The following is a 71,106-nucleotide window of genomic DNA, read 5'->3' on the forward strand; positions in this document are numbered from 1 at the left end:
GTATGCTTTAAATCACTATTCGGTAAAATAGTACAGTAACATCACTATTGTTCTTTAACAGTTTTTCCAGCACCATATTCTCGCAGAAATTAATTGCCAAGACAAAACTCTGTCTGGTCGATACAACATGGAAGGATTTGCTCTGGCGAGTTTTTAAAGACGTAAAGCAAAAGCTTTCCTCCTTTTGATTAAAAAGAAGAATCCACTCGAAGTGTAAGCCACACACCTGCAAAACCTACCTGCTGAAAATCAATTGTGACGTACTGTGCTAAAATCACATACTCAGCTTGGAATTCAAATGTCATTATGGAGACAAAGATTTAGGACAACACTTTCATATATTACAAACACAAGTGCTCAGAGTTCAACTGCATATATTTAATTTTGCAGTAACATAACTCATCCAGTCTTGTTTTCAAATGGCCACTGAAAATCATTCTCTCTTTTTTAATGCTAAAGCGCTTGATATAGCAGCATTATTACATCTCTTAACATTTTTAATCAACAAAACTTTAACATGCAAAGATTTAAAATAGCAGCAAGGCTAGAGGCAACCACAGATAACATTTACAGAAATGTGCACAATAAAGACATAAGCATGAAGACACATTTTCTTTTTTAACATGACCTACATGTGCACTGATTTTTTATATTTTAAAAGCAGCAATTCACAAGTCACACCTCTTTATTCCCTTTAAAATCAAATTTACACACCTGCACAACTCTCCTGCCAGTGGATTACTGCAAGTTTACACTTGGTGTCCAGTCCTGCTGTATGCTCTTGATAAAACATATCCGTACACGAGATTCATATTACTTTGCAACTTTTAGCAATAAACCCTCTGTTTGCGACACACTGCAATGGAATATCTTACCATACATCCTAGAGGGGAATGTACAACAGGCTGCTCTTCAGTGTCTTGATGTCATCAGTTTCCTTCTCCTATGGGCATGCACGAACAACTAAAATTTCTCATACAATCCGATACAAAAGGTATGACTGAATGCTTGCCCTTGTCTTACACTCCTCCAGAGACGTCTGCTTTAACCAACACTGGCTTTTTCTAGAGCCTTCTGCTCAGAACAGGGCAGCAGTCTGCGCTTTATACTTGTCCTCTCTGTATCGCAATGAATTCACGCGGTGGAACAGGGACTCTGAGCATCATCATTCGCTCCCTGGACACCTCCGGAATAAATTCTTGCTTTCCAACACCCTTTTCTTCTCCTAGGTTACAGCTTCTCTACATTTCACATCACACCAATATTTGTGCTCCTCTGGCTGAGTTGTCCATGCTTCATTGGTTAAGTGCAGAGAATTCTAAGTAGCTGTTTCCACTTCAAATGCTCTTCCCTTGCAGGGTGAACCAGCATCTGCTGTTCCCCTTCTTCTGAGGAAGAAATACCTTCCACAGAAAGGAGTCACAAAGCTCCTTTCGTGCCTTGATTTCACACTAAGACATTTTAATTCTTCTTTTTATTGCACACGCTGGCTCTGGCAGGATTTGCTCTCTGGTGAAAACGTTAGCCCTGTGTAAGTCCTAACAGTCCCTTTCTTAAGGAGCCGACTGAGGCCAAACTTGAGAATACGCATTTTTCTCAAAAGTTCTGCCCTGGCTTAGACAATTCCTCAAAGATGCCCTTCACCAAAAATGCAGATTTCTGTTTCGAAAGAGGCTTCAGATTGCTCTGCAGAACAAAAGGAGTCAGTCATGAACTCCTGAGCAACCACAGGCATACTGTGAACTTTAAAATAATACGCTTGTACTGTGCATTTATAGTTTTATCTGTTAATTTATTAAGAATGGTGACTTTTTTAGATCTATTTATGTTTTGAACAAGTTGTGTTTATGAAAGTCCTAGACTACTGAAAATCTACGTCTTTAGATTTAATATGAGTAAAGAGTTGTTTTAATCTAAACTGTGAAGTGGCAGACGTGCACTCCCTTCTGCGGGTAACGTTAAATATTAAAACATATTGTACCTGATATGTCTTTAGAGTGAAGATTTCATCCAGACTCCTCGTGATAAGAACTAGGAAATTATTTCCTGGCCTTATGATGTCCAGATCACGAACTTTTGTCTCTTTTTTAATCCCCGTGCCTGATCCGCCTTCCCCCTGCAGGAGCAGCATCCTCTGCCCTCCCCGCAGGGGGCCGGTGTGGCCCCGTTCACACGCAGCCCGTCCCAGCAGCCCGCCGCCGGGCTCACCGCCTTCACCCCAAAGACGTGGGAACCTTTGCAGCTAGGGAAGTCGGGTGTCGTCTGAAGAGCAGATTGAATTTAAGCACATATCTGCCTCCTGATTAAAATTCACACAGATCTAATTTGCAAATTCAGTGAAAAGCAGCTCTTTTCTACTATCACCACTCAGAAATCCTCCTGGGATCATTCTAACACCTTAAAGATCATATTCGCATATTTCTTACGTTTATTTCTCACGAGGTTATGTTGCTCGAGGCATTATTCTTTTTGCATGGAGTAGAAATGTCAAATGCTAACCTAAGAAGTGAAAAACGGAGCTACAGAAGTTCTGGCGTGGAGATACTTCTGCCAGACTTTCCCTAGATGTCGCCACACTTTCTGACTGCTTGGGTATAGCCTTTGTTATTAAATGGAACACTATCATGTCGTTTCCTAATTCCTTCATGCAGAAGAAATAAAAAAATTATCATATAGTAACCCAGTTTCTTCCGAGTGGCAAACACATACTCTGTGTATATATTATTCTATATAATATACAGATATTATATTCTACTAATGTCATACTGAAATTTGAAAATAGCTTTTATCACAGGCTTGTTTTCACACTCTTTGTACCTTCCTAACACTCTTCCTACCAAGCACATTGGCTGATGGTGTCTGGAGCTTGCCCTTTGCCATTACTTTGTGCTGAAACCAACTATCTCCTTAAGGATATTCCCGAAGTTTCCAGATTCAGTTCTCATACATACTTTGCTGCTCTTTCTGTCTTACCATTTTTTTCCAATAATGTCCTTCTGCCCTTATATGATATTGTCACCCAAAGACTCATTTATACTATACAAATGCCACAGGAATCGACTCTGGGAGTTCAAGGCAGGATTCAGGTTTGACAGTTTTTAGCTGATTCAGACTTAAAACAGAGTTCTAGGGACAACATCCTTTTATCAGCTCTCTCTAGTTCACTATTTCTTACCTGTGGAAATAATCTTCAAAAAGCATATGTTGATTTCTGTACATGAATGAAGTTTCCATATTGTCCAGCAATAAGAAGACTCCCCAGTTTATTGTAAAGACTACCAAAATATCTTCAGATTTTCTAAGTAAGTTAAATCTAAGTTGTGCTGAAGTAGTCATTGACTGGTTGTCCACAAGATGGGGCTTCTACAACAGCGATCTTTGTACACAAATTTAAGATTCTGATGCAAAAGCAATGAATGACATCGCAGCTGACACAAACACTTCCTCACAAAATAAACCCCATTTCCCATTTCTCACGTGAAAACAAGTGGTTTTCCCTTGTCCCCGGCCCTTGCCCTGTGCCGGTGTGCAGCTTGTGACTCAGGCACCACGCGCTGTTACCATCATCCTGTGTCTTGCAGAGGTTCTGTAAGGTCACTTCTACATGAGATTTGGTGGGAAAGTACGCAGCGAAGTGACGTTTTGAGACGTTTCTTAAGTCAATATATAGCCTAATAGATTAATTTCTAAAGCAGTCTGCAAATCTGCTGCTAGAATGTTCCTGTTAAGATGAGAACACCTCCAAACCCAGTGAGAAAGTAAGAGAAAGTAGCTCCACAGAGTCTGTAATTTCTACAAACTTAACTGAAAGAGGGAAAAGTTTGCTGTTGCAGACTGTAGGCATGCACTTCAGAATAAATGACGTTTATTCTTAGACAAAAATTTTGAAAATTTTCTTTTTTTAAATGGGAGTAGACTTACAGCATCTTTTGCTGGCTTGTTTCAGTTTGTGGGCAGTGTTTGTTTAACCAGAATGTGATTAGTTCTGCTAGAAAATCGCCTCCCTCCTCTTCTGTCAGGTAAGTAAGCTTAAACAACTGAGATATTCATGTCTCATAGGAATTCCCACACAACCAAACCAGGACAGGCTAACTGGGACTGCATGACTACTTTCTGGTACCCCTTCTTGTAGCACTAGACAATCAGGTACACTTAATTTATGATCATTCCTGTTTTCTGCTTGATGCAGTTGTTTTCCAGAAATGTTTGCAGGAAGTGCAGTATTGTGTCAGACAACAGAAGTGCTTGTGCATGCACGAGCAAACCCTCGTACACATTTCCAGCCTGCTCCCCCTCCATGAGGAGGGTGCACACACAGACTATTGGAAAAGTGAATCTTAAGAAGATAAACCATTTCTGGCCAGATGGTAAGTTATTCCCACAGACGACCTCCTCTCCAGTCCCAGAGGCACTCATTCACACTCACCTGGTACTTTTCTGTGCAAAATCTCCGGCGGCTCCTCCTCGCGCCCCTCTGGTCAGACTCCAGTGACCCGTCTCCTGCGGTTCGGCCAGACGTGCCGCCAGAGCAGAGTTCGACGGGGAGCACAAACAGCACCCTTCGGAACATCACCTGGAGACGCACAAAGTAAATCTGAGTAAGCAGGAATTACCCAGAGAAGGACAAGGAGGGACAGCATGCTACAAACCCAGGTAAATGATGTACTACGAAAAAGGAAGCACACTAAGTTTGATAAATGGCATTTTTGCACATACTAAATAATGTTCTCTTTAATCGACACTGAGGTTTTAACTGGAGTACTTGTCCAGCTTTGGATGTGATGCTTCCTGAAAAAGCAAAACAAAGAAAGAGTCTGCAGGAGAGTGAAATGAGTGGGAGATTTACAGATCACGATCCACAAGGAAAGGCTGAAACAAAGCACCATGCTAAGAGTCTTCAGGTTTCTAAAATCACTGCAACAATGAAGAAGGACATGTAACAAAGAGTTTGACAGGTAGCAATCTTAGATACTAGGAAAAAAATTGAAATTGCAAGGGATTAAAATATAGTACCTCCAGATGTCATTCAGCATGCAGAAAAGCTTCAAGAGTTTTCCGTCAGGGAAGGACAAAGACAAAAGTGATCTTGGACTGGGCAGAGTTGTATGTCGAGGCTCATGCTCCATAGGTTCTCACGAATCTTTCCATGCGTCATTTTATCAGTCTGTTATTGCAGAAGTTCTATAGCTACCTACAGGAATCGAACAGAGATTTTAGGCTACAGGAAAAATGGTGAAAATCGGAGAAACGTGAGGACTTAGGAGAAGGTGAACAAGAGGCGTTTTAAGCTGTGCAGCAGAAAGCATGTTCAACCAGGACAAATGATAAGTGCCCCAATTCTGCCTCAAATAAGAACAAGTCTCGTGGCAGGTGTCCCTGCCCATGGCAGGGGGTTGGAACGGGGTGATCTTTAAGGTCCTTTCCAACACAAACCATTCTATGATTCTACAACCTCTTGCCCTAGATCCATTAACAGGAAGAAAAATGTATTCCTTCTCTCTGTAGAGAAACTTTTTACATTTTTTAAGATTATTACCACTTTTCTCAAGACTTTCCTTTTCTTTAGACTAAACAACCCCAATTCTTTCAGTCTTTCCTCTCAGATCATGTTTTCTGGGTCTCCGATCGTTCTTGAAGTTGAGACTGCGGTAATACATGGTACTCTGAAAAAAGGAAATCTGACTCCTACAGAAAACTGGCCAGGAAGGCGGGTGACAGCGCTGTTTGAAGAGGTCACTTCTGTGTGAGGACTGTCTGCTTTGTTGTTTGAGGTTTTTTAATGCCAAAATACACGTCCTTCTTCATGCAGTGAAGATACTCCAGTGCACTGAGTAGGCAGGCATTGTACTCCTTGCTAATAAAACATTTTGGATCTGAGGAAAACAGTTATTGTGGAAGGCAACTTATTTATGCCAATAATGAAAAACATATCCTTACCAAGATGGTATCTTTGGCATAAATTGATGTAAGTGGTATTTGCGATACCAGCATAATTTAAGCATAAGTTTAAGTAATTTTTAGAAACATGAGCAAAACGCTGCATCACAAAGTGCATTCAGGGAATGATATTAGTTCCATAACTGCTTTCTAGTGTTGCATCACTGTCTCTCGGAAAACAATGTACAATTGTAATATATATGGAGAAATGTCTGCAATTCAGCTAAAAATCAACAAAACTGAAAATAATCACGTGCATTTTAGAAAATGCTATGTTCTTTATAAGCAGATAAATTAACTCACTCATTTCCATAATCAGATTCAAATATACATTAGAAGGATATAACTGAATACTAAGAAACAGTGAAAACAGCTCGTGTTCTCTAGGAAGAAGGGTCCCATCAAATGGTCATTGAGCAACAAGGACAAGCAACATCTACCTTGAAGAGCCCTTCAGCTGCTTTCTTGTCCCCAAGCTGCAGAAAAATGTGGTAGCAAAAGGAGTCACCTCACAGTCACACCACAGCATACATGTGGATATTAAAAGACAACATTTGTGCATTCATGAACACATGATTTTTTTCATTCTGCATCTCCTGGACCACTGTACAACTTTTGAGCTGGTGGTGCAAAGCCCTATGAACCACCTACCTCACAGAGCAGGAGTGAACGGCCTAGAAAAGCAAGTGGCTTAAACCAGCCTTACTTTGAAGAACACAGTGAGGACTGGTAAGAGCTCTTCCTCTTTCAGAGCTCGCACGGGTGCCGAGTTTGTTGTGTTGCAAAGCCAAATGCGAACTGCTGCTACCTCTGTGGTCTCTGTGAGTCCATCACAAAACATTCATATCTTCTGGCGTTTGACAAGTCTCCATCTCCTAAATGGAGCCCAGATTTGGAGCATCCCGTACCTATTAATGGGAAAGTTTTACCTGGGCTGAGCAGTCATTCCTTTTGGAGATCTCACTCAAGGTGTTATAAATAAAGGCAACATCTACAACGTGGGACCCCACGGTATGTGCCCTGACTACAATATCAAGACAAGACCAGAGACCCACGTTGGCATGCTGGTTTCCAAAGAAAGGAAATCTGGCATGCCAGCCAGCAGGGAGGCACCACACGGTCCCACAGGAGCTGCACACTGTGCAGGACCGGGACTGGTGGCAGCACGTGCCTGTGGTCTACACTGAGCTACACCAACACTGCTGACGCGCCACAGCGAGAACAGCCACGGAACGACAGCTGAAGAACGGAGGCTTCCTAGTCACCAGTAATCTCGTTCCTGATGTTGCCACTGCACAACTGAAAATATCAGTAACAGCTGGAGCCGCACCACCAGGTCCGCATCGCAAACAGCTCTGACATTGCCTTGACCTTGAAATCAGGACTGGACGAGGCAGTGGTTTGCTGGATCCTCTCCAACGATTGCCTCACTAATTCTCCTATTAAACCAAGGCAACTTACTCATAGGATAAACACCCAAATGACCAAGTCATGTACAGCAGTCGCTATTATTTACAGCAGCCCATTGTAAAGCCTCTCCATCACGCACAACGCTCAAAATTTCTGAACTATTTTTATTCTGAATTTCTTAGAAAAGCCTAACATTGTGTTTGAACCCCATAAATAGCAGTAATATCTGTTCTATTGCTACAGATTTTACACTGGGGCTGTTTAGGCTATCCCCTGATAAGCAGCAAAACAAAATTCCTAAACGGTACTAAAATCAAATCTTCGAGAAGGAACTTGCATGGATGATCAGCAAAAAAGTCTGTTCCCAGACGGAGAGGCCCACACAGGACCTCTCAAGTGCTTCATCAAAGCTTCTAGAGCCAAATATGTCACCGTGGACAACCTGTTTGTAGATACTTTGACCTAAGATGGAAGCTGCAGTGCAAACCAGGACTGACACAGATCGGCCGAGAACGTGGTGATAAAACTCGTTGATAAAAACCAGCCATGCTGTACTGATTTACAGACTGCGCTTTGTAGCTCTTCTCATCTCCACCGAATTTGCTTCACTTCAAAAATACTGTAACAAAAAAGGATTTTTAAATATTTTCCACTGTCTGAATCTGAGAGCCTGGGAGGGGCTTTGAGGAACCGTCCTAGATGACAGAGTTGGAACAAACACCGAAAAGGAACATTGGGTAAAGCAATGTCGTTCCCCTCTGTGTGGGTCTGTGCTGACACAGCGAATGCAGGGCATACACTCTCTTGAAATTTGCATTGCTCTATACTTATCTATACTTACATCCAAGTGTGAATAGATTTATGACGAAAAACGCGGCTAAATACATAGTTCACCTTAGCACCTGCTTATCACATAAAAAGCCTGAAGGCTACCTTCAGAAACCTAAAGGTGACACAAAACCCGCCTGTTGCTTTTTGTGTCTTCCTCCACGTTGGGGGTTCACTGCCCTGCCCCTACAGCTACAACCTCAGGAGCCCCCTCTCCTCCCCGAGAAACCCGGGGCGCACCACACGCCGGGCACGGGGCCTTGGGCTCACACAACGCCCCAGCAGCCCGGGCTGGGCGGCCGCCGGGGGCCGCGCCGGCGGAGGGGCCGCACCGCGGAGGGGCCGCACCGCGGAGGGGCCGACCCGCGGAGGGGCCGACCGGCGGAGGGGCCGCGCCGGCGGAGGGGCCGACCCGCGGAGGGGCCGCGCCGGCGGAGGGGCCGCACCCGCTGCCGCCCGCCCGCTCGGCCCGGAAAACAAACAAACACGGCGCGCTGCCGGGGGTGGAGCAAAGCGGCACCCACCATTTTGGGAGCCGGGGGTGCCCAGCGCCCCGCAAGCGGCGGCAGCCGGACGGTCCCCCCTGCCCCGCTTCGCCTGGTTCTGCCGGGGGCGGGCAGCGCTCCCCCCGCCGCGGGGCCGGGCCGGGCCGGGCCGGGCGGCTGCGAACCTGGCCCGGCGGGGAGGAGTGAGAGGAGGAGCCAGGGCGGCCTGTGCGACAAAGCCCAGTGCGCAGGGAGCTGGTGACCAGGAAGCAGAACAGCGCGGGGGCCGCCGGACCCCACCGGAGCTCGCTGCCCCACGCCGCCGCCCCCCCGGGGGGTGGGAGGCCGGTCCTGCCGCCTCCCCGCGCTCGGGGGTCGGGGCGGCTGCGGAGCGGAGCGGGAGGCGGCGGCGCTGCTGCTGCTGAGCCGCTTGTGGCCGGGGCTGGCATGAGCCGCTCCGGCGGGGCGGCTGCGGGCTGCGCGCTGCGGCGCGGAGGCTGAGGGCGCGGAGGCTGAGGGCGCGGAGGCTGAGGGCGCGGAGGCTGAGGGCGCGGGCTGGCGGCCCGTCCCTGAGGAGGCGAGGGGAGCCCCCGCTCCCCGGGAGAAGATGGGGAACTGCCTCAAGTCCCCCACCTCGGATGACATCTCGCTGCTGCACGAGTCCCAGTCGGACAGAGCCAGCTACGGGGACGGCGCCGAGCCGGATCAGGAGCCGCCGCCGCCATATCAGGTAGGCGAGGGGGCGGGGAGCGGGGCGGGCGGCGGGGCCCGGCGGGGCCCGGGCAGGGGGTGAGGAGGGGCGCGGGGCAGCCGCCGCGCTGCTCTCCCGGAGCGCCGGGCCGGGTCGCCGCTGCCCGCCCGCCCCGGCCGCTCCTGCGCCGCCCGGCCGCCCGAGCCTCTCCCTTTCCGCTCCCGCGTACCGGGGACGCCGCTCTGTCTCCTGCAGTCCGGCGGCTCGGGCCCCTCGGCAGACGGGAGCCGAGGGGGCGCGGGCGGGCCGGGGCCGCGTCCTTTGTTGCGTGCCCGCGGTGACATCACCGGCTGGCGCCGCTCGGGGGCCGCTCCGGGCCGGGCCCGCGGGCTTTGCCCGGGCGCCGCCGCTGCCGCGTTTCCAGCGGCCTCCGATCCCCCGGCGAGTCACCGCCCCGGCGCCGCGGGTCCCGTTTCCCTCGGCCGTGTGTGGCCCCAGCGGGAGGTGCTGCCCGTTGCTGGGGGCTTTTGTGTCCCTGAGAGCGTCTGATAATTTACCTCTTGGTGACAAATCGGGAGGGGAAAAAAGAAAAAGAGCCGAGTGTTTTCTGTTGTCCTCGCAGCGGAGGATGATGTTGGTGTGGGCGGCTGAGGGGACGCTGAACTTGGGGTTGCACTTGCCTGGTCCTTGTCATCTCCCTCCCCATATACAGAAATGTATATTGCCCTAAGCGAGCCATCCGTAGGAAACGGTTGTACAGCACTAAAAAATGAAAAAAAAATCCAGTGGCATAACCACACGTTTTATTGAAGTTTATAAAGTATTTTCCTGTCTAAGATAATAGGGTATGTTCCAGAGAAATCTACAGAAGTGACAGCTGAGACACAAATTGTGGAGGGTGACTTGGGAGCTCTCTGTTTTCTAGAGTGGGAGTCACTCAGTAGCTGCAGACCTTGACGTATAATTAACAGAATTGCAGGAAGTATTTAGCTGGGCAGACGTGTAATCTGCAAAAGCATTTGCACGTTCAGGAATCACAGCCCTGACAGGGAGCCCCATAAGTGTTGCAGGGGAGCCCCAAACCCTGCAGCCCCCGCTGGCGCGGTGAAGCAGCGCTGGTGTTGCTTGGCAGTGCGTCGCTGCTTGTTTTGTTTGGGTGCAAAAGCAGCTTAATAATAGAATAAATTTCCTGACATGAGGATTTTTTTTCCTGACTTCCAAACGGTGTCTGCTGAAGTCCAGTAAATAGAAAGTGCTTGGTGGCAGAATAGTTTTTTTAAAGGTTGTGTTGTTCTAAATTAAGCCTGAATTGTCCATGTGGTTTAGGAATGCACTGTATTTTTGTCAAATCAACATATAAAGTTTGACTGTACATGCTATTTTTTGCACTTGCATCTGTGATTTCTAGGAAGATTTGTGGAAGCTTTTTTATTTTTTCCTCTGCCCTTCGAAAACAACCCGTTAGCGAGAGTCGTGGATCAGGTATTCACCTCGTGCACACCTGCTTGTGTAGATAAGTACTCTTCCTCTGTTGCTGTTTTACTGTATTTTTTTCTTGATGAAGATCTTGCTCACAAATGTGGGTGGTTGACTGAGAACACAGTAGACGGTAAAATAAATGAACTTGCAGATGTCTGCTATTGAGTAAGTGTATTCAGAGCAAAACTTTCTTCGTTTGAGTAAAGCTGTTTAGCATCAGGTGATGTGCTCACAAGCGCTTGAGTGTCCTGAAAGCCCCTCCACCGATCCTACCAGTTCCCAAATCAGCACCTTAAGGTAGCATTTAATGTGTTGCATGGTCAGAATTCAAACCTACTCTTTCCACAGGGGTTTGTGATTTAAAAAGGCCTTACCTACAGTATTGTACAGCATTTCATGCACCCCGGAGGTCAAGGGGATTTATAATTTTCAGTGGTTTTAGGTTTAGAAGATGCACAAGCCAGACTCTAAAGGTGAAGAGTTAATTCTTTATGCTCCATTATTGCTGTTGTGCTAGTGATAGGTCACTCTCTCATTTTAACTTTCAGGTGGCAGCTTGGATTCAGTGTTACAAATGGCAGTTTAGGAGTTTTGTCCCTGTGTCTGATACTTACTTCTTTTACAGTGTCTTCACCAGAACTAGGTTGTGTATTAGAACACGTAGACCTGAGGAAGGAAAGCAAGAAAGAGGATAAGATGAATTTGAAGACTAGCTGGTGGCAACTAGAAGTGTGTGCAAGAAATTGGGAGATGGACAGTTTAAAATCTAGCTACTGAAATTTCAGCTGTAAAATGCGCGTATTTTAGAAGAGACTAAAATCTGGCATGTTTAGAACATCTGGCATGTTTGCTTGTCTTGGGTTTGCAGCAATGATATCTCCACTTCCTAAACAGATCTTGCAAGGTATGCAGACCAGGAGAAGGGAGCAGTTGTAGAAAACGACTGTGTCTCTTGTAAAACACTTCTATATTATTTTGACATTTTACATACCTTTTTTTTTTGTGTTCTGCTAGGATTGTGTCATGGGTGTCCATATGGGAATGTTGTGAAACCGTGATCTTTGTTTAGCTGTTTACTTCTAACTGCAAAATGTGCCCCAAATAATAATTTCAATATTGCATGTCAGACTTATCGATGGGTGCAATTGGACCAGCTGTGTGAAATGCCTGCTGCCAGCAGTGGGGCTGGCAGTGCGATGGACGTGTGGGGCGGCGGGGCTGGCGGTGCGATGGGCGTGTGGACACGTGGGGCGGTGGGGCTGGCGGTGCGATGGGCGTGTGGAGCGGCGGGGCTGGCGGTGTTATGGGCATGTGGGGCGGCGGGGCTGGCAGTGCGATGGGCGTGCGGACACGTGGGGCGGCGGGGCTGGCGGTGCGATGGGCGTGCGGACACGTGGGGCGGCGGGGCTGGCGGTGCGATGGGCGTGTGGACACGTGGGGCGGCGGGGCTGGCGGTGCGATGGGCGTGTGGACACGTGGGGCGGCGGGGCTGGCGGTGCGATGGGCGTGTGGAGCGGCGGGGCTGGCGGTGTTATGGGCATGTGGGGCGGCGGGGCTGGCGGTGCGATGGGCGTGCGGACACGTGGGGCGGCGGGGCTGGCGGTGCGATGGGCGCGCGGACACGTGGGGCGGCGGGGCTGGCGATGCGATGGGCGCGTGGACGTGTGGGGCGGCAGGGAACGTCACTGCCCTTCGGAGGCTCCGCACGGACCTGTCTCTGCTCTCAGGTTCTGTGGGAGGATGTGGTATAAGCGACAGCAGAAAGGCTTCAGGGAGGAAACATCTTTTTAAACAGGCATCTGAGTTAATGAGAACGTGATCCATTAAAACATCAGCCGTTTTTCAGTGCATCAAGCTTAATGGCTAACGTGGGAAATAATTAAAGCACACCAAGAAGGGATGAGGGGGCGGGGAAGGAAATTATTTCAATAGTGGACCAACATTTTCATGGACAGACACTAATTTTGGATGCCTCTGGTTTAGAACCCAGAAATTACAACTGTTTTTCTAAGTGCTAAGCACATGCAACTCCATTTTTATCCAGTGAATCTGTGATGAGGAAAGAGTTAGCTTTGGTTTTGTTTTTTCAAGTCCTTAAAATTGAGTATGCTTTCAAATTGGTTTCCTTTTCTGTGTGTGACTTCTTTGCCATAGGCAATATGCCTTCTTTTTGTTCCAAACGAGTTCACTGTGTTTTCCAGTTTCTCTTACTTCTAGTAGTTCTTCTCAAAGACTTTATTTTGCAGAACAGATGTGCCCCTTTTCCTAATTCTTGTCTCCTGTTTCTGTTCTTAAATAGTTCATAAATACTTGCAGGAAATAATTTGCTGGCTTATTAAATTGGAATTTTATTCAGCAAAGTATATAATACTTTACATCTTTTCTCCATGAGTTTCTAAAAAGTACTACTGTGGACAAAACAAATTGCAGTCTTCTAAAAGAGATGTAGCATTTGCTAATTAGCTAAAAGCATGAGAAACAAGTGCAGGTTCTTGGTATTGATACTGAACTCATGAAAGCACATGTGAAATGTTGATGTAGCAGGTGGACTAATCGAATATTTTACCTCCTTACCCGAAGAGATCCAGAGCGTGCTCCGACACTCAGTTCCACCTTGTGTTGTCCTGCAGGCCCAGATAAAATATTTCAATAGATCTAGTGGATTTATTTTTTTTGTTTTTAAGGATTAATTTAAAACCTTGTGACCTGGACACTCCTTTGATTAGGCTGTAGCCACAAAATGTGATGAGAGATCACAAACATGAGCTTAAGCCAATGTCATGCTCTCATAATCTTTCAAAAGCTGTTGGGGACAGCAGGTTTTGAAAGCACAATTTAGGATGTCTCGTGGCTTCTCTTAAACTGAGGTTGCTACAGCAGCCTCCTTGGGCTGCTGTGTAACCTGAGCATCACCTGTACAGGTTGTACCTTTGTCCCTGTCCATCTGTCCTGCTGTGCTTCTTTCCAGCTGTCCCCAGTCCAGGGAGGTGGCACAGCAGCCCATGGTGACGGTGCCCGAGGTGCCCGGTCACTCTGCAGGATCCCCTCAGCCGTCGATATGGCCCTGGAACGTTCGAAAACTTTCTTGGGATAGTCTGATCCGTTTCTGTGTGAAACTTACCCCTGTGGATGTATGTGTTGGACGCATTTTGCTCAACAGAGAAACAAAGCTTTTACTATGCTCTCCTCGTGACTTAACTAATATATTACATTGGTGTTCTGATGCTGTCTTCTCAAACGCATGGTAATTAAGATCATTAAAAGCTGCAAACCAAATTAATTCTGTTGTAGGAGTTGCACCTGTTTATACAAACATCTGTACAAAATTCTCTTGGGCTGCAAATCAGATCATTTATCATCTGTGATTGTGTGCATTGCACAAGAAGGAAGATTATGGTAGTATAACGTTATAATTTGACATTGAGTGGTTGTGCAAAGCTAGAACTGTTGGAACGGTGTGTGAGGAGGAAAGATGTGATGGGAAAACATGGCATACAGAAAGCTAACTGTGAAAAAAGCAAACCAACTGGTGAGTTTACTTTCATGTAAGAGAAAGGAGTATATTTGAAAATTGCATATGCAGGTCTTGCCCTTTTCTGTGCTTGTCCTCCACATCTCGGTGATGGTGTGTATGAATTGCAGTTGCGTTTGTGGATTTCAATGGAAATATGGCTCCAGTCCACGATTCCTCGTTCCAGCGGAACCTTCAGAGGGTTTCAGGCAAGAGCGTCGCTGGCCCGGTGCTGCCGGTGCCCGCTGGCAGTGCCCGAGCTGGGTGTCGGCTTTGGGGGAGAAGGTGGCGGAGAGCTCAGGTGCTGCCGGTGCCCGCTGGCAGTGCCCGAGCTGAGTGTCAGCTTTGGGGGAGAAGGTGGCGGAGAGCTCAGGTGCTGCCGGTGCCCGCTGGCAGTGCCCGAGCTGGGTGTCGGCTTTGGGGGAGAAGGTGGCGGAGAGCTCAGGTGCTGCCGGTGCCCGCTGGCAGTGCCCGAGCTGAGTGTCAGCTTTGGGGGAGAAGGTGGCAGCCGAGAGGTTGCTGCGTGGATCACAGGTGGTGGAGTAAGCCAGGGATGTTGCATGTTTACATCTTTTTTCAAGAATATGATTGTTAAGCCACCTGATAACTGGTTCTCAAAAATGAACAAGTGACAGAATAGCACTCTGAAACAGTGTCTCTAACTGTGAAAGACCAAGCACTAAGCGCTTTAAGTCATTCCTGATAAATCGTTGCCATACGCTTTAGATGGCTGCATTCAGAAGATCTGTAAGCCCTCCATGCCTTATGGTGCAGCTCTGGGAAATTATTTGTATGAGCAAAGCATTATTTTTTTTCAATCTATATAGGGTTATATTGTTCATCTATCCAGACAGTAATGAAATAGGTGTACTGTGAGCTTCATTGAAATAGCATCCAAGGTTATTTGGCTGCTGAGCAATATGCTGTGACACTTCTTACTTGTTCCACATCTGAAGAACTCGAGGTGTCTGGAGGATTTTGTTGCTGGCAGTCAGTGGTAGATGGAAAGTTTCCTGAGGGTGCTAAGTCTAATTTCCTTTCTAGATAAGTTAGGGAAAGAGGTGCGCTGTGTTTCTTGTCTCAGTGCACACTGGTGTCAGGGTGGCCCACCAGGCTGCCTGGTTTGGGCTGTTTTCCATTTCGCTTGTGCAAAAGGCTGGGGTGGCAGTGGTGGGAGAGAGGAAGCAAGGCAAACCTGGAAGTGAAGGATACCAGGGGGTATCACGGAGTTGGGTAGCTTTAATCCTGAAAATACTCATTCAGAAACTGGTTTTAATGAATATTTTAGTGAATATTGGCTGCATATTGTAGTTTTTTGCCTGCTTAAAATAGATTTTTAACTCCAATTGGTTATAAACATGCATTAGACATGGCTAGAGGAAATGGCAAGTGTAAGCTGATGTTGGAGTTCTCTGTGTTATCATCTTTCTATTACGGAAATTAGAGCCAGTCTCTAGACTCAGTGTTGTTGAGTTACTGTTGGTTAAAATCTGTTCCTAGCCATTTTGTCCAGAAGGTTTTTCAAAAGTAATTTTGAAGAGAGTACGATATGTTTATAATCACATTTGACAGAGTATTGCTTACTGTTTTACATGGGTTTCTGTAAGGCATGTGTTAAGTTGGATCAAGATGCTGTGCAAGGTGTCCCCCCGTCCGCCTGTGTCCCTGTTGATCACTTCAACAACAACGCTCAGTTTAGTGAACACTTCTGCAGACCCTGGTAGTGGTTGTGGTTAAACTGCAGAATGTAAGGTCAAGAAACTAAAAATAACGTGTTGCTTGCTTGTGACAGACTGGTGTCTTCCAGTCTTTGTGGTTGTCCTTGTTCTTGCCAACGTGTTTGTATTTTGAAGAGGTAATGGTCTGTGGCACAGACTAAAGCAAATCAGCTGTGAGTTTTCTATGAGCTAATGAGACAGTTCCCAAGAGACCAAAGAGTTACAAAATGAGCAGGTTTTTAGGGATGTCATGGCTCAGTTAGAATCAAACCTCTCCAGGGTAAAAAGCGGAAGATTCACCATTCTTGACTCTGAAAGGCAAAGCAAGCTCGTCTTGATTTAGACCACAGGAAGAACTTGCTCTGGCGTTGAGGGGCTCAGAAACGAAGCTGTGTCTGGGCTCCTGAGGGCCGGGTGTCTTGGTGTGCGGTGCTGTCCCCGTCCTGCCAGCCGCTGGGGCTGGCTGTCCCAGCAGAGCTGGGGTCCGCCTGTAGCTTCTGGCGGGGTGAAACTGCACCATGGACCTCAACAGACAGACACCCCCAACCCCCACCACAACAGGCCCACGACTAAACAAAACAAAATCCACCAGAAAAATGTCTCCAGCAGTCCTGGCTTAAGCCCTCATCGGTCTGGGTTCAGCCTTTTGTTTAGTTTGGAACTTTTGTAACTGACCTGTGCTTTAGTTTCCTCACTGTAAAATGAGAAGTAAAAGAGTAATAAAGTTTATCTTCAGTGCAGGCATGCTTAGTAATTTAATTCATGTTTGTAAAGTGTTCCATGATAATTTGATTTTAATAAAATAATATTCCTCCATTATAAAATGAACCTCTGCAGGAATTTAGGACAAACCTGCTGCTGTGGAGAGGGAACTTTATCAGAAGCTCTGTTAAGGCAGTAGATAAGTCTCCTAAAATCTGTTTTGGAATCTGATAGTTCAGTGTTTGTTTGGCTGCCCGTGTTCCAGATGCTTGATTAGTAGGAACAAAGAGGCCATGGAGATGGTAATAAGAAATCTTGCCTAATCAAGACGATGAATCTTTGTTATACTGGGAGACCATGCATTCCTTCAGGCAAGCCAACCCAAACAAGAAATATCTCTCTCCCCAAAATCTAGGACCACCGTGTGTTTGGGAAGCTCTTATGTTTCCCATATGTACCACTGGTTCATTCCCGTGATCACCAGCTGTTGCTGGCTGTACATCTGGACTTCAGAACCACAGAAGATAAACTAGTTTTATGTTTTCAAGAGATAATGATCTGTGGAACGGACTAAAGCAAATCAACCGTGACTTTCCTATGAACTAATGAAACAATTTCTCAGAGACCAAACAGCTATAGAGAGTGGTTGTTTTATTTACCAGGAATCTGCCGGCTGCTCTGTTTCCCATCAGTGGAGAAGACAGTCAGAGTGCTGGTGGCGCAAGAGCTGCTGGGCCACGGTCCACACGCGGTGACAGGGACAAACAGCAGATGCGTGCGGTGACTGGAGGAGGAGCTGAAAGAGCCGTCCTTTCCACCGCAGTTGTGTCAGCCAAGTCACAACCAGCTGGTTCATCACATTGGGCATTTCTGCTGATCCACCAGAATGCTTACGCACGCTCTCCGCTTCACACACGTCTGCACACACACAAGAGTATCGGAGGCTGGGCTGATTTTTCAGTGTTCTCATCCTGCCTCTGTGTTTAGCCACTGGCTGAGTTTAGGGATGATAAAGACCTGAGGTGCCTGCAGGAGGACTGAAACTGTGGGAGGAATGAGAGAAACTGTGACTCAGGAAATTCAGTTCCTCCCGTAGCCCCAGCATGCAGCAACGAATGTGCAGAGTATTATGCCTGCAACAGAGAAACCTGTTTCCCTTAATTGTCTGTTTTTGGATGGTGGAGAGGCCTCTGTGTCCCCCCATCTGCGTTTTCCCCAGTCAGAGTAGCTGGTGTTTCCAGAGGCACAGTTTCGGAAGCAGTCCTTGTCTGTGGTTCACTGAGCTCCGAGGCCAAGTGCCCGCACAGGGACAGCCTCATCCTAGAGACAAGTCTCGGCTGGCTGACACTGCCGAGTTTTCCAGAGCTGGGGATTGTAGCTAGCCTACGTGCCTTTGGAGTCTGGAGTGCTAAGGGAGCTCCTGGAAGCATCAAGGAAATGCCTGGTTTGTGACTAATAATATTTAATGAAGCCACATGAATATCTAGTGGTAAGCAAAAAATCGTCTGGTGTTGGTTTGGACAAAGGCAGTGAAGCTGCACCATGTATTGCCAATTTCTAAACTTTGCCATGGCATAACTGCTTTTAAAAGAAAAAGTTGGACTAGAATATAACTGAGAAATGTACGTATAACTACAGATAGATTTATATCTATAGGTATGTATACTTGGACAGTAGTTCTGTAGAGGCTGTAAGATTTCCCCATAGTCCTCACCAGTATCCCTCTGTGGCTCTCTGGATGATTTGTATACAAGCTCCAGCCAGAAGGAAATGGAGCAATACTTATCTGACTTTATTCCCAGAAGGTGCATCTTGGTAGTGAGGGATACAAATCTCTGATGACTCAGTATGCGAACATTGCGGAATTGGATGAGGCTGGGTGCTCTTGCCCTTTCTGTTTCACAGCTGTGGCAGACTTATCTAAGAGATCAAAGTGCATCAGATTTCATTATTTCAGTATCTATGGGCCAGTGTAATGCATGACTACTCTGCGGTGATGCCTGTGTCTGACTTCTATTCATCATTGTAATTAAACCCAGATACAGAGTTTGTTCTGTGCACTGAACGTTAATCACAGCATTTTATTAACACGGTTGTCCAAATCTGTAATTCAGGCATAGTATAATTTTGCAGTATAGGTTAAGACCAGTATTTACTTTGCCTGAATAAATTAGTTTTATTTAAAGTTCAGAAAGAGAAGTGATTGCTCTCAGGTTTTGAGCGAACAGGTGCAAGCATTGCTCAACTGCGGCCGCGCCGAACTGCTAAACTGGTTTGGTCTGTACTGTTGCTTAACAAAAAGCAGTTAACTGCTGTATTCAGTGGAAACTATATAAAAGGCTCAGATTAGCAAACTAATGCTCTAAATTAAATTTTAGTTAAGACATTTAAATGAATATTTTAACACCCATAGACTTTATTTGATGCTCTATAATAGTACTTGCTTAACTGCCATTGCCAGTTTCTGATTTCTCTTGGTTCTTTGTGGTTTAGGTATTATGGTTTGCATCGCAGTTGCATCCATGTACCTTCACCCTAGCTCATGAAATATGACCAGTCAGTGCCACAGTCTCTGCTTCACAGAGTTCTCTAGGGTTATGTCGATATATTTGGAAACCTCCAGGCAGTTGCAGATCGCCCCATGGGGAGTGGCGTCCTTAAAAGTATATTGCCCTTCTTGGAAGGAAACAATATAACTTTTAAAATCCGAGCAAAAATACTTGATTTAACTGTTAATTCTTTTCTAGGTGAATGTTTTTCTCCTGTGGGTTCCTGAGTCTCTGATGTTGTATGGACTGTTTTTACAGTGCTCACAAGAACTAATAAAGTCCCTCCTGTACTCACTAAATTCGGAATACAGGTCCATACCCCTACTTGAAAACGTTTAGGGCTCTGCGAGTCAGGAACCGGTAAGCAGCGCCGTGCAGGCAGCGTTGCCCTAGGCCTGTCCTGAGCCAGGGGCGCTGCTCTGCCCGCCCCGTCGGGGCGCAGCTCCTTAGCTAACGACGCGCAGCTCGTTAGCTAACGGCATCAGTCTGAGCTTCAGTTCTTAGAAATTCCAGAGAGTTTAAGTTGTATTCATTTTATTGTGTGGCTAAACTTACCGAAGAGTGCCCACTTCTTTTGTAAATGTAGCGGGTTTCTTCATTTACAGTAGATGGAGTCAGGAATTCAGAGACGCAATGGTTAATGACTAATTATTTTTCTTTTAAAAAATCCTTTAGGAAAGAAAAAACACTATCCACACAAAATTCCATGCTGCAAGCAATCTTTGTTTTCCTCTACAAACTCTATTCTTGTTCAATGAGTAACTTCTTTTCCCTACCTCCCAGATGAAGCAAGCTGACCCAGATTTAGAGCTTTCTGGGGAAAAGTTCACCTTATATATAGCTTCTCCTGAAGTGTTGTTATGTAGCTGTCACCTACTCTAAGCTGATAAACTGAGGAGAAAAGAGCTATAGTTTTAGGCTGAGGTGGGAAAGGAGTGTGTTTCATCTTTCATTTGTCTTTTGGGGTCTAGTGAACACATGTTTCGCACATGCCGGTGGATTGCAGTATGGTGAAGTCCAGACGTCCAGCTGCAGCATGCGGAACTTCGTGTGTCTGTGTCTCCTCGGTGTGCTGCAGCTGAGGAATGACCAGCTGCCTCTTGGCTTTTGGGCGAACTGGATCGTGCCTTCGTGCGGGCGGGAGTTTCTGCAGCGGACTCTGAACATGGCATCCTGCCATCAGCGGGCTCTTCGGCCTGCTCGGGTCACGCAGATGGAGGTTCCTCCAAGCCGCACTGCTGGCGTGGTGGGTTTTTTTATTGGATAGCAAAATCTGGGAAAATGGTAGTAACGCACATGTAACGGATGCTACCAAACAGGCTGTCAGTATTGAGAGACGGGACAGAGGTTTCCACCTCAGGGTAACACGTGCAAGGGGGAGCAGTGCTGTAGGCTGAGGGGAGTTTGTTCCTTTGTCAGTGTAAGGTGTCCTGGTGTGGTTGGGTTTTGTTTTTGAAATACAGGGGAGTTTATCTGAGTCAGTGCATCAGCAGCTTGAGCTATTGGGGCTTCCGCAGCCTTTCTGGGCAGGGAAGGGAACTTTCTGTGTCCCTAAAGAAAGTGCCGCTGCCCAAGGACACCACGTACTCCTGCCCTGGGGCCTTCAGCGCAGCGGGGACGGGTGCCTGGGGAGCTCATCGGTGCTCATGTGTTGTGTGTACACCTCTGGCACACGGGGCAACCAGCATCTGCGTCTGTTTGACTTGATTTGGGGCAGGATTCTGCTCCAGCACTTACAAATCGTGGCTTTGGCAGACACTGCTTGGGCGTGAAGGCAGCCGGGGCCCAAGGACAGGCTCAGGGGCGCTCTCTGTGTTCAGCGGACCGCAGGCTGAAACCAGGTGAGAATGGTGTATCCCTCGTGATGTGCGTTGTGTGCCCCGTGTTTCTGGCGCAGGGAGGTCTGACCTAACCATCCGCTGCTGCCAAAAGGGGTTGCTTTGCTTTTCCCTGCTGTTCTCTGCTTGCAGCCGTGTGCTCCGCAGTCGCTTCCTGTGGCTTTGGTGCTTATGTGATCCCTCGGTGAGTCAGCTCGTACCCTTCAAGTGTCTGAAATGGGTTCTCTTGCTCTCATCTTCCTCCTGTCAGATTAGTGAACTGAACTGACTTCGTGGTGGAGAGTGGATGTAGCTGCACTCTGCCATCTGTATATCGCATTTTACTTTGTAACATCTCTGGAAAGGTCTAGAGGTGTCAGGTATTAGATGGGTGCCATTACCACCAAGTATTATGGGAGTTTTGGCTTCATGTTGCAATTAAGGATATACTTGGACTTAATGGCATATCAGAGCATGCACAGAATGAATACGTGATGCTGGTGTGGGCAGAGAGTGTATTTGGGAACGGTCTGTACATGAAATGCAGTCTGAAGGTGTCATTTCTAACTTCAGTGGGGTGGTGATTTCAGCTGGAGGGATTTGCTGCTTCAGGACACATCTCTGGTGTAGATAAAGCCTCAATTCTGCTTTTCTTGATGTCTTGGTTTAAAAAAACAAACCAAACACAACAAAACATAAGAAAGTATCAGTCTGTCTACCACAACCGCCATTGAAGATGCTTGGATGCTTTTCCTCACTACTTTCTTCTTTTAAAGAAGCTTCGGTTCGTGTGTTTGGTACGTACGGTGAGGACTGTGGGAGCCCGCTGGCGGTGCGCGGCGGCCGGTGGCGTCCCCGGGACCGCTGGCTGCAGCCGCGCCGTTCGCCTGCGCGGCGGCTGCTGCTCGGCCTCGGCCCTCGCACAGGCGTCCCGTGACGGCTCCAAGGGTGGTTTCCACAGCCCAGAGCGCTCGGCAAGCCTTGTCACCGCCCGTAGGCTTTGACCGCCTTTGTGCCTGTGTGTGTGGGGACTGCCAGCATATGTGGCTTTTGATGAAACAACCTCCCTGTTCTCTGAAACGTTTAGAGGTAAGAAATTATGTATGCAAGAGCAGAAGCTGAGCTGGCCACCTCAGTCTGTCTGTCCTGTTTTATGTGTTGTGGCTCCTTATTCTAGTCTGGTGTCCCGCAGGTGAGGCCACTAGTTTTGTGTTGAAGCCAGACTGAGGGACAAAACCCTGTTTCAGTAAATGAACTTGAGAAGCAAATCTTGCCACTTCTTCACGCGTCTGCTTACGCAGCGTTACCAGCTCCTGTCATTTCTGTGGCAATGTCTTTCGGTACCTTTCTGTTTAGTTTTCTGAATTCAGAACCAGTAATGCTGAATGTGAGCAGTAAATACCATCTGTAAAGATGGATCTCATGAGTTAAGTCAGGTCAGTTGTAATTTTTGGCTTGGAGACCTAAAAGCCACAGGAGATGGGGCTGCTGGGGCAGGGACCCTCTGTGGCCAGTCACGGCTCGGGTGAACGGCCCAGCGGGACACTGAAACGCTGTGGAAATCACTTTCTGAATGAGACTGCTGCTGCCACAAACGTTTCCTTGATTTATTTGACAAAATATGCTGGCCACGTTTCAGGTTGAATACAGTAACGCATTTCAGCCAGACAGAAATTACAATCTAAATTAGACCAATAGCTGTTGCCCTTTCTCCCTTAAAAAGACTTAGGTGACACATCAAACTGAAATAAGATACATGTTTTTTTAAATCCTAGATGCAGAATGGTTACTGTGTTCCAGCAATAAAGTGGCTGTATATCAACACAGAGGGCAGTAATCCCACATGTACTTGTTCACCCAAATCGTTGCCAGTGGTGAGGCTGCCCAGTGCTACACGGGCAATACCAGTGGGTGTGTAAAGCCAGGGACTTCAGAATGTGCTAAAACTTCCAGCTAGCGTATGGTCAGTAGAACAAGCTTTATAAAGGTCTGTTTTTTCAGCCCTGCCTTCACCCCTGCTTCTACCCGTAGATTGTGCCATAGGAAGCAGGGTTTGGCCACGAACCTTTGTGCTTCTGCCGTAGGTGTTTTCCACCAGTGGGCTATTGAAAACGCAGCAGAGGTCAAACCAGAACTGCTAATGGGAAACTGTTTTGTTCAAAAATTTATTGCCTTGTTCCTAAAGCTTTTGTTTTGTTAGTGTCCTGAACTTCCAGGTGGACATGACAGTGTCTGCAGGCATTTGTAATTGCCTCAACAAAACGAGGCTCAGAGTTAATGAGCATTATCTTCTGTATGACAGGCTTTATTGCTAGTTACACTGCGTCATAGATTATAATAATTTGGATAACAGCCCTGTTTGGTACAGCATTGGAAGTTGCATATTAACAAGTGTGTGAACTGGACTGTGTTCTGGTGCCTGTGAACAGGGGATGTGTGGATAGTTATGCATCTGCTCAGTGAAGTTATTTTCTGCAGGTAGTGTATGAATTTTGAAGGATGCTGGTCAGACTTCGCCCTCACAGCTCCTGCAGGGAACCTCTTTTGATCAAATCTAGATTATTTATGGCAAACTCGCACCTGTTATTCTTGTACCAAACAGATCTGTACTTGTTTTCCTGATGTTTACTCTCTTGATTTATTTAGACATCAGTCCTGTATCTCTGTCAGCCTTTGTTTTTCTAGGCTAATGCTTCTATTTTTATTTTCTTTGTTAGTGGATGTGATATTCAAGCAACTTGGTTTTCCTGAAAAACAAAATCTATCTCATCCATAGTCAGTGAAACTAAGACAAAACAAAAGCAGAAAGGAAAAAAGATTAAAGTGGAGAATATTTTAAGTGATTGAGGGATCACTGACTGACTGCTCAGCATCTGGCGGTGAATTTTGTCATGGTGACTGATTACGGAAGTCACAGGCAGTATTTCCCTCAGGTCTGCACACCATGCACCTTCCCAGGCATTACGCCCTCTCATCGGGTAAACCATCCCAGGCTGTGCTGAAGCCTTCACCAGGAACACCGCCTTACGTGAAGTGACACAAAAAACAGTCGGGACCAGGCGTGTAAGTTCTTTCAAGGATAATTTCTGTACAAAATTTCAGTGGAACAAAGACGTTTTCTTTAACCCGGTCTGCCAGTCTGAAATGTCTCTGGAGGGTCCTTGACAGATGGCTTTTAGCAGATTTAACTTGACGAACATTGGCGTTACTTTTGCCAAATTCATGGAGAAGCCATGCCCAGCCCTTTTCTGCCCCCAAGGAAGCATCTAGACGTGCCCGTCTCCCAACACAGCCAGTTTATTTCTGCTGCTACTATCTGATTCAAAACAACAATTGAAAGAGCAAAAAATTGTTTGCTGCAGTAGTTTCTATTAGTGTCTTCACTGCGGGGAGATCCATCCGTAGGAAAGGAGGTATCCCAGATAGAGCCGGGCGTGCAGGCTCATCGTGTGGCCTTGCCTGTTTGTTTCTGAGGTGACTCAGCAGAGCCCCCCGGTCCCCGCTGCCCCCGGTCCCCGCTGCCCCCGGTCCCCGCTGCCCCCGGTCCCCGCTGCCCCCGGCCCCGCTGCCCCCGGCCCCGGCCCCCTGCCCCGCAGCGCTGCGCCAGGAGCCGGGCGAGTGGCCCCGGCGCTGCAGGTGCGGAGCTGCTGCACGTGCGAGCTGCAGCCCTGCCTCGCGGGACACCTGAGAGGCAGCGTTTTGGGGACCATGCGGGAACCGAGGGGTCTAGAAAGATAACCGGAATTTTTCTGTAGTAACCGAGTGCCGATATTTCTGCTTTTGGAGCTAAAATCTGAGCAACAAGCTTCTTTTTCTCTTTGGGTTTATCCAGCTATTAGTTACCTCTAGTTGCACCCTAATGAGTCCCAAGGTAACAAGGTGTATTCTAGACGAAGTATCACAAATTAAACGTAAGAAACTCCCAGGGTTTTCTTGATAGCTGTTTTGTTGTGGCTGTGTATTCTTTTTTTGACATGATACCATACTGAATACCTCCAAATTTACTGCCTCAAAGGTCGGTTTTACTCCATTCCGGTGCTTTCTCGTGAGTGCGGTTTGTCTGTGTGTGTGTAAACTGTCAAAACTTATTTTTAGTGGTCATGTGGGTTGTAGAAGGACATGGTTATTGCACCTTAAACGTTAATGCAAGAGAATACGATAAATAGAAGTATTTCTTTATATATTCATAAAGCCTGAAGGAGTGTCAGTAGCATAATGTTAATGACATCAGACTTCAATTTCTGACTCTGAGGGGCATCGAAAGTAGCACGTTCCTCACCTCTGGTAGAGTTATGCTTCGGTGCAGGGCCTGAACAGTTTCCTTGTACCTATATGAGTAAAGCGGAGTATTTCAAAGTCACAGGTAATGTTCAGGGGAAATGGGTGCTTTTAAATTTGGACAGATGAGCTTTATTAATTCCATGTGATCTTCTCCAGCCCTGACCTGCACCCTCTCTATCGCTGCGGTGGGTGTTTGGGGTTTCTGGTGCACTTCACGCAGCGTGAAAGGTCCCTCGTTGCCTATGGATGAGCTGAGGCTGGATCTTGCCCGGCTTTGCAGCTGCTCTGCTACGTCCGCATCAGCGTGAAACGGGCCTTTGTCTTCCAGCCAGTCAGTCCATATTCGCAAAAACGAGCTCTCTGTTTTCATCTCCTTCCTCTCAGACAGTTTTCTGTTCTGAGATTTTTGTAGCAGCCTGAGCCTTAGTTCAGGCGAGTACTTAAGTAGGTGCTCAAGTGCTGCGTCCCTGACAGTGTTTGGAACTCCGGGGTAGCGGTGGGGACATTTGTAGATCTTCCTGTCTGACACTTGCAGCAATGCGGTGTGGACATCTGAAGTTTTCCTTCAGAAAGCCAGTTTCAGTGTAAACGAAGCTCTTGGCACCTTCCGCGAGAGCGGGTGTAAGCGGGGGAACGGCCTGACCGGACAGAGGCGTTTCCCGTCTGCGGGGCTGAGCGGGGTGAGGCTGCGGCGGCTGCGCCCCGTGCCCCTCGCACAGCGCGGGCCTGCCGCGGAGCACTTTGCAGCGCACCGCCCGCAGCGCACCGCCCGCAGCGTACCGCCGCCGAAACCAGCACCAGCCGTCGTGTACAATCAGCACAGGCAACACCTGAGAAGGGTATGTAAAAGAACTAAAAGAAAACACACATGAACCCCCCCCAACACAAAAAACCCTGAAAATGCTGGTAGACAAGTGGTTGTTTATACAGCGAGTGATGGATGTCATACCCTTTAAATATGCGAAGCTGAATGTTTGTGGCTTGTCCTGGTTGCACCAGCAACTGGCTGCAGTGAAATGAATGTGTGTTTTCTGGTGACAGATTAAAGAAATAACCAGATGCTCATTGAACTGCCTCTATGCATTTAAAACTTTAAAATAAGTAGGAAAAACACATTCTGGAAATATTTTGCTTGTATAACCAACTCCTGTGGGAGCTATTTATGATTTTCCTACCTGTTCTTGGCACAGGCCTCTTTTCTGTTAGGAGAGGTTTGACAGTTGCGTGAGGTCACACTTGGATTTGTGCCCTGTGAGCTGAAAACGCAGAGTCACTGCTCGCGAGGACAAGACTTAGCTGGAAAAAATAGAAACCTTGCCCTTGCGTTCGCTGCTGATACTGCAGCGAAAAGCGGACCTGTGTCAGGCTTTGGTGTGCCGTAATATTCGTAGTCATTCCTTGCTTTTACATACAGCACTGCTTTGAAAAAAAACAACAAACCAACTGATTTAATAGTAATGGTTTAATGCCTGAGACATTCCTTTAAGATGAATAAATGACCGGCTGAGATGAGCTGATAGCCTGAATTGGTGCCTCTGGCTGTTTACAGCTGCTGCTCATTGACTCAGAGTTGAAATAATTAATGTTATTATCAAATGACACTAAACAAACAGCCGAATCGCATTTTGTGTGTGTTCATCCTCGCTGGAGTGGTCGATGGCAGTGAGTGTGCCACTGGGACAGGTGACCGCGTCCCCACCACGTTACACTGCAGTCCCTTGTGTACAGCCCGGCAGGGCAGGGCTGCCAGTACCCCTGCATCTGAACACCATTGCCAGCTGCAGAACGTGGAAGGAGTCACAGAAATCCCGCATCGCTTGCCCCGGCGGAAGGAGGGAGCTGCTGGCTGGAGGGGTGGCGGGGACATCCTCGCCAAGCCCAGAGACTCCAGCTGCATTTGGGGTGCCCTGGTGTATGGCGGCTGTATGTGAGGCTTCATCTGCCTGTGGCTTTCCGGCAGCCTGATGCAGAAACATTCTTTAAAAAAAGCTGTGGTTAGGCTGTTGCAAGCTGCAGCGTGATTATATCCTTTGACTGGCCTGGAGAAGCCTCCTGGCTGCCGGTGCACGGTCTGGCCCCTGCTGTGCTGCCCAGGCTGAGCCTGCAAGTCACAGACCTGGATTTCGGGGACATCCACTGTGTTAGAAATTCAGATGCTGCAAAGAAAATGAAAAAGCCTGTGGATTCGAGTGTACCACCAAACTGCCGAGGCACGGCAGCCTCCTCTGGAGCAAGTGTTCCTAACCGGGGGTGGTTTTGTTAGAAAGGCAATTAAAATATTTCTAATTGAGGACAAAGTTATGATCAAGTGAAGTATAACGCAGACCGCTGGGTTTTGACACAAGCCCTGCTGTCGTGGGCTGCGTCACCGACACGGGCTCACAGCAGGTGCCCGCACCACCACTCTGTCTGCTTCAGGTCTTCTCGCTCTGTGGTTACGCAGACCCAGCTCGTCACCAGCCCCACCTGCTTTGGAAGCTCCTCTGCAACAGGACGTGGACTGTTAGCACTTTCCTCCCCCGTCACTCATCCTTAGCAGAGCGGTGTGTTTTCTCTCCGTGGTGCGGCGAGGTTCGCGCCGTGTGAGTCCCGCTCTGCTGGGCCCGTGTTCGCTGCGAGGCCTCACGGAACGTTCTTCATCAGGTTTCTGCTTGGTGTCCCTTGCCCCGGGGATCACCTGCTCCCTGCTCGAGGTTTGCAGAAGCCCTCGCGTGTGTATTTTGGTTGGGTAACAGACTATCTCGATAAAAAGAAATACTCTGTCCACTTTCAAGCCTCTTTTTTTTGGTGTGTTCTTACAACTGGGCAGCTACAGAAAGTATTTTGTGTTGTCAGGTAGGACAGTACATGGGGGCAGATGATCTTGGATCACTTCTGTTGATCTGCCCGTTTGCTTTCATTACCTGTTTCTTCTTATCTGAGGCTAAATTGACACCTCCCAGGAGACCATATGCTCCCAGAAGACTGTACATGGGGTTGATGTTCTCATTCTAATTGGGCTGTTCTGTCTATCTAAGCCCTATTTTAGGAACGTGGTTTATGAGGTACTTGCATTCAATAGGATGGTTTTGGGTGCGTGTTGAAACTTGTTTTAGACAAGGCTGTTGTGTTTTGGATGGTCCTCTTTGTCCAGGGAGGGTGGAGGGTGCTTGTCCTGTCTTTTAATGATAACACCAAGATAACACCTTAATCTGAGCCTAGAGATGAGGTCACTTCATTTCGCTGATCCTTTAATATGCTACTTACTCTATGCTTCTTCTAAAATACATTCCTAGTTCTGCATCGTATTTCTCTGCTATGTGTTATTGTATTGTTATTAGTTCAAACTAGCACATTTAAATATACATATATACACATCTTCTGTTTACACACAGAAGTGCAGCCTGTATTTATACTTCAGCAGTCCTCCCCTGATGGATTGCTTGTGTCTGTGCCTTTTGTGCATTTGCATGCTTATTCCCTGTTTTGGCCCTTTCTCCCCAGCCTGTCCTCTTGGCTAATTAGGGCTGATTTCTGTAATTTGGCTACCTTGTTCCTGAAGTACAGGGAAGGGCTGTTTTTTACAATTGTTCTTAGAATTGCCTTGAAACTGACTTAATTCCTGCCAAAAGATACGTTTTAGCGCCCTGGCTATATTTTAAGTGTTTGGAGTCAGGATTTCCTGGCTGAAGTCTGACTGGGGTGCTTCTCCACTTTCCCCTGGGCCGCCTGTTGGCGGCTCTGCCCGTGTCCGGGGCGGTTGCACGGCGCATGGTAGCGGCTCGTTTGCTTGTCGTGAGGCCAAGAGCGTGTCCGCTCGGCGTCCTCGCGGCGGGGCGAGAGCCGGCAGCGGCAGGACCCGTGCCCCACGGGGGCCGGCTGGGTCAGACAGGCTGGGGCAGCTGCACCCTAAACCCCGAATTCCCCCAAATGGCACCCTGAGGTGAGCAGGGCCTGCGTGGGCTCAGCTCAGCTACGCTGAGCCTGTGGGCTCAGTGGGGAGTTCAGGGCATAACATGTGCCCTGACTAACTCCCGGTGCGTTACATTGCCTGTCTGAAGCCACCTATATATGTGCCTATACTCTCCGCCAGGCGCCTGCCTGTCCGGTAATCCATATCAAGGCCTTCATGTAAGGGACGTGCACGGACTTGTCCAAGCGTGCGATGCTTTGGGGATTTGGGCCGAGCTTGTATCTCAGGAGGCAGAAGCACCTGTGAGCTTAAGCTCTCTTGTTTGCCGTGCCCTGAGGTGAGTCAAAGCCTCGGATGAGTGGTTCGGGTGTCTGGGACCTGTCACACGTGTTTGAGATCGGGGGGCGCGTGGGACAGGTGTGAACAAGCCTGTTTGTGTGAGCTGCGCTGCCTGCGGAACCCGCGCAGCGGCAGTCCGGGCTGCCTGCGGACGTACCCACGGTCATCAATGCTCTATTTTTAGCTGTTATCCCTTTGATTTATACTACAAACAAGTTACACTGATGGATGTTTACCCTTTCCAGAAAGTCACTATGTATCTGAAGGAAGTGTGAAGGATTCTCCTATTTCTGCATGGACTGTTAGCGTTCTGTCAGCTTTTCCATCCTTAGCTCCCGAGTGCTTCCCCGCCTCTTACGCTTGGGTCCAGCCGCTGAAAAACATGTTAACTGGGTTCGTGGATTTGTTTGCTTGGGGTGTTCTTTATTTTTGCCTCCTGCTAGCCAGCAGTTCCGCAGCGGTCGGTGGATGGGACAAGTAGGTTCCCTCTGTACCTTTCAGCAGAGAGGTTTACTTATTTTCAGCACCTCCTGCTACTGGACCATTTTCTTCTTCCCAGAAAATCAGGGACTTCTTATTTGTTGTTAAATCTGCTCCTCGTTCCTCCAGCAGCCGTCTGGCTTGAACCGTAAGTGTTGTGTGTGACATAGCCATAGCACTATAACAACAGCCTGTGCGTGCCAGGAGCTATATGCTAGGAGCTATAGTAAGAGAACTTTGTTATCTCTCAGAAATTGTGGCCTGATGCTGTCAGTGGGTCTGTCTGGAGACATGGAGTCAGTTCTCTGGTGAGCAGTTTGATGCTCTGGGGTGCATTGGTGTCTGTGTTACCCACTTTACTGAGGCAATTCACACCCTGATGTTTGCTGGGATCACTGGAGAGAGGAACAAAGACAGGTAAAACCAACACGAAGCTGCTGGACGAGAGTTCAGTTGGTGGAACCGTACCCAAGGATATGGCCCCTGAGTCAGAGAAACCTGCTGTGCAGCCTGGGAATGTAAAAACTATCTGGATGTGTCAGGAGATTGCGCTTCCAGGGATTAATTACTGCTTTTTAATTACTGCTTTTCCCCTACAACTGCTTCTTGCTAATCTTTTTGTATTTAGGTTCGCATTGATGTTAATTAAATCTCCGAGCAGGTGAGTCCAGAGTGGCAGGTGATTGTCACCGTCGGGTGCGGCCGGGTTTGCACTGGCCAAGCGGCAAAGGGCACCGTCAACTCTTTATCTTGGCGGTGGGCAGCCAGTTTGGTTTGTGTGACAGCACGAGTAGGAAGCCTGAAAGCAAAGTCCCTTTCCCCAGCAGCCCTTGTCACCGTCCCCGAGAGCAGCGGGCGGGACGTGTTGAGTTTGTGCCTCCCCTCCCTCTGCTCCAGCCCCGTTTCCAGCGGCAAAGCTGAGCTCGGGAACAGGTGATGTTTGCAGTGTCGGCAGCCAGAACTTGCTTTCTTCCATGGCTGCTTATGTTTTCTAACCCTAACCCTCCTTAGGGAGGAATCCTGAGAAATGCAAGGACCTGGAACTCTGTTTTGAAGGTGAGCGTATATTTAGCAGTGTGGTGCAATTGTTTTGAAACATGTTATTTATTGGGAGAGAACTACTTGGATTTTCGTCTTTCTCACATAAGGGGAATCAGTCTTTGTTTGGCAGGCTTGAAAACTTGGTAAAGGATGAGTTAGTTTTGCTTAATATGGTGTTAATGTACTGTTTAATCTCTTTTCTGACTGCGTGACTGTTGAGTGAGTGGTGTCTGCTGGACAGACCTGTGCTCTGGATTCCAGCCTGTGCCAGAACGGCGCCCTTCGTGTGTCCAGGTCTGTCCGACCTGCTTGTCTGTCCCATCTGGCTGTCTGTCCCGGGTCTCTCCTCCAAGCAGGAGAGGTGAGAGGAGGGGATTTTTCTTACAAAAGAACTTTTTAGTGGAAGTGTTCAACTATCACAGTTATTTATACTGACCGGCCACCTCGAAGCAGAACTATAAAAGATTAGGTAAAGATTTCATTACATGATGTTTTATAGCAACTGGTACTTAGCTTTCTAAACGAACTGTATGGTATGGCAGAAAAAAGGGTTTTATAGTTGGCAGGCTGCTCATAATCTAAGGATTATTAAAGTAAGCTGTAGTTGTTGTATAATGCACATTTATAATGGTGAGTGGTTTTACATTAATACGTCTTGGGGGAGGATATTATTTCAGAATGTGCATTCACATACCGATGGAGCTGGAGTCTTCCCATCCCGGTCAGAACGGTGTTCACAGAAAGGGCCTCTGGACTGTCATCCCGGCAGGTTCCTCATGAGTAGTAAAGTAGCAAAAAGAGAACATTTCATAACGTTCAGCGGGGATTTTGAGGAGGAAAAAAGGCAAGGCATTCCGACAACACGTTTCAATAAGGACATTTTCATATCGAAGGGATTCCAAAAAGAGCTGTGGCACCAGCTGGCAAAATTCAAATGGAACGTTTATATCTGCATTAATTAATTAGGCACCGACCACAAGGACTGTAAGCGCGATACCTACCGCTATTTTAAAAATCTGAAAAAGACTTAGATAAATGTAGCAAGGAAGACGTGTGTCTGCGTTGTTGGAGCAGATCACCAGATGTGCTGGTGGTCTGGTGTTAAAATAACCGTCCCAGGGGGAGACGCGTGGAGCGCTGGGTTAGGTGAAGAAACGCGGCGATGGGGAGCGAGCGACGCGGTGGGGCGAGGGCGGGCGGCCGTGGGCACGGCTGGGGACAGCGGGGCAGATTAACCTCCGCAGGTATTGCATACTGTGCATTGTTCATCTCACCTTTGGCCTTCCTGAGAGCAGAATTTGTGCCTGCTGGTGCAGTTATTAAAAACAACAAACAAAAGCCCTGATAACATACTGCTGCTATGTGGCATAGGGGGATCTTAATCTTTATCCAGGGATTAAGAGTTTCTGATCTACTGCTGACCTGTTTTCAGAGTGTTACAAATTCACTGCATTTGCAAAACAAGATGGAAATGCTGTGAAACGAGAGAAAGGCAGATTTACAGCGGCATAAGTAACCAAGGCAAGTTGTATTGATGAGAAACCTCTGTAGGCCAGAACGCGTGTGGGAACCTGTGCGCAGAACAGTGCCCGGGCCCGCGAGCCACGCGTGCGAACGTCCGTCCGTGACATGGGGCGGAGCCGCCGTGCCCGCGGCGGTCTGTCCTCCCTCCGGAGGAGCGGCCGTGCCCTCGGCGGTCTGTCCTCCCTCCGGAGGAGCGGCCGTGCCCTCGGCGGTCTGTCCTCCCTCCGGAGGAGCGGCCGTGCCCTCGGCGGTCTGTCCTCCCTCCGGAGGAGCGGCCGTGCTCTCGGCGGTCTGTCCTCCCTCCGGAGGAGCGGCCGTGCTCTCGGCGGTCTGTCCTCCCTCCGGAGGAGCGGCCGTGGCCTCGGCGGTCTGTCCTCCCTCCGGAGGAGCCGGGAGCGGAGACCCCGCCCCGCCGGGGGCTGCCGGCCGAACGCGGTCACCCCGGGGCGGAGTGCCAGTAGGAGGGAGCGATTGCTGCGCGCAGTCAGCACAAGCTCCTTGGCTTTCATCACCTGCTTTGGGAACAAGAAAAGAGTTGTGTATCTGCAGGACTGGCCATCTCAGATGTTTCATCATTACTAAATTCGTAGGGGAAAAAAATAATTGATTAAAGCAAATTAAGTGCCAGAAAGTGATTTTTATTTCATGGCCTGACACTGTTATGTGTGTTTTTTATTACTTGTTTTGGCCTTTTTAAGTTAACATGAAATTCCTTCTTAATTTGAAGTGCCTGACATCTTTATCAAATAATAAATACAGGCTTTGGCTAGAAGGTCAGTATTTTGTAATTTTGTCCGCAAAAACACTTTCCATGGTAGATAACAGAAAAGTGAGACACGAGCAATAAATTCATGCTTCTCTTTGGAGTAAAATAATAATTACTTGGGTAATACGATCTTTTAATATAAGTGTCCATGTAAGGGGGCCTCTAGCTACAAATGTAAGTGGACTGAAGTCTCGAACCCTCATGTCGTTACCCTTGACTGTCCAGGCTGGAGCAGGCGGGACCTTGTGTGAGGATAAACGCACCAACAGTAACCGCGGGGTTTTGCGGAGGGTGACAGGGCTGGGCTCTGCCCTTACAGGCGGCGTCAAATCAGTGTCGGGTGAGCTCAGCTTCCAAAAGCGCTTCAGAGATTTGCTGGAGGAGAAAGCGGGGGATGCAGCTGCTGCGGTGGGGCCAGATGGGTGGGTGCTGGGGGCTGCTGGGGCCGCCGGGGCGGAGGGAGCCCGGCGCAGCTGAGGGAGCGCTCTGTGCTGTCTGCTCCATCCCTTGCTGCGGCCCTCCGGGGACGCTGGACGTCGCGTTCTCAAACTGCCAGACCAGCCTGGGCTCTTGTATTCTCAGTAATAAATAGTTTAAAGTATTTTCAGAGTCATACAAACATGCCTTTTTAATCTGTTGTGGGGAGAGGGCTGGTTTGAAAAGGCCATTGTCGGTGTACCCCGTAATTCAAATCTCTGCAATGCGTGCAGCTGTGTTCTTCTATTTTCCTGGTATGTTTGTAGCCAGTTTCTGGGGTGCTCTGGCTTTTCATAGTAATGGCAATTTGAGATTGAAGTGCCACCAGCCAGCGTGTTATGGAACCGTGCCGGATTGAGGGTATTGAGTCGTCACCGTTTTTATGTACAGTAGTGCAACTTAACGCATTTTTTGCAACACCGTGGCAGCTGCTGCCAGCCCCCGGGTTTTTGGATTCACAAATACAAAGCTGTCGTGGTGAGAGACGGCACCGTTTTCACGCAGGGTTCCTCATCCGACAGGAGATTCTTGTGCAGTATGTGAACTGTAGCAGCCCCCAGCCGGCAGCGATGAACCCGTGCCGCGAGCGGCGCGCCAGGCACGGCGCGCAGGGGCTGGCCCCGCGGGAGCGAACCCGGGACGGGCCCGAGGGGTCCCGTGCAGTGCGGAAAGTGTTTGTGTATCTGGGGTGGGGAGGGGGCCCGGGGTCCTTCAGGTCCCCATGTTCTTGTCTCCATGGGGAAGGTGGTGCCCATGGAAGGGGGTTAAAAGTTGTGTTAATTTACTGTCCAAAACCTAACCGAAGCAGTCATTGGTTGGTCAGCGTGACTGAGTTCTTGTTTCAGAATTGTCCAAATGTGACACTTCACTGTAGTGTCCTTTTGCTACGTAATTTCTGCTGAGCTGACCGGTTTGCTGCTGCTGTGCTATAGGCATTCGCTGCCAGTTGTCACTACTACGTTCAGATGTTCTGAGAGTTTATTGGATCTTTTTCCTCCTCCTGTTTTTTCCTTTCCTTGTATTTCTGCATGATCACGTGCAGTCATGGTTTTGCCAGGTGTACTCAATCCATCCCCTCCTCCTGCCCATGCCCGTGCTTCGTTACATTGCTCCTCTTTTTTCCAGGAGGGGAAGGAGGATGCATCATCTCTCTCCGAATACTAAAAAGTGTTCTCTCTGTCTTTGTAATAAGTGGAGGAGTACTGTCTTCTGCGGTGGATGTAATAATCTGTCCAAAGAAGAACAGCAACGCTCGGGGGGGAGCAGTTACTGGTAGTTTGAGGTGTTAAGTTCTTGAAACAAAAGCAGGACGGGGCTCTGCCTGGAGCTGTTGTGTTCAGTGCAGAGGGGCTGCAGCACTTGGGGTGAGAAAAAATGCTTTATAGTGTTGGTACCCAAGGCTGCAAAGCCCCCTCATGAGTACTGTTGTATGCGACGGGTCATCCCTAGCTTCAGCTGGTGCTGTCCAAACAATGATTAGAGAATACTTTATATGTTTTAGACCATTAAAAGGCAGCTGATCAAGAAGAAATCTCTCATTCTCTGAAATACAGTTTAGTCAGGAAACTAATGAAACTTACGGAACCACTGGCATTTTGTCTCTTGAACCTGCTCATAATTCCTCTGAGCTCTGCTGGGCAATCAGAGGGGAAAGTCCTCGGGTAGCGAAATTAAGAGGAGACTTTGAATTTTACCCTACAGCTGAATTAGAGAGTGGTAGGCACTGTATTAAAAGAATTTTCAGGCAGACTTGTATCTTTTTATTAGCATTTCTGTATTTGTGATGAGCGTTTTGTGTAAGCGAGTTGTGCTGCTGGGCACTGCTGTGTGCTCCGCGGGCGCTGTCCCGTCCGTCTGCCTGCCTGCTGTGCTCCCTGGCCGTGAAAGAAGAATGTCTTTATCAGGTTTACAATCACGGCGTTACCTGTGTTAAACCCGGTATCTGGACTTCGCCAGGTGTTGGTGGCAGTTGAATGCAGCACTAGAGCATTGCCAAAGGTCAAGAGGGAGCAGGAGAGGGGAAGGCTGTCCCTGCTGCCATAGGGACCTGCGGGTGCCCACAGCAGTCGCTGCTCTGTCAGGACACGCATTTCGGAAGGTGGTGGCTCTGTCCTGGACAGTAAAAGCCGATGTTGTCACCATACCAGTGACGAGTGGCGGTTTGGTGATGGGTTCCTTGTGCCATGTGCTGCCTCGGCGCCCCTGCCCTGCAGCCGCACGCGCCCTGCGGGCCCTGCAGGCTCTGCGGGCTGCGGGCCCTGGGGGCTCTGCGGGCTCTGGGCTCTGCGGGCTCTGGGCTCTGCGGCCTGCGGGCTCTGCAGCAGCGTCCTCTGCAGCAGCAGCTCCTGCGTTTTTTCAGATGAGCCGATGCTATTGCGTCGCTGATACACCAGGTTTGTTTTCAGAACACAGCTACAGGTTGAATCTTTTTCTGCTGTTTAAGAGGTGCCACTGAAATGGGCCTATTACAAGAAACTGCCTCCCTGTTAACAATCGATTTATGGGTACTGGCGAATACCGTCCTAATAGTATCTCCTGTTCAAAATTGGTATTCATGGCCAAAAAAGTGCTTTGAAAGCAAGTAAAATAAGTACCATGTTAATACAAATGTTAGTGAAAATATGTCATCTAAAGTTTGTTAGTATTGAGAAGAAGTTTCTGAGAACGTGGCAGAGGAAGGACTGCGTCATACCTGCATGGTGCCTATTATTTGTTTGGGAAATATGTACTTTAAATGTACAGCAGTTGAAATCCAGCTTGGGAGAACTTGTGAAATCATATTAATGTATGAGAACAAATGTAGAACTTGGATTACTTACTTAAGCTATTCCTTCTATTGTCCAGGTGACACTTTTTAAACACACAAGAATTAAATCCACAGTTCTGATTGGAGCTTGTGTGGCCCAGAACAGTTCACATAAATTTTAATTATTACAGAAACAAAAAAGCCCTTCCTCTCTAAAACTCCTAAGAATAGGTGCTGTCCTCGTCTCTGCAAAGGATTCTTCCTAAATGTAAAAGAAAAAAATCTACTTTTTGTTGCAAATACTGGGGTCTTGTCCTTGGCCCCTGTGGTGTTCAGTGCAGTACGGCAGCAGTTCCGCAGGTGCCTGCTGGACATGTTCCTGTAGGAATGATTCCTGGAGCTCCAAAGATCTTACAGAGAACAACCGTGAACCGCTCCTTGCTCAGGATTCTGGCCTCGATTCTTTATCCCATTCATTCTCAGTACAATTATAGCCCCAAAATTGCAAAGTAGGAGTGGGAGATCCTACATGTGTGGGACTAAGCGCAGAAGCTGATCCATTGTGTGCGCCGTAACGGACGTGTTTTGTTTCAGGAGCAGGTCCCCGTTCCTGTGTACCACCCCACGCCCAGCCAGACGCGGCTGGCGACGCAGCTGACCGAGGAGGAGCAGATCCGGATAGCGCAGCGCATCGGCCTCATCCAGCACCTCCCCAAGGGCGTCTACGACCCCGGGCGAGACGGCTCCGAGAAGAAGATCAGAGAGTAAGGGACAGGAACCTGGCTGGGCTGATGTGGCTGCTGCTTCGGTGTATGGGGTTGCCCAGGGAAAGCCGCTCTTGTCCTCCTGGTTTTGCCTGATCTGCAGGGCCTGTAATCTAACATAGCTTTCTCAAAACAATGACCTTTATCCTCACTTGTTCTCCTGTTACAGGTGAAACTTACTTTCCCAACCCATGTCATTCATGCCCTCATAGTGTGTTTTGATTCCCCCCCTTTACTCACTCTTCACAGAGAAATAATTTCACGTTACTGCCTCACCTTTGTGGCTCCCGGTTACCGCTCCTCGGTGTGCGCTCCGAGCCCCGCGGCCGTGCCCGCAGCAGGCTAGCCGCCCTCGCTGCCGCCGTGCCCGCAGCAGGCTGCCCGCCCCCGTGCCCGCGGCAGGCTGCCCGCCCTCGCCGCCCCCGCGCCCGCAGCAGGCTGCCCGCCCCCGCCCCCGCCGTGCCCGCGGCAGGCTGCCCGCCCCCGCCCCCGCCGTGCCCGCAGCAGGCTGCCCGCCCCCGCCGCCCCCGTGCCCACAGCAGGCTGCCCGCCCCCGCCCCCGCCGTGCCCGCAGCAGGCTGGCCGCCCTCGCCGCCCCCGTGCCCACAGCAGGCTGCCCGCCCCCGCCGCCCCCGTGCCCACAGCAGGCTGCCCGCCCCCACCTTCGCCGTGCCCGCGGCAGGCTGGCTGCCCTCGCCGCCCCCGTGCCCGCAGCAGGCTGCCCGCCCCCGCCCCCGCCGTGCCCGCAGCAGGCTGCCCGCCCCCGCCGCCCCCGTGCCCACAGCAGGCTGCCCGCCCCCACCTTCGCCGTGCCCGCGGCAGGCTGGCCGCCCTCGCCGCCCCCGTGCCCGCAGCAGGCTGGCCGCCCCTGCCGTGCCCGTGCCCGCAGCAGGCTGGCCGCCCTCGCTGCCGCCGTGATCGCAGGCTCGTCCTGCAAAGGGAACACCGAAACAATAAAACCTGCTGCTTGGTGGAGCGAGCACGGGCAGAGCAAACACCTCCCACAGCACCTGCAGGCGGTACAGATTGCTTGTCTCACACATATCCAGGAGCAGACAGTTCGTTACTTTCCATTTCCAGTGTGGTAACACCAGCTTAAATATTTGTATGGCGCTTTTTTTCTTATTTTTTCTCTTTTCTTGTCCCCAGGTGTGTCATTTGTATGATGGACTTTGTTTATGGGGACCCTATCCGATTTCTGCCATGCATGCACATTTACCACCTGGACTGTATAGATGACTGGTTGATGAGATCCTTTACCTGTCCATCCTGCATGGAGCCGGTGGATGCGGCGCTGCTGTCCTCCTACGAGACTAACTGAGCCCGGGTTTCTCCACCGACCCTTCGAGACCATCCACGTCAATGGGTTTGATCCTTTTGTCATTCAGCCCAAAGAGCCAGGAATTAGGAATTAAGATCATGCACAAAGTACACATTTCCTAAGAAATAAAAAAAAAATATTCCTGAATGGCTGCAAATATTGGAAAAAACATAGTATTTTAGAGACTATAGAAAAAGTAGGTTGTTATTTTTAATGTAAAGCCTTGACCCACCATTGTCTTTTAATGTTTGTTCTTACACCCGTATATAGGAATTGTGTAAAGTGTTACGGCAACTGTAAATGTTTAAACTGCGTGTATCCAATTTTATTAGCAGCAAGGTAAGAGTATTTTTTTCCTAAATAAAGTAACCAGTTTCGTTCTGATTCTTTTCACAAGTCCTGGCATTTGGGTCAAGGCTTTATTGAAATCTACATTTTATAACACTGGCACAAAGAAATAGTTTTAAGCTTGTTTGCACAGTTCTTTTTTCTTTTTTTCCATTGGAGATGGAATTCATTGCCTTAGGTCTTTTTAATAGTGTATTGTTATTGTTGGGCTGGCTCTATGCTTGAAAACCAGTTTATTTATAACCTGTTTAAAGTGCTATATTTTGTTTGCAGTTAGGAATACGCAGACTTCAAAGTGATCTCCTAGCTTGTAAGCAAACTGAGATGCATTATCCCTTTTCTACAAGTGATGTGGAATATGAAGACAGGAAACAAGCCCTATCGTGAAGTTACGGCCTTACGTGTAGGCCTTAAACTTTGTCACAGGTTAAAAGTGGGCCAGATGGACAATAAATAGTTAAGCTACCATGACTGAAGAAAAAAACCCCAAAATTGGAACTAATGTAGTGTTAGCACTGATCACTTATTCTACTTTTTTCTCCCTAAAAATGGTTGTCTTGGATCCTAGCAAATGGATACTGCATCTCTCATTCCTGTAGTTCTTAGGTTACCCGAAGTTAAGAATAAACATACTGTATCTCAGTCTCCTGTATGGAATGTATCTGTTAAGCCCTGCTGGCTGACACACCGGTGCACAGAGACAGAATCAGATAGGAGGAAAATACATTTTGCTCTGCACATGAAGGCAAAGTGTCCATAGGCACGGCCTGTCCCGGGCGCGGCTGGGGCGCGCGGGGCTGCGCCAGAACGGCAGCGCGGCCGGCGCCGGCGCCAGCAGCGCGCAGGAGGCGGGCGGCAGAGCCTGGGGCTGGAAAGGCCTTTTTTCCACTTAGCCTGTTTTTTTCTCCTCAACGCACCCTCCTCTGACTCTCACGCATCCAACAGGACGCTGACACGCGGGGAAGTCGAAAGGAGATGGCAATCTCAAGAAAACCACAACAAATCAGGGAGCGTTCTTGATTGGTTTTTGCATATAACTGAGTCCTTGACACAGCAAGTTGTGTTGGAAGATCCAAGTACTTTGAGACTCGGAGTATTTACAAGATCAAGTTGTGCACGTTATGGATAATTTCTGAAGGGCTGTTCAGCAAAATGCAGAATCAACATGTTGATTGATGTATTTTCTGCAGCTGGCAGCAACCTGCTCCCTCGGAGGAGAACTCCGGGTAGCAGTGGGAGGGACGGGGAGCAGGCTGCAGTGCCACATTCACTCCAATGGCCACACGTTGATCCGGACACAAAGTTCTGCTGAATTTGTACATACCTAATTACAAGGATCAAAATCTGCGAAGAGAGACCTGAAGCTGTGCAATATCACTGTTCTTTTCATCATTCCATGTGTGTTCGTGTCCTCCTTTTCGTCTGTTTGTTTGGGGGTTTGGTTTCTTTTTTTTGGTAAAATAATGTCCGCATTAAGTATCCATTTATTTTATCTTGTTAAAACTGGCAAATGAACAATTTGAAAAAACAGCATTGTCATGTTGGTATTAGTCCTTATTTATGACGAGATTTAAGAAAGATGAAGTGACCAATTACGGAGCAGAATGCTTTTCTAGGCACTTTGTGTGGTTGAACTTTTAACACTGATTTACTTACCGGGCTAAGGGAAAAAACATTACTTTTATTAAAATACTTGTTAAATAGCAGAAAGCTGTGAAGGGCTAAAACTAGAGGTGATTAGACAAAAACATTCCACAAAGTTCAAATTTTAGATTAAAGACAAATGTGTAAATATAACAAATAAATCAAATGGTTTTTCAAGGTTCTAGGTGCAATGCTGTTCTGGATGATTTCTAATTCAAAAAAATTCAATGCCAAATAATGTGTAACCTGAATTTTAGCTAGAGTTGTGAAACCAGATCTGTGTTTTAATCCCACCATCTGTAAGGTGCAGAGAGTATTTGCCTCCTGTCTCAGAGATGTCTAATAAATCACTTACGGTTCAGCCACAGGACAGTCCGTTCCGGCCCAGCCGGTTCCTCACCCGCGCGCTGCAGGGCTGGTTCTCGTCAGCCGCAGCGCTCCTGAGCCTGGCCAGCTGCTCCGGGGCCCACGGAATAACGTCTGCAAAGCAAGCGGGAAAAACTACTCTTCAGTTACTGTGTGGAAGTTACCGAGTCTGTAGGTGCATCTTCGGTAATCAAAAAATGTTGCTTTAAAGCGTTTTGTAGGCGCTGTGCGGTGGGATGAAAACGTGCAGCGAACAACGCCGTTTGTACTTCAGAACCTACCTGCCCAAACAACCCAGCCCCGGAAACAGACGAGGGAACATCAGGCTCAAGCCTCTGCCATTTCAGGTGACAACGCAAGAGCCAGCGCATGTGACAGTGACAGTCCGCCCAGCGCGTGTGACAGTGACAGTCCGCCCAGCGCGTGTGACAGTGACAGTCCGCCCAGCGCGTGTGACGGTGACAGTTCGCCCAGCGCGTGTGACGGTGACCTTGATGCTTAAAAACTCTTGCATGCTACCGGAATTACCACTTCCATCATTTTACATGTAAGGATAATAATCCTTATTACTTTTTGCTGTAGTTCATTATGTAAATCTGGGAGAAAATCACAAAAGTTGTACATAAACAGACACAAACCCCAGCAGTCAATTTGTGAGGAGCTGATGGTGTAGAAGGGCTTTCAGGTTTTCAAAGTTCCTGCTGTCTTGCAGCCTCCCCGGGCTGAAAGCAATTACGTGTTTGGAGGGCTGACGGTGCTCTCTTTGCAGCTAGAAATGTCTATTTCTGGGCTAAGGGATTATGAAATACCTGAATTTACTTAAGCAGTGCCAGGACTCCAATGTTCCAATTGCGCAGTCGTAGTGAAGAGAAAGATTCTTCTGGGTCAGCCAGGGAATCAAATAAATAACAAGATGGCTGAAACCAAACATACAGGGCCTCTCATCACCTAATCCTGGATTAAAATGGATTTGGAAACAAAGTGGATGGTAGTTGATTACAAATACAGTTCAATACAAACACCACATTTTTACTAAAAACATACAAACTAGTTGATAACATATAAAACAACATGAATAAAAATGTGTTCAGAAGAACCCTTCTTGACTTATTACCCAAAATAAAAATTAGCTTCCAGGATTAACATTTCCTTTGATATGGCATTTAGCTTTGAAGGATGTAATTTATGCTAACCATCCTTTGCAGATTTGCATTTAAACCTGTTCTGCGATAAGAGTTTGGGGCTTCGATAAAAAGAACAGTCCAAACATACCCTGCAAAACCATCCTTTGAAGCAGAAGAAATACCTGGATTTGCATGCTAGCAACTGATTTCTTACAACGTCCACTCTGCACAGACACTCAGCTCAGTAACAGCTGTGGAGAGGAATCAGTGAAATATCGGTGAAGATGCGCGAACCCGTTTCTGGCAGCACACAGGTGGTATGTACTTAGCACAAGGGGACCAACCGTACTACACACGGAAAGCCCCCAAACCTCCATCCTCTTAGTTGAAAAGTAGAAACAAAACCTCCATAAACGTATTGTTGGCAGCACCAACCCCTAGAAAATGTTGTCTTTATGTTAAATAAGGCATTTCAACAACAACTGCACAGAAGGGTGCGTGTCCCAGAGCTCCGTGCGCCATGCCTGGGCACACCAGGCCTTGCCCTTGCTCACTCGAGGCTCTTTTGCCAGGGTTCTCACTGCAGACAGACAGACAAACCACCACCTTTCAGCATCTTTTCCCTGCCCTGCTGGCCCATGAGCGGTAGCTGCCTCATCAGAAGTCCCTGCTGGGTGAGCAGATGAAGACAAGGCTGAAAGTCAGGGGAGAAAGATGAATTGCCCCAAACCTGAGCTCTGTGGGCTGGCCGCAGCCGTCGCAGGCGCTGTCCCGGGCGCTGTCCCCGGCGCTGTCCCGAGCCCTGTCCCCGGCGCTGTCCCCGGCGCTGTCCCGAGCCCTGTCCCGAGCCCTGTCCCCGGCGCTGTCGTGGGCGCTGTCCCGGGCGCTGTCCCGGGCGCTGTCCCGGGCGCTGTCCCCGGCGCTGTCCCGGGCACTGTCACGGGCGCTGTCCCCGGCGCTGTCCCGGGCGCTGTCGCAGGCCCTGTCCCGGGCGCTGTTGCAGGCGCTGTCCCCGGCGCTGTCCCGGGCGCTGTCGTGGGCGCTGTCATGGGCGCTGTCGCGGGCGCTGTCATGGGCCCTGTCCCGGGCGCTGTTGCAGGTGCTGTCCCCGGCGCTGTCGCGGGCGCTGCACCCGGCGCTGTACCCGGCGCTGTCGCGGGCACTGTCATGGGCGCTGTCATGGGCGCTGTCGCGGGCACTGTCGCGGGCGCTGTCCCCAGCTCTGCACGCCCGGCGGAACTGATGCCCTTCCACTCCAGCCTGAACGCGTTCTGGTGAGGGTTCCAGGTTGCCATTTGCTCTGGGGCGTCTCCTTGCAGAACACACTGCCCGCTCCCGTACGACGCACAGCAACCGACCGCGGCGGGGCTGCACCTCCCGGCCTCCTCAGCCACCACCTCAAACGGTGTCAAAGCTTTTTCTAAAAAAATCTTTTTTTTTTTTTTAAGAGTTGAATTTAATAGTTTAAACACTCTTGATAACTTTTCGAAAAGCTTTGGCAACAGAGCCTGCTACTGGTATGTGCATGAATATACATACATGAACTTCTTGTGTATATCTAGATATACTTTTATATATGTGTATGTGTGCGACAGATCACACACTTGCAACATCCAGAGACGCATGACAAAGGCACTCGGATGAGATTCCTGCTGTTCCTCAGAAACACCAAGAATTATGTGCATCAGTGATGAGCCCAGCGCCACCCCACAGAAACCTGACTGTCCACAAGCCCTAAGAACGAAAGCCAAAGCACATTTTCCACAACGAGAACAATCAGCCATTGGAATAATCTCCCCAGGGAAGTGGATTCCTCAACGCTGGACACGTTTAAGGTTCTGCTGGACAGGACATCTTGTCTAGACAGGGCTTGTGCCAGGAAAGGTTGGACCAGATGATCCTTGAGGTCCCTTCCAACCTGGTATTGTGATCCTGCGACTGAAATACCAAAACTGTAACTGGCCCTGCTGGTTGCTTCTGAAAAGGCCCTGTGCAGCTGAGCAACCACGGCAGTGCTGACGGCTGGGAACTGTACCCCAGGAAGGTGACATTGAACATGACCGATGTACTGTATCTTCTAGAGCTAAACAACATCGCTTCACCTCCCTAAAGTGAATTACTGAACTCTGTTGGAGCTGAAGTTCCTACTCTGCGTCTTTGGACAGCAGGAGCAGGAGCCAACCTTCAGGCATCGCCCAGCACCACCAGGAAAAGCACCACGTCTACCCACAGAACACCCGCTCCTCCCAGAACCGCGCCGACACCAGTTCCAAACACGGCCCCTGGGGCTCCAGCGGGGCAGACACGTCCTGCACACACGGCCCATGCACACACACACACACACACATACACGTCCTGCACACACGGCCCATGCACACACACACACACACACACGTCCTGCACACACGGTCCATGCACACACACACACACACACACACACACGTCCTGCACACACGGCTCATGCACACACACACACACACACACGTCCTGCACACACGGCTCATGCACACACACACACACACACGTCCTGCACACACGGTCCATGCACACACACACACACACACACACACACACACGTCCTGCACACACGGTCCATGCACACACACACACACACACACGTCCTGCACACACGGCTCATGCACACACACACACACACGTCCTGCACACATGGCTCATGCACACACACACACACACACGTCCTGCACACATGGCCCGCGCACACACACACATATCCTGCACACACACACACACACACACGTCCCGCACGGCTCTGGCACGAAGGACGCGGCCCCTCACCACCCCCTGCGAAAGGAGCAGCCACGGATGAAAACCAGCCCCACTACGGCAGCTGCTGCTCCCCGCACTTCTCTCCACTTGAGCTGCAGCTACAGCGTCTGACTGACAGGAGACAGGCAGCTGTTTACAGCCCACAAAGAGCACGGTGGGGGCGGGGAGGGCGCCGTGACTGCTGTTTGTGTCCTTCCGGTAAAGCGGCCGAGAGAGAAAGCAAGTAGGGTTCACTGCAATACATCGTTCTGAACCAGCACCTTGCCTGTGTTTAGCCAGCAATGCACGTACGCAAGCCCGGAGAGTTAAAAAAGCCCAGACAACAATGAAGCCAGCCCTGTCCTACAAAAGCACGGCTGAACCTGGAGCCAACACCGTGCAGAATTTTACCAGCGCAAGGCAGGTATGTATGAGCTCTGCTGCTGTTCATCAACCCTGGAGACAGGGGTATGCTGGGCATGCTTTTAAAAGAAAGTATCTGCGTTTATATTTTTTTAAACACATAAAGCAAACCTAGATAGCATCTTCAGAAATATTTCACAGTGACAAATCATTCAATTAAAAAACTTGCCAATGCACACTTTGCATCTAATCCATCACAAAAAGGTATTTGCAGAACATAATGAGTCTGTTCGGGTTTTCTGATCTCATTCACCGGTGACGTTTCCAACCATTAACCATTTTCCTGTACAGCAGTAAACACCATGACTCACCTCTTTATCTTCTCCTCTTCCTCCCAGAGGGGGAACTCCGTGGAACACATTGTTTTGGTCATTTCATACACATCTGCCTTGGTGCTGTGTTTTTATGCTTGAGAAGGCACGGAAGTGCACCTCGCAGGTGGAACCGGGGGCTGAGCGTGTTGTATTCAAACCCTTGGGATGTCTGCGTTCTGGAGCTGACCTGGAGGAAGCCGATTTCACGCACAGAGCGGTATCTGATGCGGTATTATATCATCCCACCATCTTTTAGTAGTCTTGGACCCAGGCCATAGATCAACTACAAATACTAAGCCACTCAATACATAATTTAGTGCAAAAACCAGTGTGAAACGGGAGGAAATGTTGGATATGATCCTGCTCTATGCTGCTGTGTTTTACCAAAGGCCAAGCTTCCTAAGCAAAGGTTTCAACACTGTGTCACTGCAGCATGAACAGCCTGAGGACAAGCGCTGTCAGAATGGGACGGTCTTTAAATGAACCATCCATGACCGAATGCATTAACTGCAGATCGTAGCACAACTGCCTATCAGTAATAACCAAAGCATGTTCCTAGGCTACGGGTTTAGTTGAGCAATCATAAGTGGGTGTTTCCAAATAATAGTAGTTGTATCACGTATGTCACTTCATCAAAATCCCTTCTGATCGAGGAAACCTGTGAGCAGGTTCAGCTTGAGCCCCACTGTTCTCCGTCTGGTGTTACCTGTAGGACCCAGGTGTCAGTGTAGTTACACCTCATTGGACCTCAGCTTAAGCTGCTGGCTTTTCAGCCCATGTCCTCCCTTCAGTTTACTGAGAGAACATACATACATGTATCCCACATATCAGATCTAGTGATAAAAGTCATGTTCGTTTTTCTGCTTGTCCCTTCCTGGCCACTGCCACTTCCAGGTGACACAGGGATGCCACGAGGCGCCACGGCAATTGCTGCAGACACCCGGGACACTGAGCAGTGACTTCTTCCCCTCCATGGCTACCGGCAGGAAACCACTTATCCTCCCTCCAAACCTACACAGAAAAAGAAATACAGTTTATAAGTTTGATGATAAAGGTCCTACCAAGTGCAGAAAGCTATCTTCTTGCATATGAGTTAGCAGTTTGCTTTGGTGAACTTTCCTGGCTTTGCTGAGGCCAGAGAAGGGTTGACCCGAGCAGCCGCTGGCTGGAGCCCCGCACACAGGGTGGGGTTCTCGGGCCTACGTCAGACAACTCAATGTCTGAAAGCAGAGGGGAGCGCTCCTTCTGCACACCAGGGCTCGTGTTGACGATATCCATCTGAGGCAGTACTTACCTTTCCTGAATCTTACACCATGCTGAAAATTGCGATTCCATTAGAATATCTGCTGTTTTCTGGTAGGTGAATAGACTGAACACTGAAGCTGCTTGAGAACTTGCACCAATTGTGCTTTTGCTAATTTACCGTACTGGCGACCCCAGAGTGATGAAGCGATGGATCCCTCTGGAGCTGCCCCCGGCAGAACGAGCTGCTTCAGGAGCGGTGGAAACAGGAGCAGCGCAGACCGGCGCCACCGAGCCTGGAGCCCTGCCACCGAAGAGCATCAGAAGGGACAACACTGATGGGCAAAGGGCAATGATGGGCAATTCAAAATGGAACACCTTGCAAAACGTATACAGTGACAATATATCAGACCTTCAATTTACCTTTTAGCAAGCAAGGTGTTATTTTCCTTTAGTGAGTTCAGAATATTACAGTCTGTAAATATTAGCTGTTCTCTCAGGAAGGTGAATTTTCCTACCGGTTGGGAGCTGAAAAGCCGGAGTGAAAGCACAGGCTGCTTGAGCACGACCCTGAGCTGGAGATCAGCTCCACGGCACGACCGGCGCTTGTGCTGGACCCAAGATCACTCTGAAAACCTTCGGATTCTCAGTGCGGCAAAGACTCGGGCAGCCGGCTGCGCCCCGCGGCCGCACACTGTGTCCTCTGCTCCCTGCGGCCGCACGCCGTGTCCTCTGCTCCCTGCGGCTGCACGCTGTGCCCTCTGCTCCCTGTGGCCGCACGCCGTGCCCTCTGCTCCCTGCGGCCGCACGCCGTGCCCTCTGCTCCCTGCGGCCGCACGCCGTGCCCTCTGCTCCCTGCGGCCGCACGCCGTGTCCTCTGCTCCCTGCGGCCGCACGCCGCGTCCTCTGCACCCCGCGGCCACACGCCGTGCCCTCTGCTCCCCGCGGCCGCACGCCGTGCCCTCTGCTCCCTGCGGCCGCACACTGTGTCCTCTGCTCCCTGCGGCCACACGCCGTGCCCTCTGCTCCCCGCGGCCGCACGCCGTGCCCTCTGCTCCCTGCGGCCGCACACTGTGTCCTCTGCTCCCTGCGGCCGCACGCCGTGCCCTCTGCTCCCTGCGGCCGCACACTGTGTCCTCTGCTCCCTGCGGCCGCACGCCGTGCCCTCTGCTCCCTGCGGCCGCACGCCGTGCCCTCTGCTCCCTGCGGCCGCACACTGTGTCCTCTGCGCCCCGCGGCCGCACGCCGCGTCCTCTGCGCCCCGCGGCCTCACACTGTGTTCTCTGCGCAGGCAGCCAGGAGCAGGCGAAACTCGGCTGTGGGTGAAACTTCCAAGGGCGTTTCACTGGCCTCGAGAGATGAATCTACAGTCAGGAGGATTGTTCACTTTCTGCAAGTACAATTTATGCTGATTTTCATGGCATTGCTTGCTTACAAGATGCTAAGACTGTTACAATATTTGGAAAGGACACAACTGGAAGAAGAGGTGTTATATGCATGAAATAGAACATTTTTTATTCTATACAAAGAATGACTGAATTTTTACACTCAAGTTTTGATATGATATATGTAAATAGCATAACTTGTTTATACTGAACTTTGTCTGAATTAAGAAATCTATCTGAACTGAATTTATCTGAGCAAGTAACTTTAAAAAATGCGTTCTTTGTCTACAATTTAACTTGGGAAGACTTTTATAAAGGGTATCTATTTTTAAGACAATGTAAGTTCTCCGTGTGGAGGAACAGGGGTTCTGTCTCCTTGCATATTAATTTGCAATTATAAAACAGTGTAGTTTCCTCAGAGGAGGTAAAAGCAGCGCTATAATCCGTCCATTTTCTCTTCTGCTGGGAACAATCTCTTTGGAAAGAATATTCACTGTGAGGTACATGGGTGTGAATGTTCCTGACCGGTATCTCCACTGGAGAAAAGGGGCTGTGCAGCAGACCTCCCCTTCTCCACAGCTCAGAGCGGGTCATGGGGATGAAGCTCTTTCAGAAGGGAGGTAGAAGTGCGCCCCAAATCCCCACAGGCACAGGAACACGGAGCCAGCCTGGAGAACGGCGAAGAAAGTCAAACCCGCGCTACGCTGACTGCACCAGTCTTGCGGAGAAGCAGCAATTAAAGCAGACCCAGCTCGTTGCTCTATTCTCAAAGCCCCTAAACACAGAAATTGCCCCAAAAGATCATCAGAGAGCAGAAAGATAAAGGGCTCTCCCTTGTGGAAAGCAGAGCCCGTGCCAGGGGCCGCTCCACCCCGCCCTGTGCCAACGCGGGCGCCCCAGCCAGGCAAACCCCAGGACGATTGCTCCGCGGAGCAGCCGGTGCCACGGTGCCCCCGTGCTGCTGGGCGGCCGGCGCAACCTCGCCTTCTTAGGTCACCGTCAGGGACTTGTGCTTTACATCTGATATAAACTGGTCACGTTTGTTCTGATGAAAAAACTGTTTCCTAAGGACCTCTCGGTTTTTAAACCTGTCACAGAAGTGATGCAGTTTTATATCGTCACCACCTTCCCCCTCCAAATCCTCAGTACATCATTCAGCTGCTACGAGCAGCACACTTGACATGAAAACCAAATTAAAGAAAAGGTCAAGATACTTGCATAAGGGAGACCATTCTTGTTCACCAGCAAGTTTCTTACAGGAGCAAAAACTTGACTGGTAAAGCTGGTAAAGAGGCGTCTCTGCGCACAACCAGACACGGCCGGGCCCCGCAGCTCGTCCCGCTCAGCGCCGGCCGCGCGGGTCCGCACAGACACCTGCAGCGGAGATCCGCCTGCCAGGCTTTACAGCTGCGCTTTGATGCGCTCCAGTTGTTTCCCTTATGCTGTACTTGCTTAGTAAACGCTGCACACGCAAGAAGATGGCAGACGATTGAAAAACGGATTACACAGATGTAAGGATTCAAAAAGCCACTGTTGGAAAAACAATATTTTTCAGAGTTATGCTTGGTTTGAGAAGATTTTTTGCCATGTTATTACACTAGATTAATGTTTTATGCATCACCTTTAAAATTACAAATGATTTGGTTTCTCACTGACTTGAAAGAGAAGGAAAGTGACTCTAAAGTGCCGGCAACTTTCTGCACCCGAGTTTTCAACCAACAGGACGTCCAAGAGGAAAGGTTACGACACGGCCGCGGCGCCGTCTCCTGGGGCCGATCTGGCTTGGTGCAGGGCGGCCTGAATTCTGAAATGTGTTCGTGTTTCCATGGAGTAATTCTTGTAGTTTTGTCTAAAACAAAAGCAGATCCACTCTGATTAATATATGTTTTAAAAACATTTTTCAAGTTATCTTTATATGACTGTTCTAAGCAAAACAACTGTAGACACCAAAAAAGCCTTTCTTCACAAGCTGCTGTGCTGCCCACTCTAAAACACAGAACACGTGTTCCGAGCCACACAACACAGCTCTTGATTTGTGGTTCCACTGCCTGGCAATGAGCAGAAAAATACAGCTTAATGCGAAACTGAGTCTGGTCGACTCAACCAAATAGCACCCATATTAAATATCTGTAACGTCCACTTAGGTTACAGGCGGAACAAATTTGAATACAAACATTTTCAGGATATATATTTTTAAAAATCATTTTAGTAAGATAGGTTCATCTTAATTCAGCGGACACACTTCAAGCAAGCAGAGAAGAGGAAAAAACCGCCCAGAACAAGAGACAGAGAGAAGCTGTCCTGAAGCAGGAACCGGCCCGTCGCCGCCGCGGCAGCAGTCCCATAGCCCACAGGCCCTGCTAGCTGTGCCGTGCTACAAGAGTTACAGAAACATCAGAAGAATCTGGATTTTCATGGAAAAGCTTGTGTTAAAAAAAAGAAAAACTGCCCCTAGGACCACACGGCAGTGCAGATCCTGCTTAACAGGAACTAACACTCATCTCCTGCAGGACGGCTACGGAATCCAGGTGCCAAACGGGATCTGACTGCGGATTCTCTGTTAGAAGATACTTGTCATCTTTACAGAAACATGAACTATTGAACAGTCAGTACACCTTACAAGCATTTCAGTTAAAGATCTGTCATTCCAGTCAAGCACAGCAGCACAGTGTCCGTCACCACGCAGCCCGGGTGAGAACACGCAATTCCACACCCGTCCCGCACCAGCTCACCATTGCGTGTGCGCAACACCCAAGAGGCTGAATGAGGAAGGAGGTGACTGGGTCCTGCTGTGTGCTGATCTGGAGCCCTTTCGACTTTTCTCTTTACGCTGAGTAGCTTTTGCCACGCTGATATTGTATTTCTCATCAGTAGGCTGATATTCTTGCTTGTAGGTTACAGTTACACAAATGTAAGTATTTCCACGCATGACCAAGCCCAAACTGTTTATCATCCCGCTCCACTCTCTCTCGCAGAGCTAAAACATTCCAGCCTGTGGATTTAGGTCAAGCAAATCGAGCGTCACCGCACAAGCCGGTGCCCGTCCGCCCTCCTGCCAACTGCAAACGCGATCCTGCAGCCCTGAAACCCGCCGCGTTCTCCCTCTAGTGACTGCAAACACGCTCTGCATTCCTAGCCGAAAGCTTACAAACCCGAGCATTTTAACGTGGTGCAGCAGCTACAGGTGGGAATGTAAAGACTGCAGGTTTTAATGACTCACTGAAACAAGGAGAGGGTTTGTGGTGGTGTTTGTTTTTTAAAAAAATATCACCACAGTTTCCTTGAGTTCTTCCCGCACAGCAAGTCTCGTGTTATCTTTCCACACGCTGGGCGCCAACGTATCCCGAAGAGCGGCCGCGCTGGGGCTCCCGTTACGGCAGCGCGGCCGCCGGGGCCGCGGGAACAGCGCCAGCGGGAGGAGGAGCTCTGCACCAGCGCTTGATACACCTCTGCTCACAGTGAGTCTGCGCGAAGGAAACGAGGGCAGGAGGAGAGGGCTGCTTCGAGGAACGCAAAACCAATTTAAGCACTTTCCACTGCGTTGTGCTAATGTAATTGTTGCTCTCCCATGAGCCTACGGAGAACCAGGCTGACAAGCACAGGAGGTTCGGAACTGCAGTATTTTAATTCTGTGTGACAGGCTTTTGGCGCAATCTGCAGCAGGCGGGCTCGCCCCTGCCTCGCACAGCTGGCGCGGACAGCACAGCACCTCTGTCTGACCTTTCTGAGACCTGGACCAGCCATCGCTTCTGCAGCTGCTCACAGCCAGTGCCCGCTGGGACCCTCAGCGCTCGGAAGGATGCGGAACACGGACCCGTCCGGATCCCGGCAGAGCGGGAGCTGCTCTGCTGCAGGATGCTCGGGCAGGGCAAGAGCCATTTGGTTTGGATTCCCCCCCTCAGGAAATTTTGGCTCAGCAGAGAAGTAAAGGCGCAGACAGGCAAAGAAAGTATTTTGTTAATTTTATAATAAAGAACATACATGATCAAGTCAACTATTCCTGATAAACCTACTTTGCTAGAAAAATCAATCACATAAAGTAGTAAAAGCAGGTGTTTCAGGTGCCTTTCAGATGCAGATGAAACAATACAAAGATACTAAATGCAAAATGAAGCATTAATCTTAAATATATTTCATCAAGGAAAGAAAACAGCATCGGCAGCCATCAATTTAAGCAATGTTATTTTAGCCATAACTCAGAGTTTTGATTTAATTTAGTACAGCTCTTATGAATAAGCAAATAGACTATGAAGATTACTACGTTTTGTTACACATGGGTTATTTCTTATGGAAGCCTTTCAAATTCATATTAACATCTTGAAATGCTTTTTGCTCTTATCAGAATGGATGAGTAAGTAACAGACCAGACGATCAGACAATGTCTACAACTAGAAAGGTCCAAACCAAAACTAAGGTATACATGCTGCCATTCAAAAAATGGAACAATGAGTTTCCACTATATTAATTAAATGCTTCTGCTTCCCGCTAACCAATAAAATACCATCCTGACTCATCAGGCACCAGCACAGCCTTTCCCTTGCTTACTTTGCTCTTTCCAGTAGTTTTATTGCCTCTCCTCTTCTGTCCTGGTCTAGGTACAATATCGCCAGCTCCAGCAAGGCATTTGGAATGAGATAATGGTCATATTTTATCTTCTTCTCACTGCATTGGAAAAGAAATAGCCTCAAGATCTTGCAATGATATATTGTTTCCCTCATTTAACAGCTCCAACACAAATAAATAGATTAGCTGAGAAGGAACAATCGATCTCTGTTACAACACTTGTCATGTTCTCTGTCCAAAGCTGCCTTCTAGGTTATTAACCGTGTGCTTTGCATAACCATCCCACACATCTCAGGGTTGCGAAACCTTGCCTTTATTATCATGGAAGTATTAGAAAAGATGACAATATTATGAGCTCTATCCATGTGAGCTGACAGAAAGAGACGCCACAGCATGACCCACAGGAGCTCCAGCGTGACCCCGCCGCCCGTCTCTGCAGACTGTCGGGCTTTTGGGTACGGCGCGTTTGTGACCCCTAAGAGGAAGGGGCAAAAAGAATAAGAGTTCTTTCAAAATTTTTCTGCACATATAGCCCCCAAAAAGGAGAAAACAGCTCAGTAAAGGTGCAGATTTGCAATTCTTCTTCCATACATGGCTAACAACACTGGCAATTAAAACTGCAATTCTTTAATATCAAAGTAACTGAAATGAATACTGCAGTCCTCTCCCTTCTATTCATCTCATGGTTCCATCTCCTCTTACTTGATACGAACAGTTACTAAGAAACTCAAGAGCTCTCCTATATGCCATGTAAGGAAACTTACTTTAAATAGATGTAATTAAAATGGCCTTCTGCTTCCGAGATGTTCCCCAAATGCTTGAGGCATAAGCCCTTTAACAGCTTTATCACGCACTGGTCATCCACTAGTACTTCTGTAGCTGCAAGATGAAGTAAATGGCACATTTTAGAAAGCCCTGGAGCAGCAGAGACTGTCCTACCTGTAAGGAAACTTCCACCAGGTAGGTGTGAGCACAACCTGTTTACTGGAACAGAAGGAACTAACCGGTCAGTGTAATTCATTTAATGCAGAGGCAAACACACACCACCCCTTCCATAAATCGACCAAGCTGATTAAAAATCGTTGGGCTGTTCTTTCCCTCCCTGCTCCCACTGCAAGGCTGTTCCACAGTCTTATTGTTCTGGCACCTGAAAACGAATTTACGGTGTCCACTTTGGAAACTCTGAGGTTCGGTTTAAAATCTTTTGACCTTCTGCCCTCACAGCCCTCCCGTATTTACAGTTGTCCTTTGGCTCCCAGCCGCAGGACCTATCAGCATGCAAGTATTTTATCAATTCTCCGCCTTTGTTAGCTCAACAGAAATGCGCCCAGCTTTGCTACCCGCACCTCCCCTCACCTTCTCACTGTACCTTCTTCTCGCCTCTTTCGAGTTTATACTGCCCAGTGCCCAGTTCAAAGTCAGGACTATTGTCACCCTTTCTCCACCAGGAATTCTTTGCATAGTACATTTCAGAGAAAATACCTGGCTTCTTCATAGCCGTTCCTTACAGGCAGCTTAGTCTTAACGCTGACAAGCAAAATCTTCAGCTTGCTTGCTCATTTCCAGTTCATGAAATACTAACTAAAAATAATTTCTGCAAAACGTCCGATACTGCACGTCCTGCTCTGGAATATCTCTGTTTCCACTACTCCAAACCTCACCTGGTCCTTGTGCTGCCGCTGCAGCTGGCTGCACGCTGACACACCGCACGAACCCGCTGCTTCCCTGGGGACCGCGCACCTGCAGTTTATGGTGTCATCACCCATGGCCCTCCTATGATCAGATTAACTTTACTAATGAGTATCTCTCGTTATTCGCAGATAATATCTTTAGCTATTGCACTGTAAAATAGCTGCTTAACCATATCACTGGTTACCTGAACTACTTGCCAATGCTGCTTCTGCTTCAATTAAAGTCTCTAACATGCCTTCTGTTAAGTTGGGACATTTTCCAATTACAGCGTAGCCGTTCCAGATATACATCATTTCCTAGGGTCAGGGAGAAATGACAACATCATTAATTACAGTGCTGGATAAACGCAGTTATCAAATACTTTAGTTTATCTCTGTGTGATGAAAAAGTTACAGATTCCTTAAATAAACAGTTTGTCAAAATATTTTCATTACAATTGAAAACTTGTTACACTGGTTTTCTGAACAAATTAGCCCTGGAAGATAACTAAAGAGCCATTTACTTCATACAATGCAAGCAGCATTGCTTGAACAGAACGCAAACACAACCCCACTGAGAGACAAAGGAAAGCACCAACACAACAGACTTAGACCATTCACGGCAGGGGGGCAACTGTCCCGACCCTCCTCTTGTTCTTCGGCTCTGTCCTAGCAGGGGCAGTAATAACTATCAGTAACTACCATGTGCTGCTTCCATAGAAAAATGTACGAAATCTGAGGACAAACAAAACCAAAACCCCTGACCTGTAAGCCAAGGTCAAACAAACCAACAGGATTTCAGAGCTGAACTGTGAACCCCTTAAATTCTCCAGGTCTGTTTGATGTTTCCACACAAAGCAACTTCTTCCTTATTCAACTACTCTTACAGTAAATTTTATTAAGAACTATTAGCTTCATTCCTATTTTTTACTGGGGTTCTCTTAGTATATCACCAGGCCAAATGGGCCCATTGCCGCGAGCAATCACAAAGGTAAATATACTGATATTATGTTGATACTATATAGACTTACAACTGGTCCTGAAGACGAGCTAGTTATTCTATTTATTTATGCAACCCAGTCTGTATTTGATAATCTAACACTTTTTGATAAAATTTCTGTATAGAATAATTGAATTCTGGAACTCTAGCATGAAAACCTGTCAGGCTAGAACAGATGAGACAGCGCGTTAACCCCCATTGCTGCGGCTTTCACCACCTGGTCTCTATTGATTGGAAAACCGGCACCGAGCTTACTGCGTCTACTGCAGATTTGTTAACGGGGTTCTGATACAGAAGGACTCAGGCTACGCTTATTCTAGGCTAAACCTCTGACTCTCTCCTCTCAGCAAGTCCCTTCACAGCGAAAAGAAAAATGCCAGAGATGGATTCTGCCCCCGTATCGCATCCTCGGTGCTTCGGCTGCTGGGCTGCGGCACTGCTGCCTCGGAGCCGCAGCTGCAGCAGAACCGGACACGGCGCCCGGCCGCTCCAGGGACAGCGGCACCGCCGCTCGCTCAGCACCCCGAGCAGCGCGGCCCAGCCCCGCCAGCGCGCCTCCGCCCTCCGCCATCGCCAGCACCTGGAAGGCCAGTCAAAGTAACTAATTATTTCCTCTCGTTTCAGCCTTACGACCCAGCGGGAAGCGGCCGCAGTGAATACCCATGCGAGGCCGTAACAAATGTAATTCTTTGAGAAGCTGTGCCACACATTCAGCTGGCGGGCTGAGAAGTGACTACTCGCTGGTGTCTCCTTGCTCAGCCATTTTCCTGAAGAGTATTTACTAACTATCCATCTGTTTCTCAAACACAGCAGCTCAAAGCACTGCAAATTCTAACAGTGTGTGTATTCACAAATCTTTTCTGTTCTTTCCTGTGTCTTTGCAGGTAGGTTATTGTTTCAAAGAGCAGGTGGGTGAGGCAAAGGGCCCCTGTGCGGCTGCTCGTGTGGCCGCAGGGAACCGGCCAGCGTTGCAGGAGAAAAATGAATTTAAAAAGCCAACAGTATGCAGTAGTTTTTTTGGAGTGTTAAAGGATTTGGCTGCTTCATCCCAGCACCCGTGAGTTACTTTGGAGAGCAAACATTCAGGAGCCCATTAAATAGGTGCTGACCCGTAGTGCCCAATTCTTGCGTTGCTTCCTTGATTTTTCCCCCTCCTCACTTGTACCTTTAAGTCTTCTTTTAGTAGTGTCAGTAAACAACACATGACAGAAGAGACCCAGGGCAAAGTTCCTCAAAAGGAATCAAAGGAAAGCAAGCTGTTAGGAGCACGCTCGTCTAGAGCTGGAATAATGAGTTACACATGCAACACAGTTACGTGTCGCAAGCAACTGGCGCAGCTCCCTGTGGCTGGTGCGCGCCCCAGTTTCACTGCATTCCTCGCATTTATTTGGCTCTGCTCTGGGAACATTCCAGTCTCCTGCAGAGGTTTCACCTTAGAAACACGGAAAGACTCAACTCTATCTCAGTTTTATTTCCAGAAATTTTAAAATGACAGTAATAAAGGGGGTGGGTGTGTATTTCTAACTTACCAAAGGTGGAACAGGCAAAGGAACGGGGTTTGGAGAAAGATATCGTCGAGCTTTCCGAATTGCAAATTTTTCTGTAGGCAGTGATTTCCCTGCAATTTTCAGTTTCAAACTGGGAACAATCCTGAAAGTTTAAAGGAAAATGTAAGGAATTTTTCCTCTGGGAAAACACATTCAAACATTAACAAAAAAAATCAAACCAAAGAGAACTTTAAAAAGCTGTTGCACACTGAGTTATTTCTACCTCCAGGGAGGCCGCGCAACACACATTCACAAAAGCTGCCTTTATGCAGGGCACGTATATCTTTATGCGGGGCACGTATATCTTTAGGCTTCCTCTTTAATCAAGCAGGAGGAGACCAGAGCGGGGGCCGCCCCCCGCTTGCAAAGGGCCCATCGCACAGACTGGGAGGGCCGGGGGCTCCCGCCAGCGCCGCTCCGTCCTCCCAGAGACCAAACTGATCCGCTGTATGGATCCCAAAGCCAGTGAAATCTGCTCGTAATGGTTATATATGATATAGAAGGCCTGAAAAGTATCCATATATTGCAATCACATTAAAAAGTGATATTTAGATTTTACAGAAAATTTTTAAAGCCAAAGAAATCCATTTTCTTTGGACCAATAAATTTTTGGCATTTTTGAGCTTAAACGTTACAGTTAAGTTAATCCACTGTGTTCATAATGCATATATTCACTTGCACATTTAACGACTTCATGTTTCTCTCGGACTCAGAAAGCAGGACTCGAGCTGTACCGATGCTGCCTCCGCCACGGACACGTCTCGCAGCACAGCCCACGGAAGGCTCCCCGATTTTACACGCCATTTGACACAAGAGAAAACTGGAAAAGAACGCGAGTGCTGCATGCAACAGCAGCAGCCGCTGCGTGGCTGGCAGACCGAACACCCTGTCCTGAAGTGTTTCCAGGACGGCAGAAATACGCTGTCTGAACTCAGAGTCCACTTCATTTCATTCTGCAATTTCTTACCAATCCAACACTATTTGTGCGGGTCCTCCAAGCTGCACTATGAATAATTTCGCCTCTCTTCCCCCAACACCACGGCATGAAAAGACGGGAAACTGTTGTAACTGGGTGTTAGCAAATTTTACCTAAATAATTCAGCTACGTTGTCTCCAAAAGGACTGCAGTCATCTGGTCCAAACATACTGAGATAAGCAGCTTTCATGTAAATGTACGTAGCCTGCAAATGCAATCAAGAATATCTGTACAGAAAAATGAATTTACAGCATCACCATTATTGATGTAAACTACAAAACAGGAACAAAGGGGTAGAAGTTGCTGCTTTTGCTCACAAACCTAAGTAATCTTACAAAATTTTAAGCAGGAGATGATCAGTTTAGAAAGTGGAGTACAGATTCCTTTTTTCATCACGTTTGTCTTTGCTTACTTTGTACCAGTTTATAGTTTATGTCCACATTCCAAGAACAAATGTCATGTTTGTGTAAAGCGAATTTTTATTACTCAGGAATGCACGCTAGAAAACTTATGAAAAGGTCATGCTCAGAGAAAAAAAATGCTACTATATAGTCTGCTTGTTCCCTCAAATATTAGGTTCTAGAGAACATGAAATGGTTTTTGAAGGGTTCCACTATTTCAGATCATTAAAAGTACTGATTTCATAGGAATTCCTGAGCAATCACACATTCAGCAACCAAGGCAAGCAAAGCAGCAGACGATGTAACTCCTGCAACAGCAGAGGATAATGGTTGGTGAGTTCCTGATTTAACCATAAGCTTCAGGAGTTTTTGAGAATATTTTAAGCTGTGATTATTTATTTACACAGGAATCTAACAGCGCACGTATGTGGACATCTTTCATTTAGCTCATGTAGTTACTAATTTGCTACTATCACTTTGCACTGTAGGTTACATATTTACAGGAAGCCCCTTCTCTGCTTCTCTAAGGCCCCTGCAATACAGCGCAAAACTCTACACGCGGCCTAAATGGACGCGTTAATGTTAACCCTCCAATACATACAATGTACGGTAGAAAAAACAGAGATACTCTCCCCACACACGTAGTTTGATCACGTTAAAACCAAACAAGCCAATAAAACCCCCACCAAGCACACAGACCCCCGGCCAGACTCAACGCGTTCTGACGCATTTCCCTGGGACACAGAGGGAAGAAAGCCCGCAGGCTCCGGGTGGAAGGGCTGCTCCCTTTCGGATGCACAGGGCAAGGTGTCTCTTAACTACACGTATTATCCTGGAGGCACCATCACGGCTAGCCTCACTCAGCACCAAAAGAGCTTATATCCACAATAGAGATAAAGAAATGGCAACTCATACCATTAACTGCAACGTGTTGATGACACAACCAGTCAATGCACAGCAGAACATCTTTAACAAGTTGTTCTTCATCTACAAGTCAGGCCCAAGAGGTTTCTATTTGCCCACAACCTGTTCAGATTTGAATGACTACAACTCACACTGTTCTACATGAGCCACAGCAGACAGGGTTCATCTGCAAAGCTACAAAAGCTTCACAGCTACAAGAAGTCAACTCGAGTCTTACGAGGGGCCGCTGTGGGAACTGGGGCTGTTCAGCCTGCAGAACAGGAGCTGGGGGGAGACCTTCGTGCTCTCTGCAACTGCCTGAAAGGAGGGTGCAGAATGGAGGGGGCTGGTCTCTCCTCCTAAGTATCAAGTGATAGGACAAGAGAAATGGCCTCAATTTGTGCCAGGGGAGGTTTAGATTGGATATTAGGAAAATTCTTCACTGAAAGGGCTGTGGGGCATTGGAACAGGCTGCCCAGGGCAGTGGTGGAGTCACCATCCCTGGAGAGGTTTAAAAGGCGTTTAGACAAGGTTCTTAGGGACGTGGTTTAGTGCTGGAGTTAGGATAGGTTATGACTGGACTTGATGATCCTGAGGGTCTCTTCCAACTGAAATGATGCTATGATTCTGTGATTCAATCTGATGGAGAGTTAACAGATAAGTAGAGGGCTTTCCACCCTCCTGTTGTGCTTAACTCACCTTTGACCAAGTGTTTTCCTTGCTTAGCAGGTCTGCGTAGAAGAAAGCCATCTTCCACTGACGCTTGTAGGTAAAGCACCACATGAGCTCCCAGTAACACATGTGATGGAACTGCTTCCAGTACTGCTGCGCCTCGCAGCATTCTTCATACCTCCTCACTGCCTGAACACAGAGATTTCCAAACACTGCCTTAATCACGTGTAAATGCGCATACGCCCGTCCTATAACAGACGCTGGGTCTCTGGGATCTGCCGGCAGGGCTCCTGCAACTTCCCAACTATCAACAGCCCAGTATTCCCCAAGATCACATCTGTTGGCTTTACACGAGAGATTCTTGGCTCTAGACTCAACCCGGTGTTCGCCAGCTTGCCCCGCCACAGAGCTCCTCATCCCTGGAGGGCGTATTAAGCACAGGTGAAATGAATGTTTGTGTCCAGGGAAATTAGGAAACTAAAGTCAGAGGACAGATGCTCAGCTGACACTGATTATTGCAGCTCCAAAGACTGGAAGGGAGCCATCACACTGTACGCCAGCTGATCCTCCATCTCCGAGCACTCTGGACACGCATTCTTCATTTCCCTAATTCTTTCAAGTCTTGTATGGCTCTTTGCTCAGGCTGAAGGCGAAGGATTACCACTGGACGTTATTAAAGGCACAACTTGCTTCATGATAGGAAAGGCAATGAGAAAACTCTGTCATTAATACTGGCAGACTATGACCAGAATTTGAGAAATGAGCAAAATGAGCTTGTCAAACAAGCTAGTCAAAATAGTTTTCAAAATTCCTATTTGTAATTCATGAACTAAAGATTACATACAGGCCAAAGCCACAGGAAGTATTAGCCAAAATGGTAACATTGTTCCTGGAGGAAACTTTCTAAAGCTCTTGAAACTTACTTCCCAAGAGCAAAAGGATTACTTACCGCATCAATATTACCCTTCAGTGTTTCTATCCTGCCTGCAAAAAACAGGAATATGGCTCCCTGTAATAAATAATAATAAAAATACAAGTATTCTATAAGTTCTCAAACTGATCATACAGTCTAGGTCTTTGTTAACTGGCAAGAAAAATGAAACAATCATACAAAACTAAATTATGATTAATTTTACCTTTGGATAGCGAGTCAAGTAAGGCTTAAGTAGTCTTTCTGCCTCCTCAACGTTTCCTTTTCCTGTCCCTAGAATGCATAAAAATGCAAGTGATAGAAACAGTAAGAAAAGAAAAAACAAAACAGGAATGCAAGGTACAGATGAGCCATCCTCATCTGGCCAACACATAAGCTCCTCTTTGGCGAGTCAGTCATAAATACAGGTTGGTGCTGCACTAAGCCAGAAGAACCTGAGCAACATTGTGCTTACTGACTTGAAAACTCACTTGTGCACAAACACATTTTGTAGAATGCTTTAGAGGTAACAGGGAAATATGTCTCAGCAGAAAAAGTCAGGGATGACATATAAATGTGATAAAACTATTCAGGAAGCTATTACTTTAACCTCCCAAATTATGCACCTGACTGCTGAAGATGGATTTAGCTCTCACAACTTTCTTTGCGATCCTCACCGTGTCCCTTCTCATGTGCTAAGCAAACTTCTGCCTTGAAGACCAAGACACTCTTAAGTTATGACCACTACTGTAAAATTACCCCCAAATGAGTTACATTTAATCTGGTCATGAACAAACAATTCACCAACAAAAAGGTGATGGAATAATCTTTTTCCCCTCTGTGTCCCACAAGAACTAATCAAATCCAAGAGGTATTATAAACAATCTTACCTAACACAAAGGTCATGAAAGTATGATAGCAAAGCAACAGCATGGTACACAGCACCGACCTAAAGCTGTATGACGATGCTCCTTCTTGCAGCTGCAGCAGACCGTGCTCCTGTGCAACAGAGGTGAGCGGGACAAGGTGTCGGACAAGAACCGAAGTCGCGTTCCGCTAGTTTGTCAACTCGTGCAGCGTCATCTACAGATTGCTCACTCACCAGATTCCCCAAACGCACGGACATCCGTCGCTTACACAGCAATCAAAGATAAAAACACACGAATTCATCTAACAGTTTTTCATGGAGTTATTGCTTAGCCTGGAAAACATCTGATGGCAGAGCAGCAACATGGGATGTATTACATGGTTAACAAGGGTGATGGTGCTAAGTTGTGTCACATTCTCCTAAGTGCTGTTAAACAGCAATCCAGAAACACAAAACACAGCGTTTTGAAACGCAAGGCAAATAAAACGTATCACCTTTGTGCAGTGTGACCATGTTTGGTGTTATTCACTTCATAAGCAAGTTAAAGACAGCAAGAAAAAAACAACCTACAACTAGCAGGGCAAAAGGGTGTTTATAACTATGCTAAGAACAAAAGGAGCTTTGCAATGGTGTTGGCCCACTATCACCAGTGGAAAAATATGATAAAAAGAATACTTCTGTTCCCTTTGGGAAGAAGTAAAGCCATCAAGTACAATACAACGCTGTATTCATATTCAACGAGAGCATGAAGGATAACCAGCTTTAAGGATTTAAGCTCCTGAGGCAACAGCATTTAGCAGCCCATTCTAGGACCGGTTCCCTGACATCAACAGCAAGAATATAAATATGCAAACATATTAAACACAAGATATGCAAACCAGTAAATATGCTCAGCGAGACATGCACTGTGTGGGGGGGAAAATTCTGTTTAAAAGTTCCACTACGACTGCAATGGAAAGTTACTGGCACACGATGTATGTGCCTATAAGGACATCTTTCAGACCAGCTGCTCTACAAACAGGGACCCCGAGGGACGTCCCCCAGAGCCGGCGGAAGGTACCAGCGACACCATCTCCACCTTCCGCGCGTCCGTAACACAGAGCGGTGCTGCCCTGCCCACCTTTACCACTCACTGTATGACCCTGGAGTCCGTGATCATATTCTAATTTTCATCATACACATACTCCTTCAGTTAACTAGTGTGGTTAAGTGTTTTCATGTAAATACGGTTATTTTGTATTTAAAAAAAATATTATTAATTACTGTCCTAGAAAAAGGTGCCATTAACAGATATATTTGCAGGTCAATTAGCATAACATCTCACCCAGACAAAATAACGGAAATACTGACTTGCATGTCACTTCAGAATACATTAGAAGACAGTAAAATCAGTACTGAAAATCAATGGCTTCATGGAATTACAGCCAACTTCATTTTCTGCTGAGAGCAAGGGTTTGATTGATACAGATAAGTAACAAAATATGATACATTCAGTTTCTTTAAACTGCCCAGATGAAAACCACAAATATTTGGATTTTTTTAAAGTAGCACTAGAGCACTGGGAGGCAGAAGAAAGACAAAACATGCTCTGGAATGAATTTTGGCACAAAAAACATCCAAAGTAGATTTCCAAAGCACATTTTTTTGAAGTGAAAAACCTTCAGGCTGGAGATTTCACCGAAATCAGCACTGGGCCTTACAGTGTTTGAAATCTTCCATATAATATAGAAATACATATAAAAGGAAGGCCGATCACGTTTGTGAATAGCACCAAGAATGATACAGAAACAAATTAAATTAGTCGTATAGAGTAATTCAGTCATTTGTGAAGTTGATCTCGCTTATGTATTTTAGTCTCCAAAATGTATTTTAATCCGCCAAACACGAAGTCGTCGTGCGCAGGACAGGGCAGGAAGGCGGGGACGCAGCAGGCACGGCGCGCCGGCCCCCGCGGCGCTGCGCCCGGTCCTGCTCCGCACAGCGCGGCTATTAGAGCACGCGCACTCTGACACTTCAGCACCCCTAACTTTCTATATTAAAGTAACAATACAATCAGCAGACACAAACTGAAAAAAGACATCTAGAAGTAGCTATGATCAGTATTACAACACTTGCTTGTAGAAAAGGTGGTAACAAAGCTGCTTCTCCTCAAAACCACTCCTGCCTTTTCAAGCACCTGCTCCTTCTCCGCAGGAGCCTCTGGAGAGCCAGACGACGAGCCGGCTGAGTGAGGTGTCAGAGCTGGACAGCACCCGGGGATCCCCCCGCGGACCAAACCGAGGATCCCCCCGCGGACCAAACCGGGGATCCCCCCGCGGACCAAACCGGGGATCCCCCCGCGGACCAAACCGGGGATCCCCCCGCGGACCAAACCAGGATCTCAGGACGCTGCCTGAGCCTGAGGAGCAGCGCTGCAAACCAGCTGCGCCCACTGCTGCCAGTCACTACGGGAGGACAGTGTATTTAATTGTTAGGACACACCTTCTAGCCACAAGAAACCCATAAATTTCCCCCACACCTATGCCACAAGTGATATGAGCAATCCCAGAACACCAGGAATGAGCTTCCAAACAAAGTCTATTACAGGGCGTATTGCTACAATATAAAACTGATGTCAAGGCAATAACTGCTTGTGATTTCTCCAAAATACCTAAACCACATCAACATGTTTAGGTTTTGTTTCACATAAAACGTACAGTACTCTGAAGGGCATAAGGTATAAGACAGAGCAGGGAGCAATGATGCTGCTTACACAAGAAATGTGATCCAATATGTTAACTTCCACCTTTCTGTGCAATTTGCTCGTAACATACCATGATCTCTTAATTCCCAAGACTGTCACTACATTATATTACGTCAGCATCTCACTGATTCGATCCTTGTCCCGAGACATCCCGTGCTCCGTCACTCAGGCCTCCCCACGGGACGGCGGGGATTCCCACAGCGAACGCAGGGCCCAAAACCATTACCAGAAGATACTGAGAGTGGTTGATACTCGTTTCAGCTGTCACCGACTAAAATCCATCTGCCTTCCTGATGCAACAGCTCTTGAATGACATCTTAAAATCACTCCCTTTTAATCAGGGATCTTGACAAGGAAAGCAAAGTCATCTTTCACGTCCCATGAGCTGATGACAGTATCGCAGGCTTAGCAAGAGGGATGGATAAAACTAACAGCCTTTACAAAGAACTGACTAATTACACCGGTAGACAGGGCATCTGAATATATCCCATGAAATACTTTTAGATCTAACTTCATTTCAAAGTTGCAGAAGAGATAAAAATACAATTCAAAAAGATGTTTAGTGGGGAACTGAAATTCAATTTATTACAAATTGACACATCAAAAATATTCTTCAGCTCAGCTGCTTTACGAAAAATATCCTCCCACATCAAAAATTATGATTTCAAAGAAACCGGTTCTACCTGAACGTTTTCGTGCGTTCTCCTGAAACCACGCTGTCATCTTACCCCCGACAAACTGCATTTAACATACGGTGGGCTCATGTCAAACTTTTCTACAGCTCAGCAGCACAGCATTTGTAATCCTCTACAAAACAAGAACGAGAGTAAACACCACCCCGAGACCTGGCAGAGGAGCCAGCACGAAGGGTTCGGTGCTTACAGGGGCGCCAGGACTCCCGCCCGAGCTGGCTCCGCTGCCCACGGCTCCGGGCGGACACGCGCTCCATCTGCCGCCCGGCGCGGGGACGGGACGCCGCCCGCACAGCGCGCCCGGCGAGCGCCCCCTGCGGCGGGCGGACTGCACCGGGCCCCCCGCTCCAGCGCCGCTTAACACAAACAGGCGTGTGTGCTGACTAACGATACACGGCAAGGGAACAGTGACCACGGCACAACGGCCACATCTTGGACTGGTGGGGAACAAGCATGGCCTGAGGCTACTTTTATACTTAATACTTTTATACTTTCTTGATCTTATCCTACCTACTGTTTCGAGACTCCAGACTGCTGTTAAGTTGATCATGTTGTCCACAGTGCCTAAAAATGGTGTAGGAGGTAATGGAGCTTTGGGCATGGCCTCATTTACTATCAGACACGACACGTCTGCGAGACAAGAACAGTCCCTGGGGGCAAATCTGCTGGCCTGAAGGCAGATTAGTGTCATGGAAGATACCACAATGTAATTTCCTATCCAGTTTTAATCAACACATGGCCCACACCAAAAACAAGCTGTCCTCTGGTGTGCTGCAGCTCTCCCAGGTAAACTGTAAACAGCCCAAGGCTCTTGGTTTTTGCACAAACTGATGCTCACCATGAGCACTGAATGGAAAAGGCTGCGAGATCAAACACAGATGTATTCAAAACCCCTTTCTTCTGGATGGGGTGCAGCACATAACACACAAACCTTCCCTCTCATCTGCCGCTGTCTCTTTCACCTTCCAGACTTGACTGTAGTGCAGGGGACACCTTCTCACAAGCTTTGGAAAACCAATTGCAATTTTGCTTTTCGCATCTGACTCACAAACGTTAAATGCAGACTTTCTAGGATATTTAAATAAATGACCATCAATGAACTTTAATCAACATGTTTAAAATACTCCTTTTTATGGTACGCAGAGAACAGGTTTTTGCTTAACTTTATGGTAATCTAGGTTATGCTTCAGTGGGTTATTAAAAAAACTGGAACAGGAGCTGACTCATCAACACAAATATCAGCCCACTCACAGCCGCACAAGAAATCCCAGGGCCAAAAGAAAACATCAGAAATTCAATCAGAGGGACAATTTTCATTTGCAGCAACAAGATGAATGTTCAGCAAAGTATTCTCAGAACTTGCTGGTGAGAGAACTGCCCTTACACTTCACGAGCACTTTGCTCTGGCTGCTCTCTGGTTTCACCACTGACAGGTACAGCCACTTTGCCTCCGCTGCTCCTGGTCACTCTGCCGCCAGCTCCTCGCTTTAAACTAGACAGTTTCTTTTCAGATCTAAGATCCTTCCTGTAAACCAATAAAATGGTGGTGACACTCACCCACCCGCTACCCAAGGTGGCAGCTCTGATTAAGGAAACATTTTTCTCCTTAAAACCTGTTTAGTCAATAGGAAGCATTACAAAAGAGTTAAGTTTGAACATGTTTATACAGCTTTTTGTGTGTCCGCAGGACATCAAACATTTACCTTTACCCAGTATTTAGGAAATAAATGTGACTAATGGTTAAACAGACCATGTTTTCTTAATCCAGGAACCCAATTTTGAGTGAATCTCCGGTTCTGCTGGCAGATTGAGAGACAAGAGCAAGTACAAGGCACCAAGGCCAAGATATTCCCATCAATTTAGAACCCAATTTTAAAACAACAAATCCACGAAAAACTACCACAGCGCTTTCTGTGCGTCTGCCCTGCAGAGTAACTCAAGTTCATGCGAGTTTACTGGTGCCTCGTTACCGAGCTTCTGTCTTTAAACTGCGTGTACAAACAACACAGGTCAGACCGGTTACTCTCTGGGCAAAAAAACCCCGAGTCTTTTGAGCAAAGGGGATGTAGGTGCCGCACTCAAATGATCAGTTACTATTAAAGACACGGAGAAAAAAATCAGAAATAAATTATTTTTTTTCCCTGACTGGATGTCATGCTGAAACCTGTCAGGGAGACTCAGATGTCATAGTGACAGTAATTATCAGGTAAGCTAATAGATTTAAGGCTAAGAATACACCATGGCTATGGATTTCTAAGCATAAGCACTAAAAAACCAAATGTGTCAACACCATCGTATTAGCCATTGTCTTTATCACGTATCATCACTGAAAAATGGTGTCACAATCTTTGTTAAGTGTAACAGTTCAGACAGAAACATAAGGGAAGGCTGAGCTGCAGGGCGCCGGCGGCAGCGGTGAGCGGCGGCGGCAGCGGTGAGCGGCGGCGGCAGCGCCCCGCAGAGGCCCCGGCTGCCCTGAGGAGGGAGAGAATCCCCTCTCCGCGCTCCCGTTTAAGAGTGACGGGAACGTACCAATGAGATTCAGTTCACATTTACCTTGTTTCCAGAAAATCCAACAAACTCCAGTAATCTCAGAATCCGTGCGGGAAACATGGACAATGTCTACAGAAAGAAATACAACAGTTATGCGGTAATAAACCTCCTAGCTCCCAGCTGCCTCTTAGAACTTTTCCAAACACAAGAAATCATCACTAACATTATTAAAAGCATCTTTATACATCTGATAATTTCCTGGGTAGATGTATACCTGCTATATTTTACATACAATTTAAAGAAAAATATTTGTTTAATACAGAGACTCTGCTTCTCCAGGAGTCCCTGCATAGAAATACGCTTACACAGCACACGCTTAGTAACTAATACTTCTTGCATGTTTCATAAATACTGAGTGCATACCACGCAGCACATATTTGTACTTTATGCAGTAAATCTAACATCTGGGCACGTGCTGGACTCACCCAAAGTAATGCAAGCAAGGGGAACCACCATGCACTTTCTGCAGCCCATCAACTGAACAACCACGTCACCCCTCAGCATCTCAGTCAACGTCTCTCTGACATATCATTAGTAACACGGATGTCAATGGGACTTCTCTGGTATTTAAGTTAAGATTATTTTTAGAAGGTTGCAGCGCTTCAGCTCAAAACTGTTGGTACATACCAGATTAAATGCTCCAACTCCGAGTTTTACGCCGCCCTCAAAATGGAGATGGTTCTCTCCTTTGACATAATGCGGAGACTGTATGAGACTGTCCAGCTCCCTGAAAATGCACCAAGATTCTGTTACGTTGTCAGTAAACAACATAATTAATTACAGTTCAGTAAGAAAGTAAACCAGTTACCGTGAGCTACACAGTAGTTCAAAAAAGGTCTATTTGTCCTCCCACCCAGGTGAACAACGTTTACAACATTTTGTTGGATTTATCAACAAATCATTTCTGTCACATTGCTATCAATTCAAAACCACGCAGTCCTGGAGGTGAATTCCTGTCAAATACATGTAGGCAATTAGCAAGCACATTTCTGCCCAAGAGTGTTCCACGAACGGCTGTTGGGAGCAACATCAACCTTTACGACTGCAAAAAAGATGACGGGGCAGCGCAGGCGAGTTAAATTTAAATCAGCAAATTTAAATCAGCAAACGTGAGTTTCACTAATCCTGGATTAGGTATTCTCTTTTTGTGCACCTTCATTCAAAACACTGTTTTCTTATATATAGGAAAAGACAATTTTAAGAAATATTTTAAAATGGGCAGGTATATTGGAAATTACTTTTCACTTAGTTTTGTAACATTCAGGTATCTCAACTTTGTAGTGCCCCTTTATTTCCCTGTGTAATCCAGCTGGATTTGAACCTGTTCTGTCTCCAAACCTTCTACGTGTTTTTCACAGTATTGTTTATTTTGTTAAGCACTAGAAGAAAAATCCTGTTTCGATGGCAGCCACATATTGGTACTCAGGCCGTCGCGTTTCAACCTGCTGGTTGCTGCCAGCAGACCCTTGTCGCGGTAACTGCAGCCCCCACAACGCGCCTGCGCTCAGCCACCGTGCCCGCCCGGACGCCAACGCCAACGCCGCCTCTCCCGTTCAGTATGAACACCTGGAGAGCCGGGACTGCACAGCGTTTTGTGTATGTTCTGAGTTCAAATCTAACATCCTAAAACAAACCAAAATACGATGCATATTTAGCTTTCACTTTTAGAAATTATTCGTACAAGTTTGTACTACTGTGAAAGGTTTCTGATACTTTTTATTCACTAACCATTATTTCGTTCTATCTTTTCTACAGTGTATGGTAACCTTCTCCCTCAAAGACAGGTTCAGAGACTGATCTTTGCCACAGTCACTCCTGCCTTTCCAGGGCTGCTGTTGGGGACTATCCAGGAACGGGGAAAGGAAAGATGGCGCTTCTATCAGAAACCGTGTTGTAAAAACACCAATCAATCAAAGCAAATTCTCGTTGCCGTATTTCGCTGCTCTCTCTGTAACCTGCCGCACCACACTCTCACCAAAACTGCAAACAATTACTTCTTTCCACATCAAAGGTGCAGGATGAAACTGTAACCGCCAACCTCAGACACAAACCTTCCCTTTGTTAAAGCCCATTTTAGTAATATGCAAGTTGTTGTTAGCATTATTTTGAAGAGGACCACCCAAGGGTTACCAGATTTATACTACTTTGTTTTTACATATGTTAGAGCTGATCTTAATTTATTAAGACACAACTGAGTCTGCTTCCCGTAGTGTACATTTTAATGTCATTTTTAGAATTTACTACTGCCCTTTCAAAAGCTTTTGCGCATGTTGAAAGCAGCTCCCCGTAACTTCCTGCTTGAAAAGAAGCCTGCTTAAGCAGATGTTTTTGGCTTACAGACACCAAGTAATGGCAGAGTGCGAGTTCAGACAAGCGACACTGCTTGTCATCGTCACCAGCGCCCACCTTCTCCTCAGAGCAGAGCTGCCGTACCTCGCCAGGTCAGAAGCGCAGCTAACGAAACACCTCACTCTCCGCAAACACCTCACCTCATCTCACCTCATCTCACCGCGCATCTCACCGCATCTCACCGCACATCTCACCTCATCTCACCGCGCATCTCACCTCATCTCACCGCGCATCTCACCTCATCTCACCGCGCATCTCACCTCATCTCACCGCGCATCTCACCGCACATCTCACCTCATCTCACCGCACATCTCACCTCATCTCACCGCACATCTCACCTCATCTCACCGCGCATCTCACCTCATCTCACCGCGCATCTCACCTCATCTCACCGCGCATCTCACCGCACATCTCACCTCATCTCACCGCACATCTCACCGCGCATCTCACCGCGCATCTCACCGCGCATCTCACCGCGCATCTCACCGCGCATCTCACCGCGCATCTCACCTCATCTCACCGCGCATCTCACCGCACATCTCACCGCACATCTCACCGCACATCTCACCTCATCTCACCGCGCATCTCACCGCACATCTCACCGCACATCTCACCGCGCATCTCACCGCGCATCTCACCACGCATCTCACCGCGCATCTCACCGCGCATCTCACCGCGCATCTCACCTCATCTCACCGCGCATCTCACCGCACATCTCATCGCACATCTCACCGCGCATCTCACCGCGCATCTCACCGCGCATCTCACCGCGCATCTCACCGCGCATCTCACCGCGCATCTCACCGCGCATCTCACCGCGCATCTCACCGCGCATCTCACCGCGCATCTCACCGCACATCTCACCGCGCATCTCACCGCGCATCTCACC

At 47.9% G+C, this 71,106-nt stretch overlaps 2 protein-coding genes across 3 annotated transcripts in view; one reads left to right on the forward strand and one right to left on the reverse strand.

Annotated features, from left to right (window-relative positions):
• Positions 1–8,731: 8,731 nt before the first annotated feature.
• Positions 8,732–42,566, forward strand: RNF11 (ring finger protein 11). 2 transcript variants are annotated; one of them, XR_013922404.1, is made up of 4 exons: positions 8,732–9,390; positions 37,268–37,437; positions 38,587–41,663; positions 42,322–42,566. XR_013922404.1 is itself a non-coding variant. In XM_080348411.1 (3 exons), exons 1-3 carry the CDS (start codon positions 9,268–9,270, stop codon positions 38,756–38,758), a joined length of 465 nt encoding a protein of 154 aa, XP_080204537.1. In that variant the 5' UTR covers positions 8,732–9,267; the 3' UTR covers positions 38,759–41,953. The 2 variants fall into 2 exon arrangements, 1 of the variants encoding a protein (XP_080204537.1); XM_080348411.1 differs by lacking the exon at positions 42,322–42,566 and having other exon boundaries at positions 38,587–41,953.
• Positions 42,567–47,631: 5,065 nt separating this feature from the next.
• Positions 47,632–71,106, reverse strand: part of TTC39A (tetratricopeptide repeat domain 39A) — a gene marked incomplete at both ends in the record, with an annotated part of 34,658 nt that continues 11,183 nt past the window's right edge. Inside the window, 13 exons of the mRNA XM_080349107.1 lie at positions 47,632–48,268; positions 50,115–50,219; positions 52,916–53,032; positions 53,698–53,812; positions 54,810–54,921; positions 57,133–57,253; positions 58,240–58,331; positions 60,130–60,291; positions 61,052–61,111; positions 61,239–61,306; positions 61,903–62,011; positions 67,872–67,937; positions 68,496–68,595. Coding sequence (XP_080205233.1) covers positions 47,632–48,268; positions 50,115–50,219; positions 52,916–53,032; positions 53,698–53,812; positions 54,810–54,921; positions 57,133–57,253; positions 58,240–58,331; positions 60,130–60,291; positions 61,052–61,111; positions 61,239–61,306; positions 61,903–62,011; positions 67,872–67,937; positions 68,496–68,595 — 1,864 coding nt within the window. The remainder of the gene's footprint in view (positions 48,269–50,114; positions 50,220–52,915; positions 53,033–53,697; positions 53,813–54,809; positions 54,922–57,132; positions 57,254–58,239; positions 58,332–60,129; positions 60,292–61,051; positions 61,112–61,238; positions 61,307–61,902; positions 62,012–67,871; positions 67,938–68,495; positions 68,596–71,106) is intronic.

Source organism: Nesoenas mayeri, assembly GCF_963082525.1.
Source record: "Nesoenas mayeri genome assembly, chromosome: 8".
Taxonomy (NCBI): Eukaryota; Metazoa; Chordata; class Aves; order Columbiformes; family Columbidae; genus Nesoenas; species Nesoenas mayeri.

Excerpts from the sequence above, each read along its gene's own strand:
- RNF11 (XM_080348411.1), top strand. The coding sequence starts at position 9,268 with ATGGGGAACTGCCTCAAGTCCCCCACCTCGGATGACATCTCGCTGCTG. Across the intron at positions 9,391-37,267 it reads AGCCGCCGCCGCCATATCAG|GAGCAGGTCCCCGTTCCTGT; the intron begins GTAGGCGAGGGG and ends GTTTTGTTTCAG. Across the intron at positions 37,438-38,586 it reads TCCGAGAAGAAGATCAGAGA|GTGTGTCATTTGTATGATGG; the intron begins GTAAGGGACAGG and ends TCTTGTCCCCAG.